Source organism: Plutella xylostella, chromosome 6, assembly GCF_932276165.1.
Source record: "Plutella xylostella chromosome 6, ilPluXylo3.1, whole genome shotgun sequence".
Taxonomy (NCBI): domain Eukaryota; kingdom Metazoa; phylum Arthropoda; class Insecta; order Lepidoptera; family Plutellidae; genus Plutella; species Plutella xylostella.
Window position 1 is genome coordinate 12,125,899 of NC_063986.1, and position 72,089 is coordinate 12,197,987.

The 72,089-nt window shown below is 39.9% G+C and overlaps 2 protein-coding genes and 1 long non-coding RNA gene across 4 annotated transcripts; 1 reads left to right on the top strand and 2 right to left on the bottom strand.

Annotated features, from left to right (window-relative positions):
* Positions 1–11,944: 11,944 nt before the first annotated feature.
* On the bottom strand, positions 11,945–12,948 carry LOC105393237 (protein atonal). Its single transcript, XM_011564972.3, has one exon. It carries the CDS (start codon positions 12,899–12,901, stop codon positions 12,500–12,502), a length of 402 nt encoding a protein of 133 aa, XP_011563274.3. The 5' UTR covers positions 12,902–12,948; the 3' UTR covers positions 11,945–12,499.
* A 13,181-nt stretch (positions 12,949–26,129) lies between these two features.
* Positions 26,130–28,323, top strand: LOC125488705. The gene is made up of 3 exons (XR_007266424.1): positions 26,130–26,326; positions 26,742–26,857; positions 28,044–28,323. It is a non-coding gene; the product is annotated as an uncharacterized LOC125488705 (long non-coding RNA).
* Positions 28,324–29,983: 1,660 nt separating this feature from the next.
* LOC105393243 (putative transporter svop-1) lies at positions 29,984–43,552 on the bottom strand. 2 transcript variants are annotated; one of them, XM_048621730.1, is made up of 12 exons: positions 43,393–43,552; positions 37,718–37,879; positions 37,447–37,609; positions 37,239–37,360; positions 33,776–34,011; positions 33,243–33,382; positions 32,792–32,912; positions 31,982–32,120; positions 31,600–31,753; positions 31,186–31,238; positions 30,965–31,039; positions 29,984–30,707 (listed from the first exon to the last, which is right to left on the bottom strand). In XM_048621730.1, the coding sequence occupies exons 1-12, from the start codon at positions 43,469–43,471 to the stop codon at positions 30,628–30,630; spliced, it is 1,524 nt and encodes a 507-aa protein (XP_048477687.1). In that variant the 5' UTR covers positions 43,472–43,552; the 3' UTR covers positions 29,984–30,627. The 2 variants fall into 2 exon arrangements, with proteins under 2 accessions (XP_048477687.1, XP_037975837.2); XM_038119909.2 differs by lacking the exon at positions 30,965–31,039 and having other exon boundaries at positions 31,111–31,238.
* Positions 43,553–72,089: the final 28,537 nt, after the last annotated feature.

Below are 72,089 nucleotides of genomic sequence, written 5' to 3' on the forward strand. Positions count from 1 at the left end.
GGGCTGATGCTAATTGATTGACGATCATCATCATCATCCACCGACGCACGCTCACACACACACACACACACACACATACTCATACACAAGAACCTCTCACGGGATCAATATTGATGGAATCAGGACGTTTATTGTGCACATCATGTAACTAATTTGTTTCATAATTTATATTAAGTAAGATAAAACTTTCGGGAGGCCTAGTTATAATAATTTATGTAGTGCTGAGTGAAGTATGCAGACAAGTTACTGCGATCTTATGATCTTACGAACTTGTACCAATCATTGTGTAAATAAATAAATATAAGCTGATTATAACAAGCCTCTATTAAGAAGAACGAGATGACACGAGAGAGTAGTGGTACGCAGGAAAAAAATACCTTTAGCGGCTTTAGGACGCTACGCTAGTCGATCTCTACAAATACATTTAAAGTAACTATGTTCCATAAGCATCCGCGCAATAATTCGGGCACATCAAAGCACTTAATCGATAAGGTGCTCCATAAATGATTGCAAAAATAAATGACAACAAGTATGAAGGTGCAATAATAACCCGGCTCCGGTGGCCATGTCCCGCGCATCCGGGATCTGTCCGCGCTTCCGTCCTGGACAAGTGCGCTCTACCATCACTAGCAGCAAACCAACAAGAGCTTTCAGAGAATCCATACGTTTACTACAACGAGATAGGGTCGTGATTAGCACAGCATTGCTCCGAAACTTCGTTGATCCTAAACTGGAGTGACCCCTGCGCCGGGACATGCAGATTATGCGGCGATATTAAATCGATTACTGTTCGACACAGAGTAATTTCAAATTGAACAGATTCCGGTCGAAGCGCAGGCTGTCGTGTACTCCTGTACACGAGTACGTGTGTCTGTAAATTGTACGTGTAACTGTACGTGTGTCGTGTAAATTATTTTTTCATTTAATTATAACTAAATAACACTCAAAAATGTCTTTCTTCAAAAATATAACATTGCGAGGTGTGCGTACGAGGACACAATCTGAGGCAAATATGAGCGAAGATTCCAAAGACTCATCTAAAATTACTGTAGATGACTCAGCCAACAGTCTACCAGACATGTCAACAAGTGACGATAATGATAACACAATACAGGAACTTACGAAAAGAATTGACGATCTTACCCTACAGTTAAGCACTGCTAATTATGAAATTGAGAATTTATCATTAGAGAACATGAATCTCAAAGAAACCATTGTCAAACTGACCCAAAAGAATGACATCTATAAAAAAGTGACTGCTCAGACGCTTCAAAACGCAACACCAAAAAAGGGACAATCGGCAAGTTCCACACCAATAAAAAAAGGCAATGATCAAAAAGGGAAAGAACGCAGTATATGCATGCCTTCAACTGCTGCCAAGTCATCAAGGCAAGTTGTACATAATAAAGAAATGACACAAAAACCTCAAATTACTAATATTAAAACAGAACAAATAAAAGAAAGAAATAAAATGTGTATCATAAGCTCTAACAAACGAAATGAACTTCTTCAAATTGCTTGCGAAACATTTGGGGATAGATTTAACCTATGTCACTATCTTACTACAGGAGGAAGTCTAAAAGACCTAATGGGAAGTCTTGCTAAGAAAACTGAGTCATTCACCCGAGATGATTACTGCATCATAATGATAGGAGAAGCAGATTTCTTAAAAACAAAGGACTATTGCAATTTAGTCCTAATGATACGCGAATTGTCACAAGCTATAGATCACACAAACACAATAATCTGTTTACCGACTTACAAATTTGGTGAATATAACATGATGTTTAACTCAAGGGTGGAAATATTTAACAATTTAATGTACCTGGACGCTCTGACCTATCAACATGTATATGTCTATGACACAAACTCTATGCTATCATATGATCATAATATGTATAGCGGAAAACAAGGTGAATTAAACAACTACGGTATGAGACGTGCTCTTGAGAACTTGAAGATGGAGATAAACCACCTACAGCAGCAGAGTGATGGCGCTCCAGCCCATGAAGAACAAACTAAACTTTTTCGTCAATAAAACACTTTGTGTAAACATCCTTCATCAAAATGTGTGTGGCATAAATAATAAAAAGGATGAATATGAACTTTATCTAGATAATTTAAAAATTAAACCCCACTATGTATGTATTACAGAACACTTCTTAAATAACACCTCTGCTCCGTTATTTAGCATGAACCACTATTGCGTTGCTGCAATTACCGCTAGGGTCAATAAAAAAAAAAGAGGAGGATCACTCATATTGGCCCAAAATAACAGTCATTTCGAAGAACTTGCAATATGTAAAAAATTGTATAAAATTGACTCCTTCGAAGTTTGTGGAATAAGGGATGTAAATACAAATCTAAATATATGCTGTTTGTATCGTACCCCTACGGATAAAAATATAGATTGTTTTATGAGTAGATTGGAGCAGTTGTTGGAGCACTTTTTCAATAAGAAGTTGATATTAGTAGGTGATTTCAATGTTGACATTTTAACAAATAACAAAAAAAATATGACCTCCTAAACCTATTGACATGCTATAACTTTAGACCACTAATCGATTCTGTAACCTTTGTACGAAATAAGTCTATGTCATGCATAGATAACATCTTGACAAACGTTAATGAGCCCGACGTCACCAATATTGATATTGACCACAACAATATAGGCGATGGACATGCAAGCATTTCTGGTACTTTTAACAGTACCTTACAAGGAGATGTACTTAATAAACAAAATATCTGTACTCAGTTTGTATACAAGGAACAGAGAACGTATAATAAAAATAACCTCAATCTTTTTAGAGATAAAATTGCACAGCAAGACTGGAAATCTGTGGGTATAAATTCGTTTTTGAACAAATTTACAGAAATATTTAATCAGAGCTTTTTAAAAAAGAAAAAGAAAACCAATTTTGGTAAACAAAACAAAATAAACTGGATTACAAAAGGACTGAGGGTTTCAAGTAAAATGAAACGTTTCTTGAGCACTGCAACAAAATGTAATGCCGATATCTCAATACTGGAGTACAAATCTAGGTACATTAAACAGTATCGTAAAGTCATTAGAAGCTTGAAAAAACTAACAATTGAGCAGGAAATAGATAAAGCGGACAATAAATCAAAACATATTTGGACAATAGTAAATAAACATAGGAACAAGGACGGTGCTAGGTTAAAGGACAAACTCATCCTCAAAATGGAGGGTAAAATTATTGATGATCCCAAACAAGTAGCCAAAATTTTTTCACACCAATTTAATAACAATGATAATGCTTCTTCCAATAACTCTGAAACTGTACAGTCATTTCTACGAGACAACACTGAAAGAGTTGAAACCGGTATGCGACTGCATAATGTCACTCCAATAGAAGTTGAAAAGGTAGTATCAAATATGGTTAATAAAAAATCGTGTGGATATGATGAAGTCCCCATAGGTATTATCAAGGAGAATATAGATATTTTAGCTGAGCCACTGTCATTGTTCTTTAATGAATGCTTTGAAGAAAATATTTTCCCAGAACAATTAAAAATTGCGAAAATATTACCAATCTTTAAGAAAGGCTCTAAGACGGATCCTAAAAAGTATAGGCCGATTTCACTACTTCCGACTTTATCAAAAATATTCGAGAAGTTACTAAAGAATAGGCTTGTGCAACACCTAATTCAAAATAATGTGCTTAGTAGTAGACAATTTGGGTACCAGAAGGGCATTGGAACAACTGATGCAATTGACTCATTAGTGGATGACGTCGTTAAAAATCTTAACGATCGTAAAAAAGTAGTAGGTCTTTTCCTCGACTTAAGTGCAGCCTTTGACATGGTTGATCATTCTATCCTGCTAGAAAAGTTAGAGTACTATGGGGTCAGAGGTCAATCTCTCGCACTATTTCAAAGCTACCTACAAAATAGGACACAATTCGTCGAAATAAAACATGTTGAAAATGGTGTTGAACGAGTAGCAAAATCCGATGCGGTTAAGATCAGCAGAGGCGTTCCACAAGGATCAATATTAGGACCCATCTTCTTTATAACTTTCACGAATGACCTTATCAATTTCATAACAAACAAAGTCCCTGATATGAAACTGGTAGTCTTTGCTGACGACACAAACGCAATTTTACATTCCGATGAGATGGATGCATTGAGCCAATCAGTTAACCAAGCTCTGTCAGCGTTTAACATGTGGTTTAGTGCAAATAAGCTAGTCCTTAATCCAAATAAGACGAGTGCGATACTGTTTAGAAATACTGTAAGAAATAATGATAAACTTGATATTGAGCTAAACGGAGATAAAATTGAACTTGTTGACGAAGTGAAGTTTCTCGGTATCCATATAGACTCACTTCTAAACTGGAAGCATGAACTTCAAGCAATAGAGGGTTCCATAAGCTCAGCTTGTTATGCCCTCAGAAGTTTGAGGGATGAGCTGAGTCTAAATCATCTTAAGATGGTATATTACGCGCTGGTGGAATCCCGGTTAAGATATAGCATCATGTTTTGGGGCCACAGTTACGATTATAACACCAAGAAAGCTTTTACTTGCCAAAAACGAGCAATTCGTACAATGGTTAGGATTCCACCATGGGAGTCGTGTCGGGAACATTTCGTTCGGTTAGGCATACTGACAGTTCCATGTCTGTATATTTATGTCTTGCTTACCAAGCTAGCAAAGAACCTACCGAGATTTGAATCTCCCGAAAATAAAACTGCGCGTAATAAAACTAGGAGGAAAGACATACGCATAGATACTGTGCACCCAACTCTGCAAGTCGCAAAACACAGTGCAAGATACCAGGCAATCACTTTATATAATAAACTTCCTTCACACCTAAAACAAATTGATAAAATAGCTTCATTCAAAAATACATTACAAAAACATCTATTGGAAAAGTGCTTCTACACAATAGACGAATTTTTAAATGACTAATATTTTTATTTTATTTTTATTTGTAGTTATTGTATTATTATTTGACATGATTATTTTTTTTTAAATCGACATTTTAATTTTTAGATAATGTTTAAAATTAAATTTATGTTATTACAATTTGAATTAATTAATTTACTTATCTTCTATTGTTTTATTATTATTATTATTATTTTTACTATTGTTAATTATTAATATCTCATGTGTAAATTACCCTTGAAAATTGTATTTTTTAGAATTAAGTTAGAATTAAGTCCCCATTGTAATTTCAAATATGACAGCATGTTGTGAATGAATAAATAAATGAATGAAATGAAACTCAAGTAAAAAATATTAAATAAATCTGTCCCCTTCTTCATTCAATACATTGATACCTATTGATAGATAGTCTGTAATATTCAAAATTTATAGATAGATTAAAAATACATTTAAAAAGATTCTATAAAGTTTTTTACTGCAGTTTTTGTCCTGCTGAACTTAAGTCGCTTGAAATGATTTCTCAATATACTCTAATAAAGAATTTATGAGTATTAAAAATCCATTTATTATAACATTTAATCTTTAAGTAGCAATTTCAGATATTCGGGAGCTATTTTGTAAAGAATTGCCGTAAACGATAATTTCTGTCACGTTAATTTGTCAGGCGTGCCGAAGTGAAATAAACGATCGAAATATGATAATAGCAAATGATTATGTTGTTGCCCGCTGGGAATATAAGTATCTCCCTGCCATTGTATTGCTTTACAGGTAAAGTATTTAGTTTCCTTTAGAAACAAAATAGGTAGCTACTATGTTCTTCTTCCCATTATACCTATACGCAATATTCCAACGACACCTACTTATTTGATATTACGACTACGTAGTAGCTACGTAAACCAACAGTTCCTGTAACTTATTTGCATTTAATTTAATTTCATTGTCTATCCCATCTGTAATGAAATGCGAAAACAAATAGATGCGAAACTAGATAGTTGAAGCGGACAGGTGACGTGGGAGAGTATTGGCGAGTGAGCCGCGCCGTGCGATATGCGTCGCAGAGAGTAAGCACCGACCAGAGGCGACACAGTTTTGAATAGCACATAGATCATTATTTTCATACAATACAATTCATTTCACTACACTTCGGCCCTTTGCTCCCCAGCGGAGATTGGGAATAAGTAAGTAATACGATTCATAAAAGCTTATAATAAAATACATACTCCAATAGGTAAAGTAATATTGTACATTATTTTTACTATGTATATCCTACCAAATAGATAATAAGTGTTGTGAGAAGGGCGAAGAGCTATATTATGACGTACAGTCACGAAAATTTCTGCTGCTTGGCCGCCCAGCCACAAAACTGCCGGCCGCCCACCCCCAGCCCAGCCGCCCCGGCACAAAGCCCAGCCGCCCTAGCACCCACCTAGCCAGCTAAAAGCCGCCTCGACACCCAGCTAGCCAACCACCAGCCCCAGTCCAGCAGCCCAGCACCCAGCTACCATGCAGCCTCCCAGCCGGCCCGCCTCGCCGTGTCGCGTCTGCGGCCACTCTGTGGCGCCGCGGGGAGCCTCCCGGGAAACGACCAACTAGCATTATTTTCAAATAAATCAAATACTTTTTGTGATGATTTTTGTCGACGACAAATAAAACTGTCAACCGCCACCGCGGCTTAAGCGATGGCCATATTTAAAAAGCCGTTTGAATCATTTCGAATAAAATATCTTTCGGTTTTCAAATTCGGAATAAATTGTGTGTCACCTGCGCCGGCGCAACCGGAAGAGCGGCGAGCGTCGGCCGTCCCGCTCGGCCGAAGCGCGCCGTCCCGCTCGCGCCCGCAAGCTTTATTGTTTGTTTTACTGTAGTAACCGATAAAGATTTGTATACAGATAATTTTTATGCTTATTTAAATGCGATAAATTAGGCTCCGGCACTTCGTAGATGTGTCCTGCTGTAGTCGTGGAGCCGCGGACAGGTGCCGGGTCACGGGCGGCGCGGGCTGTATGCTGCTCTTGCTTTCACTCTTCAACGTGAGTGATCCCAGCGCTTAGAACGTCTACAATATAACTTGGAGAGATAAATCTCGCTTAACCGAATACTCCTCCCTTTTCCTTAAAATATTAATTAAAAACTAAAACCCAGAGGTATCTAACCATTAAAAAACACTTAGATCCACCCTCGACCAGAGCGTAAATTAATCCGTACACTAAATTAAGTCGTTTTAATCAATGTCTCATTAATATTGCGTATCCGCGGCGGTGGTTGGTATTTTGAAGGGAAATTATAGTTTGTTCTGAAGGTTCTAATGTTAGTTTCTCAATATTGATGTGCCGGGACGCCCACTCCTTCCGTTCCACTATTTCTTGTAGAGAGTTTTTGTTAGCAAGTATTTTTTAAGAATTGATTATTAAGTATTTCTTTATAATGTTACAGGCAACACGCACTTCCCGCATCCCTAAATGCTTGAGACCTTAGACAAGTTGATGTACGAGGAAGGTCCACAGTTGTCACGCTGTATTCAAAACACTGAAAATTAAAAAATAATTATTATTTAACATAATACCTAGCTATAACATTAAATACCTAGGCTGCACTGTCACAGATACGAACACTCGCGACGAGGAAATCGATACCCGCATCCAAAGCTTCCTGCGCTGCAGTGCCGCTTTGCATAAAGTGTTGACGTCTAGGCTTCTGAGCAGAAACACCAAATTCAGAATTTACAAAACGGTAATAAGACCGATACTGATGTACGGGTGTGAGGCCTGGACGTTAACGCAGAAAGAAGAGAGCAAACTGCTGGTGGCGGAACGGAAGGTTCTAAGGAAGATCTTTGGCCCAAGACAGAGACCCGATGGAAGCTGGAGAGTCCTGAAAAACGAACTGGAAGATCTGATGGCGGGGGCTAACATAGTGGGAGAAACAAAAGCCCACAGACTTCGCTGGCTAGGCCATCTCCAGAGAATGGGAGAAGATCGTAGCGCAAAAAGAGCCTACATGGGCCGTCCGACGGGGCGCCGACCGGTGGGCCGGCCTAGATACCGCTGGAGTGACGCGGTGGAGGCGGACCTGCGCGAGCTACAAGTCGTAGACTGGCGGGAGACTGCACTGGACCGTCAGAAGTGGCGATCTCTTGTATCGGAGGCCAAGACTCACTTTGGGTCGCTGAGCCAGCGGAGTAAGTAAGTATTTAACATGATAATAATTTCAGAAACTTCTGTAGGTACAGTATCATAATTAGCGCAATTTAAAATTAGGATAAAATCGGTGAATTAATAAAGATTAATTTCAGACCCCGAGCTCCTCCACACAGAAACACCTGCGGAGATCGCTTGCACCAGAAATACTTTTTAATTTTAAATACGTATTCTTTAACTTTAATTCTTTGAACATTTAAATGTAGGTAATCGTTCAATTAGTCCCGCGGTACAGTTCTCGCGATGTCGGCGGATTCGGATAATCTCTCAGCCATTAAACAATTACATGATGTGTAGCTGATCCCCCGTGAGGGCGCGGGGGCCGCGGGGGCCGGCGGGGGGCGCACGGGGGGCGGCGGGGGGCGCGGGGGCACGCACGGACGGATACGCCGCCATTACTCTGTCAGGTCACTCAGTTCAACGATAATGCTCAAATTAGGTTCGAAAGGTATTTTCGCGAGCATTTCAATATATTTGTGCAGCTTTAACACGACTATGAAATCACCTAAATTGCGCACGAGTACTTACACAAGCACCTTGGGATCACAATTGCTGGGAATATCCCATCGATTGCTCTGATCTATCGAGACTGAGTGTTGTTTTATTTTACAACCCTGAACCAACTCGCTGCAAGTCACTCCTCGTCTCCACGAATACATTTACCGGATGTCGTATTTCTAGGTTGTTTCAGTCTAGAATGTTATGTAGGTGCTAGTATTAGCTTGCTTTTTACTATGTAGATTGTTATCTCAATACAAATCTGGTAAATTGTGATGTTTCCTGGAACAATTATTAAACCACCCCAAATTAGAAGGAACCTCGATGAACCCTTGAAATCAACGAGACGACGTGTTCAAAATAACACTTCTACTGACATTTTAATTCGTTTTTACAGGCATCTATTTTACTGTATTTATGTTTATAATAAGATTTCTACTATGTTGTATAAAATAATAATTTATATGTTTCTGTTGAGCTATGTATGTTGTATGACTTTAATTGTAGCTACGACACGCGTAGCGCGTAGCGGCGTAGCGCTACGGTGAGAGCTACGCAATACGCACATTAGTGTATTTAGATACTCGCGGCCGCCAGCCACTAAACACTCTATTATATTCAAGCTGCCCCTCTCACTCTCTATGTGCATTACAATGCGACAATTGAATCCATAGTGCTCTATGAGTCGCGCAGTGATTGGCCGAGCTCCAGCCAATCAGAGCCCGGCTGCTGCGCGCATGCGCCGTGCGCACTTCAATGTCAAGTACAGGCTACCTACCGCCGGAAAAGCTTAGAAATATCACCTCTATAGCTTACACGATAGAATTTTTTTAACATGCCGCTAGGTTATAGATCAGATGATGAGGATGGATGCGTCAAGATCTTGACAGGACCGTTAGCGAAAATGATCGGATGACATTAATTACACGTTATCAAAGTTTCAATAAGCTGTTGGCGAAATGAATCTGAATGACGATGACTGCACAGTTCGCAGGAGGCTTCGAGGGGCGAGATGAAGACGTCCCGAGCCGTCAGACGTCACTCGGCAGGTATGACAGACGGTGATTATGTTCACACGCGTAATGACAGAGCGGCCCCGCACACTCGCACCTACGCGGATATAATAGCCGATTATAATTATTGTAATAATAGAGACATCTTAAATATCCTTTTAAATTAAGATTTTTAATATGTTCTATTCATCAATGTATTCTAAAACAAAACCCTTTTCAATAGGTAATAATAACTTTTATTGTCGGCAATCGTCGAGCCAAAATAAAACCGTCAGGTATGCATTCGCTAGCAAAAAGCAATTGTCCTATTTCTGTGTAGCTGGTCGCCGGCGAGCACTTCCGACGGCGCGGAGGGCGAGCGCATCTGCTCATTTGAATATCTGACTGTCAGCGGCGTCGTGGAGGGTTGCTCTAGATTTACGATAGAATGAAAGCTATCCATGGTCATTTTTTTGTTTATAAGAAAGAGTGACCCGCTGAAGCTGAATCACCTTCTACCTCTAGATACCTAATACAGACGATTATCTTTTTCAATGTAGCTAAACAATTACGATTACACTAGGGTTTCGTTCCCGCTTTCCCGGGAATTCCCGTTCCCGGGAATTCCCGGGAAATTTGTCCTTCCCGAAACCGGGAAAAAAATAGCATTCCCGGGAATTCCCGGGTTTGATTTTTTATCGATTTTTTGCTATATTTTCGTCTTTATCTATCTGTTTCTCCTACCAGTTATTGTTTTTGGAAAATCATACGTGTTATTGTTTTCGCGCAGCTGCATTGCAAAGATAAATGACTCATCTACATCACTTTGTTTCACCACTTCCTAATTCAATATTTTCATCTTTATTTATCTGTTGGTCCTCCCACCTACCTAAAACCAAACAATTGATCGGCTTTTACATATACAGGGTGTTGCAAAAAGGGTATATTAAGCCGAAACCTACATGTGCAGCATGGTATATCTAAGCCCGAAACGGAAATCAGAATTTCAAAATTCGCGAAAAAAAAGTCATTGTCCATAGTAAAAAGTCACGTGACCAATATAGTTTCGGGTTTTAGATATACCATGCTGCACATGTAGCTTTCGGCTTAGTATACCCTTTTTGCAACACCTTGTATACCACCAAAGAAGCTAACACTAGTGTGACACCTGTCATATTTTTTTTTATGTCCCCGTTTTACGTCCGCGTTTATTTTTTATAAAATTACTAACGCATATAAAAAACCAAAATAAGAAGTAGGTTGAGCGATAAATCGTTGAATGAATTAATTTTTCTAAAACATTACCTCAAGTGTGATTAATTTTCTATTTTTCAAATTGTTAATTGTAATACCTTTGTTATTGTTTAATTTACAATTAAGAAAAACAAATGATTAGGCATGTAAAACAAATCATTATATGTAATTTTGATTGTTAATTTTATTTATCTGACTGTTGCTTTTTCTACCTATACGAGTGATAAAAGTATACATATTTGATTTAATTGTAAGAGTTTTAATATACTATTTTATAGACTTTTAATACCAGAAAATAGCAAAACCAAGCATTTAAAATAAATTTCCGTTTCCCGGGAATTCCCGGGAAATCTTCAAAATAATTCCCGTTTCCCGGGAACAGAAAAAGGTCGGGAAAAACGAAACCCTAGATTACACAAACCAAATAATCTTTCAAAATAGAACAGAGCAAAGTTTCTTTCAGAATTCGCGTCTGCAAGATGCGTAGGCTAAGTGTTCGTAAGATAATAGGTTCGTAACTGCACTGGATGACTTCAAATAGTTTGCTAAATAAAGCCTTGACTTGTAAAACAAATACATACTAATTTTTGCTGAAGATTAAAACTCAACCGTAATCCCAGTATTGAAGGTAATCGTCCAATTATCTATCCAAAAACAGACGTCTTCTGGTAAAGGTTTCTGCGAGACGGATGGTAAGTACCATTCAATAGTGTTATGTTTACTGTTCTTTGTAAGGCGACTTGATTAATAACGGTCTTAGATCTAGATCTATCTACAAATCTCTTCCAATAATATAATATTGTAAAAACTAAAATCAAATTCTACTGGATATCTAGGTACTGTCAGTTACTTTACTTGTTATGATTAAAGTATAAATAAATCGGAAATTAATGTTTTCCCGTATTCTAAATAAAGTCCTAAATCCTCGGTATTGTAAGGATATATAAAGTAGGTAGCTTATGTGTTATTGGAATTAAAAAGCTGTAAAGTATGCATTGCTGTAAAGTCAAGATTACTGAAAAACGAGGTAGATAAAAGTAAGGGATTTAAATAAAATTGGTATGTAATATTTTTTAAACATAATTCATTTATTTTCATAAATTGTCTTTGCTAAAATTACATAATATTCACAAACAAATTACAATCTAATAGCACTTACAATAATATCTACATAACAATAGTGACTCTACGGTCCCCAGTCTTGTGGTTCCCGGAGCAGCCTCCGCTACCCCCGCGGCATGTGGCTGCGGGCTGGTGCTGGAGGCTGCCGGGGGTTTGGGTTCAATAATACTTGTCGGCAAGATGACACTCGGCAGAGGACGGACTCGGCCACTACAACCTCTGCGGCGGACTCATTATAACGAAATAAGCGTAAACACTTTCAAGCAACTTGAAACTGGACTCGAAATTCAACACCGAAACTTAAAATTAAAGAAGAGTAAAGAAACATACTTTACTTTTAGCTAGGTGGTAACGTCTTGAGTATTTCTGGTAAATTGATCTCTTAGATTCTAGAATAAATAATATCCCTGTAACTTCTAACTTCTGCAACATTTAAAGAGTCTAATTTCACTATGTGCTGTCGCGCGTGCTGGCGGCAGTGGGGTCGCTTGCAGCCGGTGTGCGACGCCCACAGGCACCGGGGGCGCCTACTGCAGCAGGTCGTAGAGCGCGGCGATGTAGGTCTGCGCCATCTGCAGCGTCTCGTACTTGGAGAGCTGGCGGTCGGCGCCCAGCGAGGGCAGGTGCAGGCGCAGGCGGTCGAAGGCCTTGTTGAGGTTCTGCATGCGGCGCCGCTCGCGCGCGTTGGCGGCCAGGCGCCGGCGCCGCAGCACGGCCGGGCTGGCCCCGCGCCGCCGCCCGCCCTCGTCCTCCACGCCGCGGTACGCGATGTGCTCGGCGTCGTCGCTGGGCGGGGACGCGCCGCCCTCCAGCGATGCGCGCCCCGAGTCCGGCGACCAGCCGCCGCCGCACAGGTACTCCTCGCCGTACTGCAGCAGCTCCGAGCCAAACACGTCCCGCCCGTACATCGCGCACGCTTCCACCGACATCGCAGATCAGGTTGATGATTACAGGTATAGAGCAAGGTGCGTCACAAGTCGTGTCCCACAAGGGTCTGGCTGGTCCCGCTATCTGTTGGCGCTTATATAGGGGTCCCGGGCGCACGGGGGCGCGACAGGGAGCGCGCGAGCCGCGGCGCCGCGGGTGCGAGCGGGACGCCACATACTTGTGAGTGCGTAATTTGAGGCCAATCATCATTAATTATTGGCTCCCTCGGGCGCTGCGTGTGCTGATATTATTCGCTATTGTTTGATAGAATGCGCCCGACTTTTTGATTCTCCCCATTTTTGACCTTTGGTTTTGTTTGTAATCTATGTGTTACAAATGAGCTTTGAACTTTAATTATATACTTACTTAACTATAGTTATGCACCACACAATTCATAATTCTTCATCATCCAGGAAACGTCATAATCGGAGTTACAAAATAATACAGATAATTCTTACTTTACTTCCTTTCAACTGCTTTTGGTTTCTTATTTCGTCTGTATATTTACAGCAGGGTTAGTAACGTTACGGTGTACGAACGTAGTCATGCGCCAATTCGAATAGGTAGGTGCGATACTTAAACTTTGCTCTGTTACTACCTGTAGTAGTGCAATCGTAATAAGAAATAAGCAAGAAACAAAATACTGAAAAAAACAAGAAAATAATAGGGTGACTATTACAGCCGCCACCCACATTAATTTCACTTGTTTTTCCCGCGAGCTTTTTAATGATTCTTCTCTATTTTATTATTTAAGTCATAATATTGCCATCAACTGTTGAACTTTCAAATATATTTTTTCTAAATAGTTTACAATTTTTTTAAATCTTTTAAATAATTTGATTAAGTATAGATTGCAACCATGTGAAAATATTTGTCGTTACGTCGTTAGGCCTCAGAGATAGGCTCTGAGAGCAACGCAGCCGGTGGTCGTAACATAACCCGCCCGGCAGCGGCGGCGGCGGCGGCGGCAGCGGGTGCGAACTGCAATCCACTCACAACATGGTTGGATCTGATTTGAATCCTTTAAGTATACTAAAATTTCATGTATAGTATAATTCTTTCTTTTTGTTCCTAATTATTCAGAGGCTGGAATATAGAAATGAATGAGTATTTCTCAAATTTTTTTTGCTCTAATCAGAAGATTACCCTTTCCATTATGAACGTATAAATATTCAGGGGCAACTCGACATGAATCCTGTGTTCGCTTGATTTCTTTATTAAGTTAACAAAGTTGTTTTACTGAAATTATGTAAATACGTTCTGTGGAACAATGGCCCCACACTGCGCGGATTGATCGCCCGGGCGCGGCGGCGGAGGCTAGTGCAGGCCGCCGCGGTCTACCTTACATATTGACTCATCGGACATCCTAGTGAGTGATTGGCAGGACCATGTCTGCTCACATATTAATATTAGGTACTAAATGTTATGTTTTGTGTAGATTTGACTGAGTATTAGATTTTAGGATTTGACCCTGACAGGCCAGCCAAATTGAGTTATTATAGCTACAACTATGACAACCTTGATATAAAACGGAAGTTAGTAAGATCACACTTCGCGCTAAGTGCGTGTAAACACAGCCTTCGATAGACACCGCTTACTGAGATTACAGGGCGCCACCGCCGCGCCGACGATTTTGACACCACAACCGTTTAAACTGTTATTTCGCTTGAAAAAATCCACCTGGGAGGTCACATATACGAACATTATGGCACCATCCCGCTTATTATAGGAAGAATAGGAAATGATGAATAAAGGAAATAGGATGTTAGAATTGCTGTTTCATCAATTTGGTTGATGATGATGTGGCACGGAGAGGTCCAACTCACTGCTCAACTGCTGTAAGTGCTATAGTAGTCGTATCACTCGCTTGACAGGGTACAGGTGGGTACCGCTACACATTACTGTGGACTGCTATCAATTTGTAGTAGATTCTTTATAAATTGCGGTGTTGGTAATGTGTGCGACATCAGTAATGCGACATGACGAGGCGAGGTCCGTGCCCCGCGGTCCGTGACCAGCGGTCGGCCGAGGGATGCGCTATAACTATGTAGTCGGTAGGAATATGAGTTAGTAGTATCGATACTTATAATGGATACATCAAGTATATTCGAATACAATCTGTACCTATATTCCTTCCGGTAGATCATCGCCAGGACTATGTAAAAACCATTATTTAACGTTATATTTTTGGCTTTGTTGATGCCACGTTAAGTGAATGAAATAGGTACTTACCTCACAATTTCTTATTTAGTTCACTTTATTAAAGGTTTTGAATGAATCCAAAATTGAAGAATTAGGTTCATAATTTGATTTCATACGGACAAACACATTGTTATTGTCAAGTCTTAGGTTTCAATAAAGTATCGACAGATTCTGTTGATGACATCACTCATAGCCGCAGTGGACAGCGGCGCAGCAATTCTATTGTAGGCCGCGGTCGCGTGCGAACTGATGGGAAATGCCTTCCGTGAACGTATCGTAACCATAAACAGAATCTCTGAACCAGCAAAGCAAGAATCTTATATCGGTCAGACCAATATGTTTCATCAGAGCCGTGAGATACAATACGGGGTAATGGCTCTGTCCCCGCGCCCCGGGCCGCGCCGCCGCGCCCCGGGCACATAAAGGGTGCTCCAGATCGCAGCGGCCTGACCTTGTTCCTCACAAAAGATGAATGCAGCTAATTAGTTTTTAAACTTACGCCTGCGATGAATTGAATTTCGCGAAAATTGAAATTATGGCAAAACGTCTGGACCATGGCGAGCCTTGTTGGCGTTGTGGGTCGCAGCTCGCGCATTGTTCGCACAACGTTGCACAACTACACAACACAACAACACAACACAACACAACAGGTCCACACAGCAGGGAGCACACACGCCGCAGGCCTACTTACTTACTTACTTTTGTTAAATGTAGCAAAGTAGCGAGCGCGAAGAAAAAACTCACATGCAAATACACTCACCATACTCAAGTTAACTGGGGGTTTCAGTAATTGAAACACTTTATTTCACACCATTCCATGTATAAGTACCTATATTCGATTTCTTATCAATAATCATTAATGATTTCACTGTTAAATCTTATCCTGGGCATAAAGCTAAAATCAATACGGTTAAAAATCAGCTAAAGATTATCATCGTCAGGGCGACTTTGTGCTACCTAGTTCTAGGTTCTAGATGAGTACTCGGCTGTGGCTGGCGGTCATACTGCAATTTATTTTATAACAATATTCAGCTGTATGATCCACGTTTCTGTCTATACAGTGTCACATACCTACATGAATATATCTGCGCTGCACCGCCTGCTCTCTACGTCTCATCTTATTTTTGATATATATTGATATAAGCCTTCCCGCGGCCGGAGGCAACATCGAATCCCGATGATTTGATCGCACGTCTAATCAATTATTATAATTTGAAAATAGCTGCTGAAGTGTTGAGCAGTCTGTAGCGAGGTGTGGACGTGCCCCGGGGCGCCGCGGGGGCGGGCGCGGGGGGCGCGGGGGCGCGTGTTCACACCTCCGGCAATTAACCCGCACGAACTACAACACATTTCTAATTCCAAACAAAATCAAACGACTACTGAAAATCATGATCATGCGATCAAAGTCAAACAACATCCGTTCAGTTACTTTGTATCTGTATAAGATATGGGGAATCTACTACTTATATTATGTATTTAAAATGAATGAATATTAAAAGCATAGTGTAATATTAGTACAGCTACTGCAAACTACATCTAGTAAATTCATGAAGAAACGTATTACTAAGTATACAGGTTGTCCTTGCCCGCGCCGCCGCCGCCGCCGCCGCCGCCGCCGCCGCCGCCGCCGCCGCCGCCGCTCCGGTCGCGCACGCAACATCCTCAAAAGAAAAGATCCTTTCAATTCATTACAAAAAACACCATCATTTTTTCATACAAATATTTCTCCCGTACCGTAATTTTTCGTATTGAAGGCCGCTATTAAATAATTGAGCATTTTATTTGAAACGTTTTATTGATTTTGTGAGAGACTGGTTGTGGTTGGGTTTGGAAGCGAGGCGCTTCAATATAAATTATTTAGTTGTTTTTTTTCAAGTGAATAGTTAGAAGGATAAATAAAAAAATGGCCATATACAAAACCAATTAACAAGGATATTTGCCCACCAATGTTGAAATTAGTTGAAAGAATAGCCATATTGGCTACCGCCTCCAACTTTCTAAAACAAACTGTACTATTAGTAAAGTAATTAGAAGAAAAAAGTGTTGAAAAAACAAATGACAGTGTGCATGATCCTATTGTCCGCGGCGCATGCGCGTCCCGCAGTCATCCCGGCCGGGCCCGCGCGCCCCGGAGAGGTGCGGGTTCCGTAGTACATACTCAGTACGCAGCATCGTTACTTTGTACCAAATACGCTGGACGCATCCTGTACTACAACGTGCAAGTAAAGTTCATTCCGTAGCGAGTAGTTATTCTCAAATATAGGATAGTGATTAGTTGCTATATTCAAGCTTTTTGATTTAATAATGCATTGACATAAATCAAGACATACGCGCATATAATCTACATCTAGGTAGGTACACGAAACTCCAAGAATTCCATTGCAGTGATCTATCATCAAGAATACCAGGTCCATTGTCGACTGCGGTGGTGGCATAAGCATGTACCTAAGTACGTAGGTGTTGACTGCGGCCGGCCGGGGCGCTGGGTCCGCGGTAACCCGAGCCGGCCCGCACGCCCGCGCCGCCGCCGCCGGTGGCATCGCCGGACCAGAGCTCCCAGGCTCAGGACACTGAGATAAATACTACGCTGTTAATTCATTCATGAGTTTAAGCTCAAGTTTGAGTAGGCAGGTGGGTATACATACTATACATACCTACATATATTTATTTTTCTAATAAACATAAAAATACACAATTAAATCTCATGTCTACTACTAGAAGATGGAGACACTGTCACAAAAGCTTATAACATACGACAGTAACTTAGAAGCTGGTATTGTCTGCCAAGCAAGTTCACAGCCTGCAACGTATTTAAGCAATGTACACCGTCGGAGGAACGTCCATTAGGATGAAAATACTCGATGAAAGTGAAAAAGGTTGATTGACATTTCGACAAATTTGACTTGAGCTGATGAAATTTTTGCCGTATAAAACATAGCAGACCGATCAGAGACCGATATATCACCGCGTACAAATATCTACTTAACCCACGAAGAAACGGGACACCGATGTAGGCGCGAGTCAGTTGACTGGAATAATGTGCTTTACGCAAAAAATTAAAATAAACCTTCATCGCATAGAACAGTAACAAGAGCCGACGCATGCGCGGGGTTAGGAGGGGGGGAGGTTAACGGTTCCGGTAAAAACTTCCGATTATACTTTTTTAGATGTTTCGAATTACAAAGCAAAACAAAAAAAATGATATGGTAACAGTACTTTTTTCCTCGTTCCCTTTGAACCGTTATCCAAGTTGCCTATTGGAGCAAGAATACGAGTATAACCGATCAGTCTATCATAACTCCGTAGGTCACAAATTAATTTGACTCATCCCTATTATAATAAAGTCAATTAAATATTAGCTTTAATCGTTATGTTCACCTAATATTTTACCAACATGCATGTCTGAATCAAAATTAGCAGACATTATTCAATTTAGACTTCCTGGGATCTTTTATTGTTTTTTCATAGTTATTATTCTGTGCTACAGTAATATACCTTTATCTAACAAAGAAAGATAGATAATACATTTATTTAACACTGCACAAAATAATACCCAACATACACAACAATGACCGGCTCCTCGTATACGTAGTCCAATGAACCCTGAGCAGTCCAATGCACTAATCTGATAAGCCAATCCTTTCACCCGGTATAAACCATTTCCTACGATACGCTAAAAATTATTATTATAACCCAATTTCCATAATTATGAACGCAATGACTATGGATCCTTAGAGAGGACAAAAAATGCAAAACCTTGTCTTTGTCGCAAGTAGTGACATCACGCGCCGCCGCCGCCGCCGCCGCCGCCGCCCCGGAGCCGCCCCGGCAGCCCCGCCGGTGTCCGGGACAAAGATAAGCCGCGTTGTCATATTTGCTAATATTTGCATTGTTCCGCCACCAATTACGATATGAACCATCCAATTACTACCTGAGGATTAAGTTTACTAAAATAAGCCGCCAATATTAGTTATTAACAATTTGTGTTGACTTTTTTTACATTGACAATTTTTGTCTTACCAATAATAATTGATATGAAATAATTATGAAATTGTTTTCACCTACCTAAGCCCTTATTTTTGGGAATATTTTTTTGCTCCGCCAGTAATTTTTGTTTGGTGTTCACAAAATATCCGGTCTAAGCAAGTGATTAAACTGATCACGGGTTTGGTCGTCGATTATAGACATCGGCGGTGTTCGCCGCGTGGTTTGTAAACATTCTGTGAATTATGAGGCGATTTGTTGGTTTAATTTTTTGTCAGATGAGTGAATTTTTTCTCTGAACTAAAATAATGGTAGCGAAATTTTTCAATTATTTTCTATGACTCCGTTTTTATACGTACGTTTTATGTAACGATTAAACACCATGAACATTCAGACTTTCACACTTACTAAATTATATAGGTAGGTACAAAAACCAACCATTTTTTTTTTCAGATTGATTTTATCATACTCATAATGTAGTTTGTGTGTAATTAGGTACTGTTTTTTCATAAATTATTTTTATAAATGGAATATGTCTAATTCGACCATGTTTACAGGACTAGTAGCTTCCCACAGCATAAAATTACCCTTAAAAGTGTAAGTGTTTATGTATAAAATACTTGCGACAGTGGGTCGGGGTCAGTCGGCGTGACGGTGCGGTATGGGAACCCGGGACCTCCGCGCGGGAAGACAGGACAGGTGGCGCGGTTCTCACGCGCCTGTGGACGCGCCCTATCACATGCCAGTACACCACACATACGGTAAAACGTACATTTATTGTATGCCTAATTGTAATTTAAAAGGTCAAAAATAACGACACAAACTACTAAGCCTTGTATTTTTGAGCTTCGAACAAAATTTCCATACAAAAGAATTCAACGCGGTCACAGAATGAAAGTTCTAACTGAATCGTCTACAAAAATGATGAAAACTTTTGTTTTATGACTAGAGTTTTTTTACTATCTTGTTACATAATATAATATTATTTTTATTAATCTTAACATAGTAATTTCCAACCAATTCCAAGGTGTAAGTAAGTCAGAGAATAGGCGCAGCTCATGACAATACATTTATTTATAATTATTACGTTACCATTAGTAGATTGAGTTCTGCAGCTTATGCGGTTAGAACCATTAGACAGTTAACAGATGTAGATACAGCCAGGCTTGTGTATTTTAGTTATTTTCATAGTGTTATGTCTTACGGAATTCTATTGTGGGGACGAGCGGCTGACATTAATCAAATCTTTGTTCTGCAAAAACGAGCAATTCGAGCCATATATGTATTAGGGTCTAGAATTTCATTAAGAGATACGTTTAAGGAAATAGGTATACTAACTGTTCCATGCCAATATATCTATGAAAATATTATGTATGTTCGTAAAAACTTAAATTCATTTAGTAAAGTAGGAGCCACTCACGGTATTGAGACCAGAAACAAAAATAAGTTGCTTTTCCCCACACTCAGACTTTCGAAAACAAACACATCATTCATGGGGAACTGTATACGTTTTTATAATAAATTATCAAATGAAGCAATAAACCTTACTGAGCAAAAATTTAAGAATTATGTTAAAGCTACATTATGTAGTAAAGCTTACTATAGTATAAATGATTATTTAAACGACAAAAACGCGTGGTCTTGTCCACCTCAGCTAAGGCTATTGAAAAAATGAAATGGATATAGGTACTTAAGTAAAATTGTAGGTACTAGATATAAGTAAAAATTGTAATAGATTATAAGGAAAAAGTTGAAAAGATGCTCGAGGAGTTTCTTTCGCCATTTCTTTCCTTCTCAATGACGGGGCCTTTGTGAAATGGTGGTAGATGACTATCGACAAATAATTGTAAAATTTTACGTCGATTAAACCATTTGAATTTGAACCATTTGAATTTGAATTTGAATTTACGTATTTGCAAAAGGATACGTGTCAGTTTAATTATTTTTATGATTATTAGAATCCATTGTATTTTTTAAATTTGTTTACGTTAGATAGCATTTGCCTGGATTAAGGCAATCCAAAATTCAATACCGACGAGCGCGGGGCGCTAAAACATTACTTTTTTTAAAACACCGAATTTTCACGCCCACTGTTGGTTTTACGAAAATTGCTTAATCTTAGCTCGTTTTTTAATTCCAAAAATGAGTAAAAAACATGGCGCCGATCAAATAGCCGGTCAGAGTTTAGGAGCGGTCATTTAAAAATAAACTATTTTATGGTGTTTAATCACATTGTTATTTTTTCTATAAAATTGATCGAAGCTGCCGGTGATGTGATTATAGTGTGCGCTGTTCGCGCGGACTCGCCGCGCCCGCGCCCGACCCCGTGCTGCTCTTGACACTCCTTCTGGCCCTGTAGCACAGGGCGCTATTAAGACGTGATAAGAGTTCTCCGTCTCGCTCGCTCTTGAGGCTGCGTGATGTGAGATGTGAGTGAGCGCGATGCAAAACTCTTGTCACGTCTTAAAAGCGCCCCGTACTAGCCCTTCTGGTATCTTTGACATACTTATTCTTGATTGTCTTAAAGTCCTTATCTTCAAGGACCTTGGCCTATTCTACCCAGAGTTACACGTACCTTCTTACCTAAATATTATTAATCGATGTGTTCCTGTTAATTTAAGCATAATTTATTCAAGTATATTTTCATAAAAAAAAAACATTCCTTTTCAATAAAAGAACTAGTAACATTATGAAAACTTCAGTCTACATAGGTAGGTATATGATTTGTAAAGATGATTGCAGTGTTTGTTTCACACCCCCGCGGCCGCGCTGCCTCGATTAAACAAACATCCGGCGCGAGCCTTCTCACTCATCTCATAAATCATCGACAATCGAACTCAAGTCATCGCCGGGACCGACACACACCGCGCACTGTGCAGACGCGACACTCTGTCATATTTGCTGTACTTCAAAAAACAAACGAAGTTTCCTCTTCTATCTATTGGTAAAATATGAGTTGAAAATTAGATTATCATCAAAAAGCTAGTAATAAAAAATGAGATTTAATGATTAAATAAATAAAACAGGACATAGATGACGTTGATAGATGTCTTTGCAGCCGTTATACTATAGATTCTAATTTTCTTTTATAATGTCATTGTTTCTGTTTAAACAATATTTTCTGCTTTGTGGCAATAAACTATTAAGTATCCTTTCTTTCTTTCATGTACCCGAGATGTGCGCCATATCTGCGTGTAGGTGATCTGTGCCGGCGGCGGCGGCGGCGGCGGCGGCGCTGCATCGCGGCACTCAATTACCGGCCGTGCAATATCCCGCCGCCCCCGCGCGCTTAACAACACCTGATTTCCTTTAATCGAGTGTGAGTCTGTGACGACCCCCATTAGCCGCTGTAAAACCATCACCGGCGCAGGAAGCCGCTTCCACGAAATTGGGCAAACAATCACGACTCAGAACAGTATACATATTATAAAACACTAGGTTTCACACTGATTAAATTTTTACTACGATTTATGGATTACAAACAAACTTTATTGTATTCAATAATGCATAGGTACGTGACGTGATGATACGAGCCACCCGTGACATCAACGGTCGATGAATCAACAGACTCGAAACTTAACATGAGGACCGCGCAAAAACGGTACCTACTCGTACTCTTGACCCGACCTAAACATAATGTGGCTTGGCTAGGATTCTTCTAGTACATATTAATTTTCGTAACGTATATTTCTAGTAGTTTCCCCGCGAGGGTCAGCCGGGGTGACATATGGCGCGGGCGGGGCGGGGGCGGGGGCGGGGGTGCACCTGAGCCTGACCCAGCCACGTGCGGGCTTCCTCTCGACAGCCGGAGCCTCAATCATACACACACTCATCTCATACTATGCAACACAGTTATACTTATTTACTTTTTAATTACGCTAGATACCTACGTACAATTATTTATGATATTGTTTTGCACATTACATTATTTTTAGTGACGTAGGGCTTCGGTATCTTATCTTTTAATTACACAATATGCATACAATAATATTTTCCTTTCCATAACTGCTACCCATAAAAACAATGGAATAAATAATACTTTAAAATACTTTCTGATTTCCTGTAAAACCTGGAAGATATCACAATAAATAAATATATCGCCATGTGACATTACAGCGACGGCGGCGGCGGCGCGGTGACCCAGCTAATCACGGAGTCATGGAGTCAAGGCCGCGCCACCCCTGCAGTCACGAGGGTGCAGGGAAGGGTTACAATCCGTTACTGAAATAACAGAAATTCTATATTAAGTATAAAAACATCATCCTAATGTTTACGATGTTTTTTATAGAAAGCCTGTGGTATTTTTCACATTTTTACACATAGCTGAAATATGTAGATTTCTGTGAAATAACTTCTATAACCTTCCATTTTAATAGGTACTCCCATGTAGCGTCAGTATGAATGGATATGCTAATTGTCCAACGTCGGTGCCATATGGACGGCCGTTGTGCCCCCCGTGCCCCCGCGCGCCCCCCGTGCCCCCGCGGTATGCGATCCGAGCTGGCAGATATCAACGTATCTAATTAACTATTAACGTATATTGTACAGGTCACTTTAGTGGACGTTCATAATTATGCTACTGTTGCTCAACAATATTCTTTATAAACCCTATTAGAGATTTTTTATAGGTTGGTGTTGTCGTTTTTGTAATTTTAACATAGTATGTAGTGTAGTAGCAGGTATTTTATGTAAACTGCTTTTAATATTCCCTTATTATTGTCACGTTATTATATTATATTGATTCATAATTATTGTCCGTTTTTTGTTATCTGCTATCCTAGTGACTCTCTTCTTGAGACTGTATAAGAATGTGGTGAGTGGACGGCTCACAACGCCGCCGCCGTCGCTGCAATCACACGCTCTACTTGATACTGTGATAAATATTTTATGAGAAAATAATGGCAGTCCTACAACAGGGATGGGAAAAAATACCAAATTATATGTTTTAAGTATTAAAAAACGCCTCGAGATCCGCGACGACCGCGGCGCAGGTAGACGCGGCGAGGGAGATGTAGTGCCGCCGCCGCTACCTGCCCCGCACTGCACTATCCACCACACACCACATATCTACGAACAAGCATAATATGCAAAAGTCTCACTACCTAATCATACCTATGTATATGAATACGATAAGGAGATAGGTACTTAAAATAATTCAGTACACCCTGTCGGTATTGAGGTCCAGCAGATCGCCACAACATGTATAATTCCTCACCAACAATACACTCCACATTCCTCGACATCTTGGTAATCTTCTTAAAAAATTATATAGGAACTTAGTCAGTTCTATTTCATTGATATTGTTTTAATTGAAATTCCTCTGTCTGCTACACTTCACCCCGCGCGCCCCGCAGCCCGCAGCCCGTGCCCCGCGGTCCTCACATCTGATCGTGTCAACAACACACAAAAAAGTGTCAACACACAACTAGATCATCAGCTCCTCGTTATACCACTTATATCTGTCGTTATCTTGATCGCTAAATAATGACACCAACATTTGTCACTTTTAACCCTTTCAGAGATAAAAACATGATCTTCGCATAGTTACCTTGACACAAACGTTCAGCAGTGGAAAAAAAGGATTATTTTCCCAACAGTGATCAGGTTCATCCATTCTGCCTAAACAACGTTTTAAATAAGATTTTGAGTGGTGAGCAGTGTGAGGGTAGGAATAATTGGAGGAGCAAACTATCGTCAAAAGAAGTTTGAGACGAAATACAAGGTTTCAGAGTGAGAGGGCTGCTGGGCCAACCACGACCCTGCCTCATGTACCGATGACCAGCAAGAGACGTCCGCAGAGCCCCCGGCTCACGTCCCTCGAGCTATAATCCTCCAAAATTGAAACTCAATAGAAACTATTTTTGATGATGCCAAAAAATAGTCGTGAAATAGTCATAAATAGTCGTGTTTTCCAAAAAAATAGTCGTATCATACTTTCGGAGTTAGAGCTATACTTTATGGAGGATTATAGCTGGAGGTCTCCAGCTATAATCCTCCAGTCTCTTCTGAACGAACGGTAAGGCCTATCGACTTGGTTAAGGTCTCAAAAAATAGTCGTGAAATAGTCGTAATGACATGCCAAATTTCAGAAATAGTCGTCAAAAGATAGCAGAGATATAAAGGTACTTTGCTGCAGCCCTGGTGGAGGATTATAGCTGGAGGTTTTGAAAATATCGAATATCTTTGGAACTACTATGACTATCGGTTTGAATTATGTCTCAAAAAATAGTCGTGAAATAGTCGCTTCTATTTATTATAATTTTAAGCTTGATAAAAGCTGTTAAATAATTATATCAAATTCTTCATACAAATCAAAGTGGACGAGAATGCCAAAGCAAGCCAGTACACAAAAATAATAGCACCGTATCATTGAAGTACTCATGTCGAATTTATCTATAAATCATTTATTTAGATAAAAGATAGATAGAGATAGATAAAAATTATTTATTCGGTGACCACCACACACCAAAAAATACACAAGGAAATACACACAGCAAACAACAAATAAAACAAAAGAACTTACTAAACTTATAGGTAGATACTTAATTTTACACATAACAGGCATACAACATAACGGTGTGTGTTGTCCAGCACCGAAAAGGCCCGCGCCTCAGCTTACACCGCTTCAAGTGAGGTGGCATCCACCCACCTGACGCGGCACTGATTTTCCGTCATGATATTTCGTCATACTTTGCATCAATAGTATCTAAACTAATCTTGGGTATGACATTTTATTGCTTTTGCTCTTAGCCTTTACCTTACTGTGTACAGAGAAAACGTATGCCTATACACGCACACATTTATCTCTGTTATCTTGACAAACGATAGCGATGACGACTACGGCGATGTAGTACCTAGGTCAGTTATTGTCATCCCTTACTATTCCGTGATCAGACAAATATTGCTATCCTTGTCTCCTTTCTAACCGGCGTGCATCGCACGCATAGAACGCGTGAGCGACCGCATAACATCTTGACAAGCTATAGCAAACCGGTATTTATTACGTCCCTTATGTGACCGCCGCCGCGCGCCGCCACCGGTGAAGTTTAGTATTTTGCATGTTTTGTTTGATAATTTGTTTACAGTTTAGTGCAAACTATGGTCACGATCGGTGTTATTGTTGGTTGTTAAAATATTGTGAGTGCTCTATACGCAAATGAATATTCAAGATGTTATATTCTAAAAGATATTAGTGGATGCAGATAAGAGTGTTTAGTGAGTGCTATGTTTGAATATTGCAAGTAGGTAAGTATCCTTTTTAATACTCAATATCAAAGCAAGCCATCCCATTTTGTTATGCTCAGCTTATTTACTAACATGATTTTTTATTGAAGTAACGTAGCCAAATTATTTTTTTAATATCTATGCTTAATATGTATGGGGATTGTTATTAAATTAGCAATTTTACACTATGAGCGAGTAAATTGTGCATACATGCAATCAAGGCATTCATGTACATATCTTAGTAGATACGAAAATATGTGGGTATCATCGATTACCTACATATGGTAGTCCTGGTTAAATGTGGATATTTACCCCTCAATAGCAAAAAAAAGCGTTATTGTTTGTATTTCTGAATGAAACTAGGCAAATAAATATATGTATTAAAAAAAAATATGTGTAACCTACCTTTAAGCCTACCCATTATTATTTCAGGTGAAAACACAGCCTATCGATGTAATGCGCCGATAAATTATCATGACTCCATTGATGTAATGCGCTTAAAAACTGCAATGGCTCCGAATACATGATTACCAGATAACAAATCCTGGGTAAGAATTTATCACTATTTTCATATGGTATTGTGCTTATGCTAGGCCTATACAGTGTTGTGGTGCTGAAGTTGATAAAGTTATAACAGCCAATTTACTTGTCAAAACTCATTTGTACCTATCAGCTACAAGCGACAAAAACGTGTTTCTGAACTAAATACCTATAAGTAATTCACACCCTGTGAAATTTCATACAAGTTTCAAACTCACCGTCCGACCAAACCGGTTTTGGACAAAAGCCAAATTGTTTTCTCAGCTATCTCTTTCGCTCAAAAACAATAGAGGTCGGTTATGGGACATACCTATATATTGAAAAAGGCGAATACACTAATGAACAGTATTTATACTCTACCCTTTTCGCACAAAAGTTCGCAGTTTCAAGTAATTGTTGCAATAAGTTACTGATAAGAAATTTTACTCCACTGTTTGCTGTGGTCTCCAAATGACAATAAATTACCAAACAAATAGTCTAGGTGAAATAACGTTATTACTACTCGTATCTACCTTCTCGTATATCATATATATATTAGAGATGCCACGAATATTCGGCAAGTATTCGGTATTCGGCCTATTCGGCCATTTTTTTCAGTATTCGGTATTCGGCCGAATAGTAAGTAGTATTCGGCCGAATACCGAATACTTAAAGAAGTAGCAAATATCTTACAAAAGAGAATTAAAAAATAATAATAATCGAAACATTTAAGTATGAAACCAATTATTAATTGCGAAAACCTATTTTAAATTAATTAAAGGCAAATTGTGATGAATAAAGACAAGTTTTTCGGCATTCGTTCGTAAGAGACGATTGCGCTTTTCTTCATAAAATACACAATACCTGCTACTGAGACACAAGTATTTTTTAACAAAATATAAGAGGTCTGGCTACTAATTCGAGTTGGTTGACCACCAGTTGTACGGATCTGCCGTAAGCTTAAAAAAAATACTCTTTAAATAAAACTTCAACTTATTGAATTATACTGGATCACCTGCCGAATATTCGGTGGCCGAATATTCGGTATTCGGCTGAGGACGTCGGCCGAATATTCGGTATTCGGTATTCGGCCAAATCACTATTCGTGGCATCACTAATATATATATATATATATATATATATATATGTATATAATATTTAAAAAAACAAATATTTTTATTAATAAGACGTTAATTTGCCTTATTTTTTTTTCAGCGCAGCTTACGTGTGTTCTTCAATAACGTCGCAAGCTACAGTGGCTGTTGATAATTTTTGCAAGTTCTACACCTACAGGATTCAGTTATCTGGGCATTATAGATACCCTATAATCACCTACGAAGTTATTTAGGTATATTTATTAAAACCATTATGCAAGGTGTGGCAAAAAGTGTATACTAAGCTGAAAGCTACATGTGCAGCATGGTATATCTAAGCCCGAAACTGAAAACAGAATTTAAATATTCGCGAAAAAAATATATCATTTTTCATAGAAACTTAGTTGGTCACGTGACTTTTTACTATGGAGAATAAAAATAATTAAATCCTAATCTACCTAAAGATTGTTTAATGAATAACTTAAGTATAAATAAAAGTACTTTCGGCCTGTGATTGTAATTAAATGAGTTATATTTCATTATGACAATAACCGTGATTATACTTACCTAAACCTACTAATGAACAATCTGTGATTACTTCAACTTAAGCTTATTATGATATAGGGCTAGAAAATAATTATTTTTTAATAGTGAAATAATTACATATTTAAGTTCATACCATGTTTTTTTTATTGAACTACGTCAATATTATATTATTACTTAGCAATAAAATAACTGTGAATATTTTAAATTAAACTAAATATGTTTATAGGTAATAGTCAAATAATACTGAGATAATTGTATGAAACCTAATCTACCTAAAGATTGTTTAATGAATAACTTAAGTATAAATAAAAGAACATTCGGCCGGTGATTGTAATTAAATGAGTTATATTTCAAACACCGTATTTTATTCTTATCGCTTGAGTGCTACCCTGTACTGCGTCTTCAATAAAACTAATCCCAATTTCACCGGCGGAGGTGGCGGCCACATCAACGCTAATAAAAAAACAAGACAGCACTATTTGTGTGATCCCGGGATAGTAAGGGACGTAATAAATACCGCTTTGCTATCGCTTGTCAAGATGCAACCGGTGACACGTTCGTTCACGCGTTCTATGCGTGCGATGCATGCCGGTTAGAAAGGAGACAAGGATAGCAATATTTGTCTGATCACGGAATAGAATAGGGAAAGCCAGGTCGCAGCCTCGGCTCCACTGGTCAGGCTTCATAATATTTACTGACTTCCTACGCATAATCTCGTCATAAAATGAGAGATGGTCCTCGATAACAGATTTCGATATCACTATGTCCAACAGTGGACTGATTATGATTATATCGGTTTCTGATGTAATTATGATACAGTCACAGGTTCAGGCTTTCACATAAAAGTAAAACTCAATTTATGGGTTTTTAAAACGGGCAGTGACATCTAGTGGTGGATTCTAAAACTTTGACTACAGAAGTTAGTGAACAGAGTGGCACCTGTGCGTTAACTAAAGAACTAAATAATATTTCGTATTTGTTGAACCAAAAAATACTATAAGAGCACCAGAGGGCGCAGTTTCTTAAACTGCCCCAAAATCTAATACGAATCGAATACGCAAATAAAATATTATATAGCTTGAGATGTACTGTGTACTTTCTTATAAGTTTATTTGTCAATTGTTAATATCATGTCATGTTGTCACACCTGAGGACTTAAATATAGGATTCAGTCGTTTGTATTGATTGAGTAGAGCAATCCATTAATATATTATGAAAAATATAGCTGATTTAATGCAAACGCAAGAAGCGTATTATATGTATAACGTAAGCAGGATGATGCTTTGTAGTGTAAATAATGAATCCATTTGTCTAAATTTCATCAATTCATGGAATTTATTAAATTATTCTAAATAGGTACTTACCAAACTACTGAACTCAACCTATAAAAAGCGTGAAGCACCTACAAACCTTCAGAACATTAAATAATATCATAGTATGTTCTAATGTTCATAATATGTACCTACCTAATTATAAATAATATTATACTAATACAGGTATAATGAAAGAAGTAAGTAGTCTAGTTTTTTTCATAAAATATAATTATTTGAATAAATTTCACATCAAGCTATAAAATTAAACCAACGAAATTGGTTTCTTTATTTATCTAACTACATAGGCACTTATTGTGATTTCTGGTACCATCTACCGAAATATGGATCTAACTTAAAAGATGGTACCAAGTTTGTACTTTGGATTTGCTGATACCTATAATAATTAATACACCTCTACTATACACAACCATTGTTCACAATTCCGTGTGTATATTACAACATCATTTAATAGCACCGCTACAATAGACACACACACACACAATTTACTCATAATTAATTATTTTTAGTGGAAGTAAATGTATAAAATATGCAGGCACATCGATATAATCGTGTACCTTGTATGGGCACTGTACCTATTGTATAGGTTAGTAGGTTGAATGTTGCTAACATGCTATGTTTATATTCTTATAAGAATAATTCGCGAACTACGTCTATAGCAATTCGCCCTTCACTTCACTGGTGATCAGACATCGTAGTAAATGCGCGTAGGAACTGTCCTGGCCTCAAGTAACAATCAGTCTCAATACAATATTATCATATTAAAGTATTACTTTTAACAACAAAATTAAGCTATCTATATCTAGATATAAAGTATAGGTACTGCTCCTAGTAACTAAAGCCTTTCTTTTCCATTTCTTTTCTGACTTCTTCAGGTTTCGGCCACAGGAGTATCAGCAATGCAGAACCTGAAAAAAAACATAGGTAGATAAATTATATCAACCGGTTTTCAGTTAGGTACCTCCCGTTTTTGTTTCCAGACGGGCAATGTTTTGTCAAGCTGATAATGTTTATGGGTCGTATATCAACTACCACACAAACACACGCGCACACACACACACACCCACCCACACACACATACACACACACACACACACACACACACACACACACACACACACACACACACACACACACACACACACACACACACACACACACGCACCTGCCACGAACACGGCGATGGTGGTGAAGGCGGGCTGGCAGTGCGCGTCCAGCGTGAGCGCCAGCGCCTGCGAGCCTCACACACACACACACACACACACACACACACACACACACACACACACACACACACACACACACACGCACCTGCCACGAACACGGCGATGGTGGTGAAGGCGGGCTGGCAGTGCGCGTCCAGCGTGAGCGCCAGCGCCTGCGAGCCCAGCGCCGCGCCCGCGCGCCCCATCGTGTACAGGATGCACACCGCCATGGCCCTGCAAGTTACAACGTCCATCGTCAGCATATTAAATAAGGTCCATACATTATAATTATTAATTATATAAGCGAACGGCATAAAACTGCGAATTTCCTGCAGATTTTACACTGGAGGTATAGTTTAAGAGCGTTGTGGAATTGAGAGGAAACTTAAAAAACTACAGACCAGTCTAGGATTTTAGGGTTACGCTGCTCCATAAAAAAAATCAACTAAGCTCAAAAATCTGCTATCTATTTTCGCGTGTCTGTGACCAACACTAGCTTTCAAATATAGTTTCTCACTATACTGAGAGGGTCAAACCAGCATCAGATTATCCATTTCTTCAAGCTACTTCGGGTGAAGATATTTGTTGTGCTCACCGCATAGAGGTGGGGAAGACGTCGACGGCGATGGCGGCGAGGATGGAGGCGGCGCAGCCCGAGCACAGCGCCAGCACCAGCAGCGCCGCCCCCCCGCGCGCCGCCGCCGCCCCCGCGCCGCCCGTCGCCACTCCGCATACCACCATGATCACGACTGCAACATAAACACCAGCTTATGACAAACACCAGCAGGTTATTGAGCTCAACAAGATAATCATGATTTTATGGGAAATTTAACGTGAATGATTTAGCTTATCTGATAGTTCAAGCCTGATACTAGAGGTATGTAGTGTTTTTCAAAAATGGACATGAAGCCCTTCGGCGAATAAGATTAGATACTACTACATAATTGTCTGTAATAATTATAGTATGGAGGACTCACAGTAGAGCGTGACGCGGCCCACGCGGTCGATGAGGAAGCCGATGGCGAGGTACGTGACGCCGAACACCGCGCCCATCGCCATCGACACCGGGAACACGCCCGTCGCCACCTCCGACACGCACACCGCCTCGCCCGCCAGCTGAAACACACAGGCACCGTCAGCAGAGAGACACACACACGCTTCTGTCATCAGAGACACACACACAAACACTGTCAGCAGCGACATACACACACACTATAGTGTCAGCAGTGGCACACACACACACAACACACTACTGTCATCAGAGACATACACACACACTACTGTCAGCAGAGACACACACACAAACACACACACTACTGTCAGAAGAGATACACACACACACACACACACACACACACACACACACACACACACACTGTCAGCAGCGACACACACACACTATAGTGTCAGCAGTGACACACACACACACACAACACACTACTGTCATCAGAGACATACACACACACACTACTGTCAGCAGAGACACACACACACTTTTGTCAGCAAAGACACACAGATACTACTAAGATATCATAAAAAATGATGCTGTGAAGCATATTTGCACTTGCACACTTCAGGATTAAACAATCGATTATTAAATTTTTCCGGTAGTGGCTAGATGCGATAATCACATTAAAAAGTGTTAGCTGCTCAACATTTCAAAAACTGACTCATTACTGCAGATTTCCTGAAGCCCGCGTATAGGTACTTTCAATCTTTCATGCCTGTACCAGAAGCCGTCAGCTGGCTTATCATTAATCAATCATATAGAAACTTTGAAACATTACCGTCGCGTTGTTGGTGGCCACGAACTTGTTGTGTATGATCTGGCAGATGGAGCCGCCGCCGCCGCCGTCCTGAAGCACCGAGTTCAGGATGTCCGGCACCCACACGTACAGCCCGCTCGACCTGCGACCACAGACCACAAGTTCAATTCAATTCCGGAGGTCCGGAGCATGTCCGGAGATAAATCTCATAACCCAAGATATATATAAACTCTCCAATAACCTCTAATTTAACGTCAAACTCAAAGACATTTTTAAGTTTTACGTTTTATCCAAGATTTCCAGTTCAGCATATTTCTAATTTCACCTGAGATAAACGTCATCTCGGCCAAACCTCGGCATTTCAAATGATCTCCGTATCTCAGGAATCGGTACCCAGTCACTAAGCATCTCTCTATATACGAATGTACATTCGATGAGGATGATGGTAGACTACAAGCAGTGGAGAACTCACAGCAGGAAGACGGCGAACATGCTGACGTGCGAGATGACGACGCAGCGCAGCAGCGGCGGGCGGAACAGCAGCCCGGCTGAGCGCAGCGCGCCCGCCACGCCGCCGCCACCCGCCTCCGCCGGCGCCACGATCTCCGACACCTGCAACCAGGCCAGGCATCACATTGTCATTTCATTGAGTTCACATCTAATGAAATGCATAACTAACAGTAACAAATGGAGGCCATGGGAGTATGGGGAGAAGAGGGGAGAGTCTTCTTAAGGGAAATCTGATTGTACATAATTAAATAATAAATAAATAATATATCTCGTTCCGGGGCACACCTGATGCAGAGGCTATCTCTGGCTGTGGTAATGGTAATGCTGCCAGTGTCATGGGTACCTTTGGGTCGGGTGTGTCTCGGAGTGGCATTTTAAATTAAAATTGTGTATGTTTTGTTGTAAAGCAGTATTCGATAGATTTTTCTAGTTTTTGTATACAATCGGTAATTTATTTAATATTGAATAAATATCATCAAGTAACAAATGGCTTACCGGGTAATCCTCTCGTTTGTTGCCAGTGTTCCACGCGTAGATGGTCTGCAGCGCGGGCAGCGCGGCGCGGGGCCCGCCGCGCGCCAACAGCAGCCGCGGGGACTCGGGCAGCAGCGCCAGCAGCGCGCCCGCCGCCGCGCCCGTCAGCCCCCACACCCACATCAGCACGCGCCACGCCGCCACCTCGCGCCCCCACAGCGACACCGAGCGCAGCGGCAGGATCAGCCACGCCATGCCTGCACACACACACACACAATCAGTGGCACACACACACACATGTAACAACTGCAAGGTCTGTAACGTATTCATAACATAATATCAGTGCATTTTTGAGAGGCAAATCCGCTGTTCCTTATAATATAGGTACTACTGGTATGGTCTAGCTAGACAGGGTAGACCACAGCGACAGAGGCTAATCAATTAGCCTCTGTCGGCACCCACCACCACTCCTTTCCATTAAACCCTTCTAGTCAATAGATATAGTGTATGTCGCCGCTACGCCAAGAAGAATATGACAAGACTCAAATTAATAACGTAAACGTAAGATAAGTACAATAATTATATTAATTATCTTAAAATTGCAATGGAGTAAATTACTAGACACCTACATTTGACTTTGGAAAGTATTCGTATTTAGTTATGATTAAAGCGTTCATAGTATTTATGTCAAGATTACAGGGAATTTCCAGCAGTTCGTTTCTTTGTTGCCGTGCGCAGCACAGGGCCGGACTCACGAGACACAAGTACACACTCAGCACGGCCACGACCCAGTCCCGGCGCAGCTGTACGGCTGCTGAGCCGGCCCGGCATTGAACCCGGGACTGGCGGCCGCTCCACTACGGTATACCAGTCGTCTGTCAGTTAAATACTTATGTCTCAATAAAATACCTAGTTACCAACTACTATCTCCTGTTATAAAATTCTTTATCAGATCTTTATTCACTTGATCTCTAAGGAATTAATTTTGAATATACTTACTTAATTATTCTATCTTGGAACTTGCAATGAATTTCGCATGCAATCAAATTAATCAAACATTTTTAATGCTAGTATTACCACATTATCAGAGCGCTAATAAAAAAACAAACAGAGGGTCATCGCTGTACGTCGCGCGCGTTGCGTAGAAGCGATAACTCGAGCCAAGTTCAATGGCACTCGGCGGCGGCGGCGGCGGCGGCGGGTACTGGAGGTGGAGACTACAGCGCGGAGCGGCGTGTTCCCGACGCGACGGTTTTGCGGAAATGTTAGCCATATTGCATGGATTGATTATGTAATCATACAAGGCAAGGTCATCTTTCGGATAACGTAAACGGTCAAACTAACTAACCGTCACAGGAATAAATAACGAATCCATAAGTACGTCATTTCACAGGAAATCAAAATTTACGTAGGTACTTAATCAGATATTTTTAAAAATCGCGAGAATAACTTAGACTGCATTATCGTAGGTCAAGGTCATATCCGTGATATCAGCAGTTACGCAGGTTACGCTCTTATTATTTTACTATAGCGACGGTAAATTCATAATGATTGTTGTAACAGCATCATTGATATTATTGTAACTACTAACATCGACCAGTTATCGCTCAGCCACTGCTAAAAGGTATTTATCAAGGAGTGCCACAGTGCTATCCACGGCTATATCCTCATCAGTCACTAACGTCTACCTGTCTGAGGACGCGGGGTCGGCGCAGCGAGTGGGCCGGGGGCTGCGTCTCCAGAGTCTCCAAGAGAGAACTTCAATATACTTAAGAAGGTACCTAATAATAGAATCTTCGTAAGATTTGACCGGCCTAATGCCATTTCAGATTGCAAATTATGAGAGTCTGTAATCTAATCATAGTAGATTCTGATGAATCACTATTTTATAATGCTAAGTCAGCTGATGCTATCGGTTGAAGATCTTTATTCTTATCAGCTTTTGGGAATTGAGAAAAATCTAGGAACCCTTATTAGATAGGTAAATTGCACAAAATAATTAGTAGCAGTAGGTACCTACTATTAAAGCTAATAATTATGCAAGCTAGGAACGTGCAGCAAGAATTGATAGGTTATCGTATCCCAGTGCAGGGGAAGTGGGTCAGTGAGGCGCGCGGCCGCCGACCCCGCATTGTGTCCCGGCGCCCCGGGAGAGCGGGGGCGGGGGGCGGGGGGCGCCAACGTTGACAATAACTTGCTATCACATGCAGGAATGTCCATAAATCGGCTCGCAGTGTGTCGCAGCCTTATCGCAAGTTTATCGCGGAATCCTATTTTGAACTCGCCAATCGGGTCATACATTTTAAATTGTTAGATGGAATTGCTATTTTACACTCGCAAGTTCGGTCGGTTGGCAAGAATAATTAGGCGTACCCTGGTGGTCCGAGTAAACAAAGTGCATTTGCAATTTTGCAGCCAACTTCAGAACTACCAAGTTGTCTGAATCGAACTTTACTTTTATTCCCAATGTGTGTATGTATAAATAAATAAATAAAAATACTAACTTACTTACTATATATGAGTAAGGATAACTACATTTTATTTATTATTGAAGTACGACTTCAATAATAAATAAAATGTAGTTATCGATAGAATCGAAGTAATTATTGATTCCTAGGTGATTCACGCAAATGGGTGGTCATCTCGTCATGAACTGGGTTGTAGTTGTAACTTAGTTCTGTAGGATTCTGATCTAAGTTTTTTTAAACTGAATGTTCATTTACGTACCGTACCGTCCGTCCAAACTATCTCCTGGTCTATTTCCTGTATGTACATATACTATACTATATACAACGGCATTGTGCGCGTTTTCATACTAAATTATGAGGCTACTGGTATTCAGGTAGGCAGGTAGGAGGTAGACATCTGACGCGCTCGGTAATCACCCCGGAGACCTCCATTATTGACTTACTGAGAAATGACTGATAATTTTTCAGTCTGGTAAAAATGTGACTTTCTTTCTTATCTAAGCGGAGGAATTAATATTTTGTCGTTTAATTATTAGCGAGATTTTAGCGCGAGCTACAGAGGTGCAGGAGGTTGTTTAATTATTTGTTCAACGATTGTACGCATATTCATTTATTATTTATTAGTATAATGCAAATGTTGTCAAGCAAATCAAGGATGCTCAGATAAAATTTATCAAACGGTAATTGTTTGCTCTTCGTCACAATTGTTATGAAATCTGTTTTCCTGCTTCGTTGCGACACGGCCTAGGGCCACTACCAAAATCGAACGAACGAACAAGAGATGTCATGCCATCGGTAACCTAATACAACTCGATAGGGTCGTGGTTAGTGCAGCGCTCCTTAGCTTCGGAACAACAAAACTGCTGCGCTAATACTTTAGGGCGCCTGCGGTCCGGCCCTGCTGCGGGGCCGGCGAGTGTGATGTCGTGTGGCGGCACGTACCTGGCAGCAGGATGTGACGTCACGTGGCGGTACGTACCTGGCAGCAGGGTGTGACGTCACGTGGCGGTACGTACCCGGCAGCAGGATAAAGGCGATGGAGATGGCGGAGGAGGCGTGCGCCAGGGCGGCGGCGCGGCGCGCGCGGGGGGACATCTCCGACAGGTACGCGTACACCGTCGCGCTCGACCCCGACACGCTGCACACACACACACACACAACTGCATTATTATCATTTATCATAAACGGAATGTCTTGAAAAATACATAAAGGAGTGATACTTACAAGCAGCCGGTGAGGAAGCGCAGCGGCACCAGCACCCACACGCTGGAGGCGGCGGAGGAGGCGAGCGAGCAGGCGGCGGCCAGCAGCAGCGCGGGCACGGTCACCGCGCGCCGCCCCAGCCGGTCCCCCAGCAGCCCCCACACCAGCGACGTCGACATTATACCTGCACACGGAACATTCACGGGAGGATTAGTCTCTACTACCGATGAACTTATTATCTGCGAGCAATCTGATAAGTATCATGAGTGATCGCCACAGCGGTGGTACTGACCGAGGAAGGCGGCGGCGCTGACGTAGCCCTTCTGTTTGGTGTCGAGCTGCAGGTCGCAGGCGGCGGCGGGCAGCACGTAGCCGGCGCCCAGCGACTCGAGCGTCGCGTGCAGCAGCGCCAGCCCGCAGCCCGCCAGCGCCAGCCGGTTGCACCACCCCGACTCTGAGGGAAACACGCCAACTTAAGAATCACTCAATACATAGTTAAAAATCACTCAGGTTACAGTTTGCTGGCCATTGGTTGTAGTAGCTACTGGACCACCTGAAGTCCCGGGCTGCTAGAGCTGTCTCGGAGGGACCCTCGGGTGGTCGCGGAAGCTCGCTCGCTCGCTCATTACGCAATAATTGGTCATTATTGACGGCATCCTACCGCTGGTGGCCGCTTCCAGTGACCAGTAACTACCTACCATATTCATTACTATTATTTAATCAGTTGTGAGTCTACTGTTACAAACATGTTAGGGATTGCCATGAGATTAGCCTAGTCGTCAATAGTCATCATGTTTCATGATAAAGCTAGGAACTATATAGAGGTGATTGGGAAAGAAATTCAATTTGGTTGACATTGTAATTAAATACATTAATCGATAAGCCAATGATGAGTTGCTAACTCAATACGAATAGTTCAGATTAGAATATGTGCAACAAATTCTCATAATTATAAATGACGACCGTCTTGGTCGAGTAGTGGTAATCTTGCTATGTGAAAAATGAAAAAAATGAAATGAAAAAATGTTTATTTAACCAAAAAATTTACACAGGTTATCTTAATAAATATTATGAATATAAAACAGTTATAAATTATTTGGACCAGATTAAAAAAAACTATGGTAGCTGGGGTTCTCACACTAGGCTAAGCCTGTGCCGTGAGTAACCAGTAGGCAGACAGTAACATTTGAGAACAGGTGGCTTGTTGTCAACATTTTGAGTAAGATTAGGGTGAAAGTAGTAGGTATATTTGGTTAGCATTTAAGATACAAATCATACGGTAGAAAATGAATAGTAAATGTAATAACAATATCACTTCCGCATGATGAGATAGCCAGATGTCCCATAAGGCAGAGCAGAATACGATATGTAGTACAAGTGTGGTATGAGACAATACTTCCCCGTGGATGATGTGACAGATACAAGATTGTACTTGTTATTCTACGAGTATGTACAAGATACTGCAGCATTCAGCGACGCCGGAGATACGATCTGCAACTAGGTACTTGTAAATAACAAATCATGAAATGGAAATATGATGTAGGTATGTCTAGGCTCGATAACATCAAGTACGCCATCTACACACATCTAGTATCTACATCAATGTGTCAATCACCACTATTACCAGCAAAAAATATACAATTTTAGAGAAAAATATATTTATAGATTCTATTTTATTTCCTGATCACCGTGACTCCTCAAATATATAAGTGCATTGACTTATATATTACTAGCGTAAGGACAGGCCCAACCGCTCTAGAAAATGACACCCTCGCGTTGGCCCTAAAACCTCATAAATCTGTCATAATTTGTATGAATTTAGGGCCAGCGCGCGGGTGCCATTTTCTTTTGACAAAACGTTCTGACGGGCGTATCCTTCCTTTTGAAATCATTGTATAAGTGCTGATTCTACTGATTTTGTTAGTTTCCGTTTGAATCGGAAACGGATCAATCTTAAAGGAGGCTAGCCCAAAACGACTATTTTATATTTATTGTGCATTCATTCTTAGTTGGCACAAAAGGTAAACAATCTTTGTGTGTTTTGTACCTAGTAAGACAGTCTACAAGTATGTTTTTGAAAGTCTATTCTATAGATTCTATAATAAAATTATGACTTTTATAGTACACTAGCTGTTCCCGCGAGCTTCGCTTCGCCTTAAAAGGTTTTCCCGGTGAAATTCCGGGATAAAAAGTAGCATATGTTCTTTCTCAGGGTCTAGACCAACGGTCAGCAACAGGCGGACCGCGGTCCGTTTGCGGACCGCGAAAGGTTGAACCTCGGACCGCCAAATATTGTAATGTAGGCATGTCAAGTATAAATAAATGCTTTGAATATTATTGTAACATTTTGAACCAATCTAACTTAGTACCTACCTAATCTAATTAATGTGTTTTACCACCAAAAACCATGAAAAACATCGCGCCGCCGCGCCGCCGCCGCCGCGCGCGCTCTGTTCATAGGTACTTATAGCTTCCGACGACCATAATAATTATAATAAGGAGAACTCAGAAGAAGACATTGCAGTGTTAAAAAAAATTTTGGCCGATCTTAGCAACGAATTCGCCACAAGGTTCCAAGACTTAGCAGAGATGGGCAAGCTATCTCTGTTTCTGAAGTCACCCTTTTAAGTTGATGCAGCCGCCGCATGGACAGATGTGGCTGCCAAGCAAAAGTCCTTGCTGCCAAGTTATTTATTCTGCCAAAGACGTGACTTTCTCTCTCTCTCTCTCTCTCTCAGCTTTCTTTAGTCCACTGTTGGACATAGGCCTCTCCTAACGATCGCCACCCCAAACGGTCACCCGCCATCTGCATCCAGCGGCTTCCCGCTACCTTCCACAGATCATCAGACCAACGGGTTGGGGGGCGACCGACACGCCGTTTGCCGACACGGGGTCTCCACTCCAGAACCTTTGTACTCCAGCGGTCGTCGGTTCTGCGGGCTACGTGGCCAGCCCATTGCCACTTCAGCGTATTAATCCTTTTGGCTATGTCGGTCGGTAACTTTAGTTCTCCTGCGGATTTCTTCATTACGAATCCTATCTCGCAGGGACACGCCTATATATTTATAAATGGAAATAATTGATCTGCAAGAAGATGTGTCTTTGCAAATATATAAAAAGGTGTCAACTGAAGAATTTTAAGTCAATCCCAGAAAAATATCAAAATTGAAAAAAAGCTGCCATCAAATTGGCGACTATTTTTCGTTCAACATACATTTGAGAAATTCACTTAGAAATACACTCTTCGAATTAGCTGTTCTTCACGAGAACCAAACTAAAACTTGGCTCAAGACCGCCGATGCATTTTTTTTCACTAATTTTTGTAATAAATAACTGTATTTACTTAATTATAATCAGTTTTTTTTTCTGGACCCTTTAAAATTTTTCGACCAACATCCGGACTCTACCTAAAACTACTTGCCGACCCCTGGTCTAGACCATAATAAAATTATACCAAATTTCATTAAAATCCGTCCAGTAGTTTTGGCGTGAAAGAGTAACAGACAGACAGAAAGACACAGTTACTTTCGCATTTATAATATTAGTTAGGACAGTTATATTTTCCAAATTTTGACATTTGACATTTTTGAAAATATAATAATAATATAAATAACTCAATGTACCTATTTAATTATACAATAATAATTACAGAACGCGGTGGCAGAAACTATAAACACCGGAGAAAAGGCTCTTATATTTAAGAAGAAGAATTTTATTATACATATTATGATAGTTAAGTACTTCTATCTTAGAATTTCTTGACCAAGTTCATCTCCATAGACATAGTCTGCAGCTATGGTACCTAGGTAATTTTTTTTAGATTTTTCATATTCATACCAGCATTGCGATTCTGTAAAATCAGACTTCACTTCGCATCTCACTTCGATCGTTATTCTCCGTTCACCTTTCACTTCACGTTCGAACAGCAATGACATTATATGTCATCTCATACATTATTTGTCAAAATCTCGAAATTGCTTTAGTTTTACTCACTTCCAACCTTGTAAGGATGTCGCTAGTGTGCATTCGATGTGTCTACGGTATTTATAGAATGCCAATTTGAAAACTCACTCCGGATTCAGAATCGAGTTTTGACAATTAGCTTTATAGAATCGCAATGCTGAACAGTTAGAAAAGGGGCGACATAATTATAATTATATTTTTATCACTTTGAAACACTGACCTCTTTATAAATCCTCTCTATGTGCTGCAGAGGTCAGCGCTTTGGAAGTGTCTATCTTCGAAACGGTGATTAATCATAATATTTTTTTTTTATATCGATCTGAGAGTTTGTTCTTCTCTTTAAAGAGTTCTATCTCACTGACAAATCCCAAACTATATAATATATTATTTAGTCCTCAAAGTCTGTTATCTTAGATATTAAATTGACAGGTTCTGAACGGTTCATCAACAGTCGATTGTCCCGCAAAGTTTTACGGTTGCCTAATGATCGCACAACGGTGATTATTACATGAGAATCAGGTCTGTCATCCTTTAATTTGCAGTTTTGAAGGAAAATATCGTGATGAAAAGTGCACATCTAGATTCTTAAATTAAAAAATATTTTTTTCGTTGTATAATTTAACAAACTTGCGATTCTTGCGATTCTTCCAGAGATTACAATTGTGTTGTGAGCGTTTTAATACAAACATTGCAGACAGTATGTAGATTATACTTTTTCAAATAACTTAATAATCTTCCATAAACTTACAATTATTTTTAACTAATGAAATTGATATTTTTTGTGGTCTGCGGTAGTGACATGACGACACAGTATTTTACATACGGAATGTTGCAAAAGGGGTACAGCGAGCCGAAAGATTCACGGTTTGTTTTATATAAAACTTTGTTTAATTATAACGAAATCGAATTCTAGTACCTAACTAGCAATTTTAAATAATAATATATTTTCTAGTATATTCCACGACTTACTATCACCTTTAGGGTTTTAATTTACAGGCATTAAATTTATCAAAAGTATGTTAATGTTGTTTAATTACCCAACATTATGAAGAAAATCTGCTGAAATATGAAATTTGAAAGAAATTAGGTCTTACATTAAATAAATAATTAAGATTTTGCCCTAAAGAGTCTGACAATAGACTTTGATTTCCTCATCACGTTCCTTCACCGAACCACATGCCCGAGGATCCGCTCCTGGATCACGAGTGACTCTTGACTTCTTGTCTCTATGATGGATCATGTATGTGTCCACATGTCATCCTCCGTGGGTAAAGTTTAATGTATAGTCAACAAATCATATTAGCACTCCCAGTACCCAGTACACACTGCTTTTTACTCAGTCAAACTCTTTGTTTGTCAGAGTCACGGGTGAAACTTCTGCGTATCTTTATTATTTACCTATTTATTATTAAATCCAATAATGCAATATCAAGATATAACTTAGAAAATATACAACAAGTAGAATTAAAATTTACACAGAATAAAACTTATATTAAATTGTATAATTAACAAATAGTTACAGGTCGGTGGGTGAATAATAATATACCTAACTCCAGAATATAATTTATCTGATCTGATCTGACGGTACCTTCTACCTTCTGCCTCAACCAAAATATTCATGTACTTATCTTATAATTTTTGTCTATAGCGTAGGTACCTAGTCTACCTAGTGATTTATGTTTTTAATTAATCTAGCATTTCCTGCCGGTTGTAAATAAGTAATGCTTAAGAAAATTGAATAAAATGTAATGTAATAGTCGGGTACACGATCTACTGAAAAAGCTAACTAGCATTCCCCAAAACACAATCAATCCCTCGGAAATTTACTTTCTAAGATGAGAAATAAGTAGATAACACCACCCAATATCGTGTTAAGTGTACCTTCTTCTTGGGATTTTACTACGGGACATAATGAACTTCTGAGAATAACCCAGACCTATAAACGATTTCAAGTTTAACAGTTAAGTGAGTAGAATACAGCCGTACCCTCGGGGCGGGACTCACCTGTCAGGTCGAACGCCTCCTCGAAGCTGACCTGCCGCTTCTCCCGGGTCTTCTCCACATCCTCACTGTCGGTCTTCATGCTGCGCGTGTGTGTGTGTGCGTGCGTGTGTGTGTGTGTGTGTGTGACAGGGACGTACTCGGCGGCGGCGCGCGGCTCACTGCGCGCGCTCCCGGCACGCGGAGTATAAATAGTGCGTCGACGCGACGTCGCGCCGCGCCGGCCGCGGGATACTCGCCCCTCGCGCCGGCAGCTGGAGCCCCCGCCCCGCCCCGCGCCCCGCGCCCCGCGCCCCGCGCCCCGCCGCCACTCGCCGTGCGTCTCCAGAGAGACGCGGCATGTTGGAGCATCCATCTCAACTCAACAAGAAGTGTAGTAGAGCCATTGTCACCTCGCGGGCATGTGTCAAATAGACGACTCACCACCGCACGAATGCATTACAGTTCTCCAAAATTAATAATGCTCTAAATCAATATCTCTTTTAGCACACACATGATTGTACTAAAATTGGATGAAAAAAATGCACTTACCTCTCTAAATACCTCTTACTACATATTATTATTATCTGGAGTAGAAAGGTTCTGGAGTTGAGTCCTCGTGTCGGCAAACGCGCGGCGTGTCCGTCGCCCCCCAACCCGTTGGCCTGATGATCTGCGGAAGGTAGCGGGAAGCCGCTGGATGCAGATGGCGGGTGACCGTTTGGGGTGGCAATCGTTAGGAGAGGCCTATGTCCAACAGTGGACTATACAGGATGTTGCAAAATTGGTATACTAAGCCGAAACCTACATTATTTTCCATAGTAAAAAGTCACGTGACCAACAAAGTTTCAATGAAAAATGAATATTTTTTTTCGCGAATTTTCAAATTCTGATTTCAGTTTCGGGCTTAGATATACCATGCTGCACATGTAGGTTTCGGCTTAGTATACCCTTTTTGCAACACCCTGTAGAAGGAGGCTGAGAGAGAAAGAGTATTATTATCATTGACATATATATTACTAGCGTAAGGACAGGGCCTCCCACTCAAAAAAATGGCACCCGCGCGTTGGCCCTAAAATCGTAATTTTAGGGCCAACGCTCCTCAGTCGACAGTTGTCTGTGGCCGAGAGATGGTCTTGTGAATCTTGTGATAAATATGTAGTTGTGTTGTGAAAGGCTGCAAAAACCATTATACGAAGGTCAAAAAGAAACATCGAATATCGTATCATCGGTAATTACCATTAAATTAAGTAATAAACACATTATAAAGTGATAATTATTTTACTACCAAAGTCTACAATGGCCGCGCGCTGTAACCTTGTGCGGACGTCATTTTTTGTTGACTATCCTCCGAGAACATTTTCTTGTTGCACACACTTACGTTTTGGAGCGTGATTTTTAGTCCATTTGTACAGGACGCTCTACAGGTCTACAGCCCAAAACAGTTTTAATTTTAGTAGTTGGATTTGTCTTAAATTATTGATATGGCGCCCGCAAATAATAAAACAATGTCCGGGATGGTAAATTATTAACGCACGTACAAGGTTACGTCGTTAAGATAGTTGCTAGGCACTGACATAGTTCAATCAAATTATGACAGATAACAGTTATTTTGCTTGTATGAAGAAGGTTTGAGTAAAATGTTCTGAAGGGCCTATCCTTCCTTTTCAAATCATTGATTATTATCGTTTTCTGACGCTCGGGGAATACGACCGTTCCCGAACTACTACGAAGATTTCTATGCGAATAATCAATTTTGGAGAACTGTACTTAACTGAATTTTAATAATGTATTGTAATATCATATATGTATTTGTGTAGATAATATCAGCTGTCCGATACCCATAACACAGGCTCTGCCTAGCTTGGGGACGGATGGCCGTGTGTGAGATGTCCCCATCCCACATAATATTATATAATTTTAATTTTTAATTTTAATTTAATTTAATTTTAATTTATTGCATGGAAAACCAACAGCTTTATACTAATAACTAGAGGTCGCGTTGTGGCGCGGGCTGCAAGCAGCCGCGCGGTGCTTTGATGCTTTTGGTTCTTGTGGGAGACAGTTTTCAGTATGAATTTCAGTTTCAGCAGGGTATTGACTTGAATATACCGTAGCAAATCTTTCTTCCGTTTTGTTATGCCTTAAAAACTGTGTTCACTATGATTTTTTTAATTAAAGGGGTACTGACGATTTTGTTTGACGTGGGAAACAGTTTTCAGTATGAATTTCGGTTTCAGCAGGGTATTGACTTGAATATACCGTAGCAAATCTTTCTTGCGTTTTGTTATGACTTAAAACTGTTTTCACTATGATTTTCACTATAACAGGCGTACTGATGATTTTTGTTTTATGTGGGATACGGTTTTAGTATGAATTTTGGTGAGATACGGTTATTCACTTGACTAAAAAGTATTGAATGTTTTATGGGGTTTAGTTTTCCCTTGAAATGGGTATTGACTTTGCCATAATACAAGGGATATTTCTGGCATGGCTTTACACAAAAAATCACCACAGGAATGTTAATATTTGCCTTGAAAACTATTTTCATTATGAATTACGGATTGTCTCACACAAATACGGACATTTTTCGGTTTCGTAAACTTTACCTAGTATCGAGATGACATCGTTTTGTGTACAAATATTGGGTTCTTTAACACCTCATAAATTAGCTGAGTCACCTCCATTCGCGCGTTTTTCTAGCGTCTCTATTGTTAGTTTACTCTGTCCTGAAAAGAAAATTTTTCATAGCAACGAAATTTACAGGCTTTTTTTATTCATTAGTTTCTTATGTGGGTTTGCTGTTTAAGACAAAGTATAAGTAGGATAAAGTGCATTTTTTAACATTATAGAACCATGTTTTATTTAAATTTAATTCATAATTGGTTGCACACGTATGGAACTATGAACGCGGCCAAACTTACACTTTGTCTTTCAAGTTATTTCTTAGCCACAATCGGCTCTCAGGTTATATAGTTGTGTTGACGAGGGTTTGAGTAGTGTTGCCTCGCTTCGCTCGGCTCTCCAGGGTTTGCACTATGGTGGTTCGCATTGTTTTGCCTAGCTTCGCTCGGCTCCTCTTTTATGGTTAGGTTATAAATTCTTAAGTTGGATTGCCTCGCTGCGCTCGGCTCTTCAGTGGTTGTGGTATGATGTTTTGAAATGTTTTGCCTCGCTGCGCTCGGCTCTTCAATGTTTGTGGTAGGATGGTTTGGATTGTTTTGCCTCGCTGCGCTCGGCCCTCCAGTTAAACAGGCAGTTGGTAATTAAAGAAGTTTAGCCTCGCTTCGCTCGGCTCCTCTCCAGGTCTCGGAATGGTAGTCTCGGTTGTTTTGCCTCGCTTCGCTCGGCTCTGCAGTTACATAGGCACTTGCTGTTTATTGTACTTTAGCCTCGCTTCGCTCGGCTCTTCGGGTTTTCGGATGTTGGTTTTAGTAGGTTTGCCTCGCTCCGCCCGGCTCTCTAGGTTTTGGATTGATGGTTTAGGTTGTTATGCCTCGCTTCGCTCGGCTTTCCACTTCTCAAACGGGACTTTTTCCGTAGTTTTTCTTTATTGATATTAATAATTATGATACGTAATGCCTCGCTTCGCTCGGATTTCTTTCTTTTATGGCAGGGTTACTTGTCGGATGTCTCGCTGCGCTCGGCTGGTTTTATTTTGGTATAGCTTGTAGAACGACTATGGCCTCGCTGCGCTCGGCACTTATACTGTGGTAAAGTTGAGTCTTTAGGGAAAATATTTTTCCCCTAAAAGTAAGGAGTTTTTATTTTAAAAAATAATTCTTTGTATTTATCTACACAAATGCGCCATATACCACAAATCTGTCTGACCACTTCAAAGGGGTGAAATTGCTAATGTTGGTAAATTTTTAGGGATGGGCCGAAATTCGGTAGACATTCGGTTGAACCGAACTTCGGCAGGTTTAACCGAACTTCGGTATTCGGCCGAAATTCGGTTCAAATGCCGAACATTCGGCACATCTTTTCTACAATTTTGTATGAAATACATTGTGGAATTTTGATTGCAACGTTTGTGTTGACGGGTGTTTCTAACCGTAATGCATGGGCACTTTTTGTACCGATTTGAAATCGCGAAAAACACAGCTGTTTCATAGTAAAGTTAAATACTTATACGTGATTAAGTAGGAAGCACTTGCTCGGCCAAAAAAAAGAGAAAACTTTTTTCTACAACCTAAATACTAGATATTATCCAAACTCCATGATTTTTTATAATTTTCACCGACATATCGAATTAAGTACTAGGTTTATAGTTTTTTCTTTTTTCAAAATTTGCTAAAGATTCAAACTTTTTTAGGCACCTCAAATAACGTAATTATTGCCATCAAAACTGTGTCTGGAATTTCGTACAATACCTATGTATGGTTGTATGAAAGTAGTTTGGTCAACTGTGTGTGGAATCAAGTCATTGCTGAACAAAAACAATGTATTTGAAAAAAACATCAAAATCAAAGATATTTTTTTAAGTACGTCATAAACCGTTTTCTTCCGAAATTAAAATTTCACCAAGAAAAGTACATATTGTCAGTCGCGAACTGCATTGATCTTGGGGCATGAATGCACAAGTGATAGCAAATGTTTTCCTAAATACCTATTTCCCTAGGTATACTTCCCTCTTGACAAACGAAAATTTATAAAACAGCTGTATTTGGATGTCAGCGACAATTTATGAAGTTGTTCAGTATTTTGGGTACATTTCCCTGCCAATAACAAAAGTAAAAACAATACCGAATGTTCGGCCGAACTTCGGCCGAACTTTTCATTTTAACCGAATGTTCGGCCGAAGCCGAACTTCGGTTCAAACCACATTCGGCCCATCACTATAAATTTTTCTACGTTTTTAGGGAAATTTTGATTTTTTCCCTGCAAGTGGGGAGTTTTTATTTTAAATAATTATTGTTTGTATTTATCTTTACAAATGCGCCATATACCAAAAATCTGTCTGACCACTTCAAAGGGGTGAAATTGCTAATGTTGGTAATTTTTTCTACGTTTTTAGGGAAATTTTGATTTTTTCCCTTCCAGATGGGGAGTTTTTATTTTAAATAATTATTGTTTGTATTTATCTACACAAATGCGCCATATACCACAAATCTGTCTGACCACTTCAAAGGGGTGAAATTGCTAATGTTGGTAATTTTTTATACGTTTTTAGGGAAATTTTGTTTTTTTTCCCCATAAGTGGGGAGTTTTTATTTTAAATTAAAATTGTATGCATTTAACTACACAAACGCGCCATACATTCAAATCCCCTCAGACCATCACAAAACGATAAAATTGCATATTTATGTAAAATTTCCCATGTTTTTAGGGAAATTTAGTTTTTTTCCCAAAAAATGGGGAGTTTTTATTTCATAAGCAAACTAAATGCATCCACCTACACAAACGCGCCCTACAAGTCAAAAATGTCAGACCACTCAATACAGGTGAAATAGCCTTAAAACATGTAAAATTTCTCTTTTACAAAATGGCTGCCACTTCATCCGCCATTTTGATTTTTGCAGTTTTCGGAATTTTCCCATGAATTTCACCATATATCCAACCATGTACAAAGAAAAACATCACCCCACCTTCCCCCCTTCTGGGAGATCAATTCACCTCAACTTGAATCGACGTCGAACTTTTTCAAAAATATAATCTCCCGTATTTCTCAGGGTTGCCAGCCGAAAGTGATAAAAATAGTCAAATGTCATTAGTATGAGTCTTTCTGACTAAACTGCAACATTTTTTAAAATCCATAACGGTTATTTCTATTTTTTATGTTTTTGGGGAAAATCTCAAAATTTTCCTTAAAAATGGGGAATTTTTATTTAACTGGCATAACCTATCCAACAAACTCCACAAATGCGCCATACAAGACAAATCTCCCCAACCACTCTAAATAGGTAAAAAATCCAATCAAAAATCGTGAAAAAGTTGAAATTCGAGGACCATATTGTAGGGGTGGTAAGTAGCTGTTTCTACCGGCTCAAAGTAATGTACAGAATACGGGACTACCTCAGTGTCGAAATGCGGATCAAATTGTGTGAGTCACTGGTGTTGTCCAGACTGAACTACTGCGACGTGGTCTACGGTGGGTGCCTCCTCGGTAGATCTGAACGGCTGGTGCAGAGAGTTCAGAATGCGTGTGCGCGCTTCTGCTTCCGTATCCCCCCCAGGACGCACGTGACGCCATATCTGAACAACGCTAATCTGCTCAAAATGGCGGCACGAAGACGATTGCACCTTGCAACGTTGTTGTTTGGTGTGGTCAAGCGTGAGACCCCAAAATACTTGTATGAAAAACTGCAATGGTCGTTCAATTCATACAAGTATAAGGTCCGCTTGTCCGTGCCACCGCATCGATCAGCCGCCTTTCGAGGCAGTTTCAGATATGCGGCGTCCAAGTGCTGGAATGACCTCCCCCCTCCTTTAAAAAGGCTACATGGTAGGTACATAAATACCTTTAAGTGCCAACTTAAAGGTTACCTGCTGAATATGCAACAATCTATTTAAAATTTCAGCACTTGAATATGACTTATATTGTATTTATTGTATTGTATTATGTATTATTATACTTGTATTGTATTATGTTATATTGTCTATGTAGGTATGTATAGTATTCGTTACTTAATGACTGTTTCTTATTTATTACATGTATTTTATATTGGGTAAAGTCTCGATTTGTAGTTTCCGTGAGTCACATAATATAAGGGTCCCTGCTGAAAATCAGCGCTGCAGGTACATTATGTACTTGCAGCAATTGCTGAGCTCGGGGCCTTTTTGGCGCTGCGCTGATGCACCATCTACACAGGCTGGCCAATATTTAAGTTATTTTTATTTTTAGGAATTTAGTTTAGTTTTTATTTTTATGTAATTTTTTTTTTATCTTTTTTGGTTTTATTAATTTTATATTCAAATTGTATCTGATGTTTTGTTGTATATGTTTTTGTTTTGTTGTATTTTTCGGTGTATTTGTGCAGCACCAAATAAAATCTTTTTCTTTCTTTTCTTTCTTTCTTTCTTTCAAAAAAAGTCACTTTTACAAAATGGCCACCAAAGCAGTCCGCCATTTTGTTTTTTCAACTTTTCGGAATTTTCCCATAAACTGCACCATACAACTGATCATGTACAAAAAAAATCATCACGCCACCTGCCTCCCTTCTGGGAGATCAATTCACCTCAAGTTGGGTCGCGTAAAAAAATCCGAAAAAATATAATCTCGCCTATCGCTCAGGGTTGCCATTCGAAAGTAATAAAAATAAAAAAAAGTCAAATGTCATTAGTACGGGTCTTTCCGACAAAACTGCATCAAATTTTAAAATAAAAAATGGCGATTTCTACTTTTCATGTTTTTGGGGAAAATCTCGAAATTTACCCTAAAAATGGGGAAAATTCTTTAACATGGCAACTCTACTCGTCAAACTACACAACCGCTCTATATAAGTCAAACCAGTCAAATGCCCCCAACACAATGAAAAAATGCTTTAAAAATCATCAAAAAAACACGTTTTTATAAAAAAATCTCCCCTCCCCCCGCAATTAAAAAAAATTAATTTTTTGGAATTTTCCGTTAAATTTCATCATGTGCCTCATCGTTTACAAAAAACAGCATCCCCCCACCTCCCCCCCTTCCGGGAGATCAATTCACCTCAAGTCGGGTCTGACACGCCCTAAACTTTGCTTCACTGCAACTCGGCCGCCATTTTGTTTTTTTATTTTTTTATATTTTTTTTATAATCTGTCAGGCATTCTTAATACACCCTCGAAATATAAAAAAATGTATGGTCACCAAAAAAGAGGAACAAAAAAAATTTTTTTTTTTACAACTTTTTTTAAAAAGTCGAGGTTTTTCTCTACTCACCCGAGCACCCTGTACATTTCCCTAAAACATTTTCATATCAAAAAATGGCTCCTTCTGGGAGAACTACTATGTCAATGAGTGAGTGAGTGGTAATCCAGCTATATATATTATAACTAGAGGTCGCGTTGTGGCGCGGGCTGCAAGCAGCCGCGCGGTGCTTTGATACTTTCGGTTTAGGTGGGTGTCTGTTTTCAGTATGAATTTCCATTTCAGCAGGGTATTGGCTTGAATATACCGTAGCAAATCTTTCTTGCGTTTTGATTCACCTTAAAACTGTGTTCACTATGATTTTTTTAAATTAAAGGGGTACTAACGATTTTGTTTGACGTAAGAAACAGTTTTCAGTATGAATTTCAGTTTCAGCAGGGTATTGACTTGAACATACCGTAGCAAATCTTTCTTGCGTTTTGTTACGCCTTAAGAACTGTGTTCACTATGATTTTTTTAAATTAAAGGGGTACTAACGATTTTGCTTGACGTGGGAAACAGTTTTCAGTATGAATTTCAGTTTCAGCAGGGTATTGACTTGAACATACCGTAGCAAATCTTTCTTGCGTTTTAAAGGCCTTAAAAACTATTTTCATTATGAATTTCGATATCATGTCGGTATTGATGCTTTTGTTTTTGTTTTCAAAACAGTTTTTTAAGTATAATAATCGGTCAGCTGGCTTAACTTATAATATACCAAATTTCTGGCGTTTTCCTTTGTATTCAAATTTGAGTGAAGAATACTTATGGCTTTATGCTTATGATTTTCTTATTATGAAATGTTGCTATTATAATTACTTTAGTGGTATTCATTTCGCCTTAAAAATACAAGTAGGAAAATTCAGGTAGGTATACTTTACAATGACGTAGCGGATCTTTCTGGTGTTCAAGTCAAAGACGCATCCAAATTTTCGGACCATATCCCAACTCTCCATCCCGTACTCGTACTCAAAAAAATTGGTTCCTGTTACGGATTGTCTCACACAAATACGGTAGAGAAACTAATCTATATGAAAAAAAAATGGTTTCGTAAACTTTACCTAGTATCGAGCCGACATCGTTTTGTGTACAAATATTGGGTTTTTTAATAATACCTCACAAATCTGAGTCATCCCCCATTCGCGCGTTTTTCTAGCATCTCCATTATTAGTTTACTCTGTTCTGAAGAGAAACTTTATCATAGAAAAGAAATACACAGGCTTTTTTTTTATTCATTAATTTCTTACGTGGGTTTGCTGTTTAAGACTATTTTTACAGAACTATGTTTTACTTCAATTTAATCCATAATTGGAACTATAAACGCCCAAACAAACATTTTGTATTTTTTTTATTCATTCAAGTTATTTCTTAGCCACAATCGGCTCCCAGGTTATATAGTTGTGTTGACGAGGGTTTGAGTAGTGTTGCCTCGCTTCGCTCGGCTCTCCAGGGTTTGAAGTATGGTGGTTCGCCTTGTTTTGCCTCGCTTCGCTTGGCTCCTCTTTTACGGTAAGGTTACTTATACTTAAGTTGTATTGCCTCGCTGCGCTCGGCTCTTCAGTGGTTGTGGTATGATGTTTTGAAATGTTTTGCCTCGCTGCGCTCGGCTCACCAAGGTTTGAGGTATGATGGTTTGGATTGTTTTGCCTCGCTGCGCTCGGCTCTCCAGTCAAACAGGCAGTTGGTGATTAAAGTAGTTTAGCCTCGCTTCGCTCGGCTCCTCTCTAGGTCTCGGAATGATAATGTCGGTTGTTTTTCCTCGCTTCGTTCGGCTTTGCAGTTACATAGGCACTTGCTGTTTATTGCGCTTTAGCCTCGCTTCGCTCGGCTCATCGGGTTTCCAGATGTTGATTTCAGTATTTTTGCCTCGCTCCGCTCGGCTCTCTAGGTTTTGAATTGGTGGTTTAGGTTGTTTTGCCTCGCTTCGCTCGGCTTTCCACTTCTTAAACGGGACTTTTCCCGTAGTTTTTCTTTATTGATATTAATAATTATGATACGTAATGCCTCGCTTCGCTCGGATTTCTTTCCTTTATGGCAGGGTTACTTGTCGGATGCCTCACTGCGCTTGGCTGGTTTTATTTTGGTATAGCTTGTAGAAGGACTATGGCCTCGCTGCGCTCGGCACTTAATCTGTGGTACAGTTGATTTACATTTTGTATGTTTTTAGGGAAAATATTTTTTCCCCTAAAAGTGGGGAGTTTTTATTTTAAATAATTATTGTTTGTATTTATCTTCACAAATACGCCATATACCATAAATCTGTCTGACCACTTCAAAGAGATGAAATTGCTAATGTTGGTAATTTTTTATACGTTTTTAGGAAAATTTGATTTTTTCCTACAAGTGGGGAGTTTTTATTTTAAATAATTATTGTTTGTATTTATCTACACAAATGCGCCATATACCACAAATCTGTCTGACCACTTCAAAGGGGTGAAATTGCTAATGTTGGTAATTTTTTCTACGTTTTTAGGGAAATTTAGATTTTTTTCCCTAGAAGTGGGGAGTTTTTATTTAAAATAATCATTGTTTGTATTTATCTACACAAATGCGCCATATACCATAAATCTGTCTGACCACTTCAAAGGGGTGAAATTGCAAATGTTGGTAATTTTTTCTACGTTTTTAGGGAAATTTTAATTTTTTTCCCCATAAGTGGGGAGTTTTTATTTTAAATTAAAATTGTATGCATTTAACTGCACAAACACGCTATACATTCAAAACCCCTCAGACCATCTCAAAGTGATAAAATTGCATATTTATGTAAATTTTCCCATGTTTTTAGGGAAATTTTGTTATTTTTTCCTATAAGTGGGGAGTTTTTATTATTAATTAAAAATCTATGCATTTAACTACACAAACGCGCCATACATTTGAATCTTCTCAGACCATCACAAAACGATAAAATTGCATATTTATGTAAAATTTCCCATGTTTTTAGGGAAATTTGTTTTTTTTCCCTAAAAATGGGGAGTTTTTATTTCATAATCAAACTAAATGCACCCACTTACACAAACGCGCTCTACAAGTCAAAACTGTCAGACCCCTCAATGCAGATGAAATAGCCTTAAAACATGTAAAATTTCTCTTTTACAAAATGGCTGCCACTTCATCCGCCATTTAGATTTTTGCAGTTTTCGGAATTTTCCCATGAATTTCACCATATATCCAACTATGTACAAAGAAAAACATCACCCCACCTTCCCCTCTTCTGGGAGATCAATTCACCTCAACTTGAATCGACGTCGAACTTTTTCAAAAATATAATCTCCCGTTTTTCTCAGGGTTGCCAGCCGAAAGTGATAAAAATTGACTATTTATGTCATTAGTATGAGCCTTTCTGACTAAACTGCATCATTTTTTTAAATCCAAAACGGTTATTTCTATTTTTCAGGTTTTTGGGGAAAATCTCAAAATTTTCCCTAAAAATGGGGAAATTTTATTTAACTTGTATAGTCTACCCTACAAACTACACAAATGCGCCATACAAGACAAATCTCCCCAACCACTCTAAACATGTGAAAAAACCAATCAAAAATCGTGAAAAAAAGTCACTTTTAAAAAATGGCCGCCAAAGCAGTCCGCCATTTTGTTTTTTCAACTTTTTGGAATTTTCCCATAAACTGCACAATACATCAGACCGTGTACAAAAAAAATCATCACCCCACCTGCCTCCCTTCTGGGAGATCAATTCACCTCAAGTTGGGTCGACGTAAAAAAATCCGAAAATATATAATCTCGCCTATCGCGCAGGGTTGCCAGTCGAAAGTAATAAAAATGGTCAAATGTCATTAGTACGGGTCTTTCCGACAAAACTGCATCAAATTTTAAAATCAAAAGTGGCGATTTCTACTTTTCATGTTTTTGGGGAAAATCTCGAAATTTACCCTAAAAATGGGGAAAATTCTTTCCCATGGCAACTCTACTCGTCAAACTACACAACCGCTCTATACAAGTCAAACCTGTCAAATGCCCCCAACACGATAAAAAAACGCTTTAAAAATCGCCGAAAAAACACGTTTTTATAAAAAAATCTGCCCTCCCCCCGAAATAAAAAAAAAAAACATTTTTTGGAATTTTCCCATAAATTTCATCATGTTTCCCACCGTTTACAAAAAACACCATCCCCCCACCTCCCCCCCTTCCGGGAGATCAATTCACCTCAAGTTGGGTCTGACATGCCCTAAACTTTACGTCACTACAACTCGGCCGCCATTTTGTTTTTTTATTTTTTTATATTTTTTTTATAATCTATCAGACATTCCGAAAACACCCTCAAAATATAAAAAAATGTATGGTCACCAAAACAGAGGAGCAAAAAAAATTTTTTTTTTTTACAACTTTTTTTAAAAAGTCGAGGTTTTTCTCTACTCACCCGAGCACCCTGTACATTTCCCTAAAACATTTTCATATCAAAAAATGGCTCCTTCTGGGAGAACTACTATGTCAATGAGTGAGTGAGTGGTAATCCAGCTATATATATTATAAATCCAGCTTTATATATTATAATATACTAATAAAAACAAGTTAATCTTATTTAAACATAAATATACGAAAAGCTAATTATAGGTTCTCGCATATGGAGACGATATAACAATAACAACACATACCTAGTACCTACTCACCTAATAATAAATTCTACTTAGATTATACTTATGCTACTTATTTATTTGGTATCTATTACGTACTAAAGTTAGTTATAATATGTTTTCTAATAGAACATAAGCTGCCGCTAAAGAGGTCCACACTATTACTATTACACATCTGGTTAAAAGTATTACTAGCTCTTACTAAGAATGAATTTTGTCTGTAGTTGCTGTTACATTGAGGAATACTAAGAAGCGGTCTGTTACGCGTTCTTCGCCACGGAACTCTTAAACCAAGTTTACCTAGCAGATCCGGACAGTCAACGTAACCTCGAAATATTTTAATTAAATAAATTATATCGCTGATATCCCTTCTTAATTTAAGAGGAAGCAAGTGAAGTTTGATACATTTACATTCGTAACTTGAATCAATAAGTTTGAATTTAAAGCCGAGATACCTAATAAACCTTTTTTGGATACGTTCGAGTCTGTCGATATAAATATCATACTGGGGATTCCAGATCTGGGAAGCATACTCAAGGTGGCTTCGGACATAGGCGCAGTATAATATTTTAACTGTCTTCATGCATTTGAACGGGCGAGAAGAACGTATTAAGAAACCGAGGGCCTTAGAAGCTTTTGTGATTATGCTATCGATATGTGAATCAAAAAGAAACTTACTATCATGCACTACACCAAGGTCTCTAATTTCTGATACGCTTGTAAGGCTCTGATTCTGAAGCATGTACGTACTCATATGTTTGTTGCGTTTTCGAGTGAATGAGATGTGAAAACATTTATCTACATTGATGTCGAGTTTATTATTGAGGCAGTACACACTAAGTCGATCTAGATCATCCTGCAGGAGTTCCTCATCAATTGAGATATTTACAGCTTTGAAAATTTTCATGTCATCAGCAAACATTAGATATTCGGAATTACGAAAGCAATCATTGATGTCATTTATAAATATAATAAATAGAAGGGGCCCCAGAAGAGATCCTTGCGGAACACCAGATGGAATGTTTATCCACGAGGATGTAAAGCCATTTAAAACAACTGCTTGAGATCTTCCCGTGACATAAGATTGGAACCAGGAGAGCAATGCACCGGTAACACCTATTCTACTCAACTTTTTTAATAATAAACTATGGTCTATACGATCAAATGCTTTACTATAGTCAGTGTAAATAACATCTACCTGACTACCACCATCCATTTTCTCGGTGACAAAGTCATTGAATAACGCAAGATTAGAGACAGTAGATCGCCCTTTTAAGAACCCGTGTTGCATGGGGCTGAAAGAAGATTTAATGCAACTATATAATTGGGTATAGACTAATCGCTCAAGTACCTTAGCCAGAAGACAGAGCTTAGATATTGGCCTGTAATTGTCAATCTTATGTTTACTGCCCTTTTTATGTATAGGAGATATAAAAGCACGTTTCCAATTTACAGGCATAGTACCTTCAGATAATATCTTCTTGAAATTAATTAATTAATTTATATTATTATATGATCCCATTACAACGTTTTTAATTGTAGGATAGATAATGTATAATGAAATGCCTAATAAAAACCGCCTAATATCTCGGCTGTGCCATTTTAAAACATAGTAACAACCATGAGACAAAATGTTCAGGAGAGCCAAAAAACTTTTTTGTCCCTACATTTCACAACACACACACACACACACACGCACTCACGCCTTGTACTAATGTACTCCCTTGCAGGGTAGGCAGAGATGCATTGCTGCACCCACTTTTCGCCAGAGTGTATGTTAGTCCCAATGTAATAGGGAGCGGGCCTATTGCCATTTTACGGGCACATCCAAGACCCGAGAACAAATATCTGTGTTAAAAACAAATATCTGCCCCTGCCGGGAATCGAACCCGGGACCATCGGCTCAGTAGTCAGGGTCACTAACCACTACGCCATTCGGTCGTCATTTCAATGCCCTGGTAAAACTATGATACATAATTATCTGAACGAATCTAAGCTTAAAAGAAGCGGCAGGACTTTAGCTTGACATACAATACTATTTCATTTAAATATGACTAATATTCTTGCGTAATGCACAAAAAAAAAACCCGACTGCACGCTAAAAAGATGAAAACAAGCCCCAATGTTAATGAAAAGTATCGCAGGCGGGGACCAACTTGACTGCCACACAATGTATGTACCTATCGGGTTTTTGTTTGTTTATAATTATATTTTTTATTTATAACTTTTTAGTGAGTTTAGGTTGAAATTTCATGTCGGTAGTTTTAGTTTATGAACATTTTTTATTTCAATAATTTTGGTGTTGTATTTAAATACTTATTACTAGTGTTGCCACGAATAGTGAATTGGCCGAATACCGAATACCGAATATTCGGCGACGCTGCCGGCCGAAGCGCCGAATATTAGGCGCTACAACCTGTTTTTTTGTTCCTGGAACTGCTTTGAAGAAGTCGCTACAGATTATATGAGAAATGCTAATTATTAGGAGGCGGAATGCTGTGGCAAACGAGTTGATTTTTTATTTGATAATAGTTTGCCTAGATCGGATAGCCGATCCTTACAAGTGGTGGTCAGCAAACAAAAAACAATACCCGAACCTTTTGAAATTTGCAAAAACTTATCTTTCTTCACGGCTTCACCTGGAAGTAGCGTTTATAGTGAGAGGTTATTTTCTGAGGATGGTTACAATGAAAAGCGCAATCTTGGGCTACCAAAAATGCTAGGCTAGCACAACTTACTACTGATTAATTTTAAGTACTAAAATGTTGTGATTTGGAAATAAATACACAATTTTGATTAAAATAACAAGTAATTTTTTACATGATTTACTATTCGGTATTCGGCCCGAATAGTACGCACTATTCGGCCGAATACCGAATACTGAAAAAACTGGCCGAATAGGCCGAATACCGAATAGTTGCCGAATATTCATGGCATCTCTACTTATTACTTACCTACAATATGCATATTTTTGTAATGTGCTAATCAAGCCCTTTCATTTGATTTGACCCCACACGGCATAGTTGGAAAAATATTATTTTTTCGATCATCACTTTATGTCCTCTAGAGGGCGCTATGTACATTTTAATGTTACGTCACATAGCCTATAACCATCGCGTAATCAATACGCTTCTAACGATACCTTATACATCAAAATCTATCAAGCTGTTTAGGCTACAGGAGGGAACAAAGAAACAGACATACATACAAACATACAATCGAAAAACATTACCCTCCTCCTTCGGCAGTCGGGTAAAAACTAACTGGGTTTGAAATGGACCCTAAAACCGCCCTAACTGACCATTTCTTATCCTAGTAAGAGCCATTATTGTGTCATTTAAGAAAAGTTAAGTGTATTAAAATTGCAATAATTGCGTATTATATTTTTATAAATCCAATTTGGCAGCACTTTTACACGACCGCACTATAAGTAATAGCTGAAATACCGGCATATTTTAATGTTTTATTTTTGTTTTATCTAAATGAACTACATAGCCATAGTAAGAAAGAAGGCTCTGAAAATAAAAATTATTTACGGCTGCCTTAAATAAGACAATATTTCCTAAATTTTGAGCTAATAATCTGTTTTATATGTTTTTTTTTTGTTTATGCATTATAGAGCTAGTAGAAAGTTTCTGACGAAAAAGGCTTTTATAAAGAAGACAAAATTTCATTATGTTCTACTTTCAATTCAACTCTCTAGGTCTCATCGGCTCAAAGATACAGGTTTTTAAATATCTGATATTTTGTTCGAAAAAAGTGTTAGGAATAATAAATAAATAATAAATACCTCGGTCACGTGCTCACTAAGGATCTTTCGGATGACCTGGACATGGACAGGGAGCGTAGGCCGCTGGCGGTCCGATGTAATATGCTGGCCTGAAGGTTCGCACGATGTTCGACGTCGGTCTTTGTTTACCTGTAGTCCCGCTGTCCCCGTAATTCTTGTCCCCGTTAAGCGGGGACAACGGTACTTTCAGAAAATAAATAAAATCAGGTCCGTTGTCCCCATTGGACGTGAGCTCCTCAGCGGGGACAGCGGCACTTAAAAAAAAAATAAAAAATCAGACCCGTTGTCCCCGTTCTCAAAATAAACTTTAAAAAACTCAAGTATATTTTTAATTTCATGAATTTTATATAGTATCTTCACATCAAATCGCCTTTTTAGCTTAGATCAATTCATAACTAACCTGGGTGATAATTTGGCAAATTTGATGAACGTGTAAATTTTAAAGGATGCGCTAACGACACGACGAAATACTGCCGCGAAACAAAAGCACGATAAGATTGTTGTTTGCTTATTCTAAATCAGTCAACCAATGAGAGATTCCGTAACTACACTACCCTTTTGAACATTCATACCTGTTATATTTTTTTTACTGCTTATTGAGACGATGGAAAAAGGCCTAAAGTCCGTAGAATCCCCGTTTTGTGAAACTTGAAATGTTTTTATTTTTATAAAATTACTAATGCATAGAAAAAAAACTGAGATTTTTTAGGATGATACGGAGGGTTATTCCTATCATCAGAAAAATTATGAGCGTTGTCGATTTTTTTCGGACATTGCCCATTACCTAAAGCCGATCATGTAACATTTTTTTTCATTTTATTTTGTCCTTTTCGTGCTTATAGAATTCGTAAGGGACAACGACACGTAAAATTTTGACGGCCCGTTGTCCCCGTTCACTATTGCCCGCAAAGGGGACAACGGAACGAAAATATAATGACGTCCCGTTGTCCCCGTAACGGGGACACAGTTACGGGGACAACGGGACTACCTGTTAGGGCATATTGTCAGTCCTTTTACTCGTGCGCTCTTTGGATCAGATATACGCAGAAGGCTTTAGTGCGCTACGCGTCCAGTACAATAATGCATTCAGGGTGATGCTGGCTGGGGCTGCCTCGATTCTGTAGTGCATCAGGTATGTTTGCGGAGGCACGCGTGGACGGATTTTACGCTATTGTGCACAAACGCATTGCATCACTGATGTGCAGGTTTCGTGGTAGCCCGAACAGCATTCTGTCTACTCTGGCAGATAAAATTGACAGCCCATTTGCTAGACACTGGGTGGGTGTATAGTGCCACAAACTTATCTGTTCCTGTGAGAGCGAACTAAATTGGTCCATACCTAACGTGACCATTTATTTTTTTTGTCAGAGCGGGACACCTGCGGATTTATGTTGCAAAAAAACTTATATAGGTATTAATTACAATTTTTATGTAGTCTATGTAGGGAATTAAATGTCGTACGAGATTTCCACCGAGCGAGATCTCGCGAGACCTGGCAAATTACGGGATCTCGCGAGATTGGAAGAACCGCTATTAAAACATAATGCAAATGCTTATTTTTAGTAGGTACTAGTAACTGACACAATGTTGCTTAGTTATAAAACAAAAGTGACTTTTATTAAAAAAATTAATGAAAATATTATTTTGTCTCAAACTCCAATAAATAAAATGTTTATGTCTATAATTATTACACTCTCTATTATGTTACGGCTATCAGTTCAAATTTATGCAATATTGGTAAAAAAAAACATTATCTATATTTAGTATTATGTAAATTTATTACTTAACTTTTAACAATTAGGAGTAATAGGAACATTAGTTATTTTTAATAAAAACAAAAACTTAACTTCACAAGTTCTTAAATAAATGTAGTGAGATTGTATTAATCAAATAAAAGAATTTCAGAAGAGAAGTCAGATCAAGTTATCAAGGTACGGAAAGTCAAGTTAATTTTTGTGAAAATTATTTCGATTCTGAAGACTTAACTAAATTCTAATTTTAGAGCTGTCAAAACCTTATTGTATTTGTTTAAAATTCGACTCTATGTGTGTTTCCATAATTGTCATTTTTTCCAGCTTTTTAGCAAAATTTATAGTTTTACAGCGTTAAAATTAGAATTTCTCCCTTCGAATCGACATTATTTTCTCAAAAAACTTATCATGTCGAGAGAATACACATCAATACACACGCACATTACATCCACGATCTGGATGTAATGTGCAATGGACTACCTGTCCCACAAGTTGACCAAGTGAGATACTTGGGCTTCACGGTGGACAGCGCGCTCACTTGGTCGGCACACATTGACCTCGCCTGTGGACGGCTAGCGTCAGCTTGCTTTGCCCTGTCACGTCTAACGCCTAGTTTATCATTTGACAACTTAAAAAAAGCGTACTACGGCTACTTCCACTCCATCCTAACTTATGGAATAGACGTGTGGGGTGATGCAACTGACGCTGATAAAATTTTTAAAAAACAAAAAAGAGCTGTGCGTATAATTGCTGGGACTCCCTGGGACCATCCCGCAAGAGAATTGTTTGTACAGTACAAAATACTAACTGCACCATGTCTTTATATATTAGAAGTAGCAAAGTATGCGAGACGGAACCTTAGCAAACTACAAGTAATCGGTGACACTCACAACATAAACACTAGGCAGCGCCACCGCCTGTGCACGCCCGCGAGGAGACTCGCCAAGTCTGACAAGACGCTGGGCGTGCTGGCCCCCAAGGTGTACAACGCTCTGCCTAGTGACATTAAGTCTGCCCCGAGTGACGCTGTATTCATTGGCAAGCTCAAAAAGTTGTTGGTTGGTATGGCCTGTTACTCCACTAGTGAATTTTTCAATAATGTATCATTAGCCAATGAGGTAACTACGATATAGTTAAGTAACTGTTTTTATAACTATAATGTGTCCTGTTATGTACATAGGTACTTGTAAGCCTTTACTTTTATACTGTACCTACTTACTCATCCTCTTTTTTATTATTACTATATGACGTGTAAATTGTTGAATTTATGAATAAATGATTGAAATTGAAATTGAAATTGAAATTGAATCATCTGATTTTGCATTAAATACACGTCGTCACGCTGCATTTGTCGATCTCGTTATCTCGCGAGATCCCGGCCATATTTAACGAGATTGAAACTCGTTAAATTTCGTACGAGATCTCGCGAGTTCGGGATCTCGGCGGGACGAGATTGCATTCCCTAGTCTATGTGAGAAGTAAGAAGCTGTCTCAAGTGATTAATGCAAAATGTAGGTAATTTAAATTATCGTTTGGCCTGTTTATGAAAGCGGGACATTTTTGCCCTCGCGGGGGACAGCGGGACGGACAGCTTGAAAGCGGGACTGTCCCGCCGAAAGCGGGACGTATGGTCACCTTATCCATACCTCATTACTTACTAATGAATTTCATATTGACATGACATAGATTATATGGACCAATTTAGTTCGCTCTCACCGGAACAGATAAGTTTGTGGCACTATACAATTGTACATCTAAATCTTGTCACATCTCATCATCGTCATCAAAAAAAAAAAAAAACTCAAAATTTTTTATTCATCGTAAAAATATAAAATTTTCTGATGAACGTCAATTTTTACAAACTACTCTCCGTTCGGATAAGGGGGGCTCTTTCTGTCTAAGGAGAAGAACGGAGGCAAGAAACTCCTGAGCCATCTTTTAAAAAAAAAGACTTAATACTAGTTAGTATACAATACTTATAAGCTTAATAATAATAATTATAATAATATGAGCAGAGCTAACTATTTATCACAGCCATGCATTAACATCCTCTAAGAATCATCATCATCATTGTTTGTTTTTATTTTATTTTTTGTTTTTTTTTTGTTTGCCTATCTTTTTTACTTGCATGCCTTTTGTAATTATTAGTTCAGTATGTTTTGGTGTAGGTATTTAGTTAGTTTTTAATGTTTTTATGTTCTTGAAATTACTATTATTATTTTTTGTATAGTGTGTGTTTTTTATATGGATCTTGATATCCGAAATAAAGAATTATTATTATTATTATTATTATTATTATATATATACATTTTCATTTTCATTTTCATTTTCATTTTCATTTTCATTTTCATTTTCATTTTCATTTTCATTTTCATTTTCATTTTCATTTTCATTTTCATTTTCATTTTCATTTTCATTTTCATTTTCATTTTCATTTTCATTTTCATTTTCATTTTCATTTTCATTTTCATTTTCATTTTCATTTTCATTTTCATTTTCATTTTCATTTTCATTTTCATTTTCATTTTCATTTTCATTTTCATTTTCATTTTCATTTTCATTTTCATTTTCATTTTCATTTTCATTTTCATTTTCATTTTCATTTTCATTTTCATTTTCATTTTCATTTTCATTTTCATTTTCATTTTCATTTTCATTTTCATTTTCATTTTCATTTTCATTTTCATTTTCATTTTCATTTTCATTTTCATTTTCATTTTCATTTTCATTTTCATTTTCATTTTCATTTTCATTTTCATTTTCATTTTCATTTTCATTTTCATTTTCATTTTCATTTTCATTTTCATTTTCATTTTCATTTTCATTTTCATTTTCATTTTCATTTTCATTTTCATTTTCATTTTCATTTTCATTTTCATTTTCATTTTCATTTTCATTTTCATTTTCATTTTCATTTTCATTTTCATTTTCATTTTCATTTTCATTTTCATTTTCATTTTCATTTTCATTTTCATTTTCATTTTCATTTTCATTTTCATTTTCATTTTCATTTGTTGTTTAGTTGGCTTTCCGAGCCCATCGAGAAGTGGCCTACATTTCAACTACCCAAAACGGAAATAACGTTACCCGAAACTGAACAAGAGACACATTGTAATATAAGTACAAACAAGTCAAGCGAGTTAATTACAAACTTAATAAAAAAATATTCTAACTTAAATAAACTCAATCGAGTATTTGTTTACATGCGAAGATTCATTCACAACTCTAGACATCCGAACAATAGAATAGTCGGGGTCTTATCAGTAGATGAAATGCGACATGCGTTGCTCGAATTAATTAGATTTGCACAAACAGAATCGTTCCAAATGGAGTACAACTGTACAAGTTACTAAAAAATAGTAAACAACTACCACAAACATCAAACATATTGTGTTTGAAACCATTTATGGAAAATGGGATTATTCGAGTAGGGGGACGCCTGGAACAGTCCTCATACAATTACGATAAAAAACACCCAATACTTCTACATCACTCACACACACTAACAATTCTTATAATGCGTGGAGAACACATAAGATTAATGCATGCAGGGCCACAGTTATTACTTTTATCTGTCCGCGAGAGATATTGGCCGACACACGGTAAGATCGTCGCTAATAAGGTTGTACGAGAATGTATAACGTGCTTCAGGAACAGTCCGAAGATCTACTCACCGATAATGGGTAATTTACCAAGGTCAAGAGTAACTCCAGCACCGCCCTTCCTCACAATTGGCATTGATTATGCAGGACCCTTTGCGGTGAGGGACAAAAGGGGGCGTGGTTACAGGTCATACAAATGTTACATAGCAATTTTTATTTGTTTTTCGACAAAGGCAATTCACTTAGAGTTAGTTTCAGGTCTAGAAACTCAGCTCTTCCTGTCTGCGCTGCGAAGGTTTACGTCCAGGCGAGGTATACCAAAAACAATAGTGAGTGATAATTCCACTACCTTTCATGGGGCCAATAACGAATTATGTGCAATTTATAAATTTATCGACGAATGTTCGAGCGAAATAATAGCTTCTTGTGCAAATGAGGGAATAAATTGGAAATTTATACCTGTCTACACTCCACACATGGGGGGTTTGTACGAGGCGGCCGTTAAAAGCTGTAAATTTCATCTTAAACGAGTTCTAGGCCAAGCCCTATTAACCTACGAAGAATTTAGTACTATACTTACCCAGGTGGAAGGTATCTTGAACTCTCGTCCGCTCTGCCCTTTACCAAATTCGGATACAGACGAGATATCAGTTTTAACGCCAGCTCATTTCCTGATTGGTAGGACACTTATCTCATTGCCCGACTACGAATATGAACATGTACCTACAAACCGCTTATCTCACTACCAACAGCTGCAGCAGATCCAATGCGACTTCTGGAGAAGATGGTCAAGAGACTACATAGGACTGCTTCAAGAACGCACGAAATGGAGAAGCTGCAAGGGTGCCGGACTCGACGTGGGTACCATTGTGCTGATCAAAGATGACCGACTGCCGCCCTGCCAGTGGAGGCTGGGACGCATCGTCGGCTGCTGCCCGGGTCGCGACGGCATCACGCGGGTCGCAGAGATGCGCACGGCGCGTGGAATAATCAAGAGAGCATTCAACAATATCTGTCCATTACCGATTACATGTTAAAATGCCTTTTATTGTAACAATCAAATAACTTATAACTAGTTAAATCTCATTTAATACCCGTATAGTTCAGTTTTAACAATTTTGGTCTATTAGTTACCGATAATATGATAGGTTGTGGAATATTTTAGCTTACACATTAAATAAAGGTTAGGCTTCAATATTGTAAATAGTTCGTAGTCGTTAGGATTTAGATTCGAAATTTAAATATTAAAAATACAAATAAGTAACTACTTAATATAAATCTGTTATATTAGTACCATCTAACTATTGAATTAAACGTGCTAATAACATGAGTTTCATTTCCTTAGATAGGTAGGTAATAACAGATAAATAAATTATTATTTGGGTATACAAATAACTAGTTTCTAATTAGAATCTTGGGGCGCAGCATGTTAACTGTGTTAACAATGTATTAGCGCCATCTATAAATTAGAAGGTTTAACTACTTAGTTTCCTATGTAAACACAGCGTTATCTCGCAGGCTACTTGCATAGATCGATTATTAAGCATTTCTACACTATTAAGTTCCTATACATCCTGCTAGATGGCGCAGTGTCGGGGGTGGTGGTAGCATATAAGCCGCTACAGGCGGAGTCTCGGCCTCTTTCCACGGGACCTCGCTGTACAAGCAACAATAAACTAGTATCCAGTATTACCAACACGCGGTTTCCTTCACATCCACAAGTCATCCCCTACAGTTAGGTTAGGTTTTTTTTTTTTTTTTTTTTAATTGAAATCTTTATTTACTGACGCTATTTATTGTGCGTCAACCTTTAAACTTTTAATTATTATATCACTTTTTATACATATACAAAAATAATTAAGATTTCTTTTATCAATTTCTATTAGCAATAGGTAGGGGGAAAATCCGTCATGGACGCCTGGGAAGCGAAGACCCAGGTAGTGCCGGACTCTTACCGGCTAAAAACCCCCTACCTTTTATCATTAAGTATTAATTTAAAACATTATTATAATTTAAATCATTTTCCATAATAAAATCGATATGAAGAAGTATACAATACACAAAATGATACAGTAACAAATTAAAACAGTATAAAGAAAAGAAACAATAGAAGAAAACAATGTAGAAACAGAAGAATAAAGTTTAAGAGACAGTAAGTTAAAGTTACATTAAAATTTACATAATAACAATAATAATGCATTAAAACATAATATAATGCATCATTCATATAATTAACATTTACAAATTACAATAAATAGATATAAATTAAATTCATTAAATCTATCACTAATTATTTCAGAAATTACAATTAAATAAATTAAAGCTTATTATTACAACTTTTTATTTACAAACAACTTAATTTATTATACTAAAATTATCACAGTTTATTATCACCTGGTCCTATTCGCACCGTTTGCTTGCTTTACGACATTTAAGGCAAAACCCATAAACACTGATCGTGTGGATTCATTGGCCATGAGAGCAGGGAATTCCTCACTTCTTATTCTTCTTTTGACCTTTTGTTCGCAGTCAAACCTAGCAGATCTAAACCTAGGGCATTCCTCCAACAGGTGTTCTATGGTCTCCGGAGTCTCATCGTCACAAGAGCAGGATGGGCTCTCGGAGAGTTTGAACCTGTGGAGGTACGCTCGAAAGCCACCGTGTCCAGTCCAGAGCTGCGCCTTGGTGTTGCACATTGTGAAGGAACCAAGGATTTTGTAGGCTGACGTGACATTTGGGAAGAACAAGAAGGTGACTCGGCCAGTGGAGGAGGTTGCGTACCTCTCCTGCGATTGCTTCGTCGTCTCCCATCTAATTGCATATTTTGCATGAGAGAGGGGAAACGAACTGTACGCTGCCGAGTCTTTTCGAGTTAATGCTGCTCTCTTGGCCAACTCATCAGCCCTTTCATTGCCAGGGATCCCGATGTGAGCTTTGACCCAATAAAACGCAACATCACCCCCAGCCCCTTTTAGATCTTCTATCTTTTTTCTAATTTCGTAGGCCAGGGGATGGGTTGATGATGGGTCCCTCAGCAACTCCAGTGCAGATCTAGAGTCGCTGAGTATATTGCCTCGTTTCTCATGGGGCTCCCTGGCGATAAGATTCAGTGCCCTTGAAATTGCCACCAGTTCGGCCTGGAACACCGAGTTGTAATTTTCCAGTCTGAAGGCGATTGTTTTACACTCGTTGCCATTTCTCCACAGAGTCACCGCACCTCCCACTTTATCCTCGATCTTACTGCCGTCTGTATAAACCATCGGCCAATCGTTCTCGATTTTTGAGAGCTCCTCCTCACTGGCGATTGTTTCGAAGGGTAACATAGCCCTTCGGGCTGGGTGTGGCAGTGAGAAGGTGCTCTCTCTTAGTTCAGGTGGTCGGCTTGGAAGGCCGATGAAGGGTTTTCCTCCTTTGACTTCATAAAGCTTAAAAACTTCTTCTGCTCTCAAGTCCAGAGGAAAAACCCTTGCCAACAGGACGGCAGATGTAAGTGACGTGGTGCGGTGGGCCTTTGAAATTCTAATGGCAAAGGCCCTGGTGACTCTGTCGAGTACAGTCCGTGCGTATCGACACCGCGCAATAGGAGCCCAGACACATGCCGCATACAGAACAGTTGGTTCAATGATGGCAATGTAGAGCAGCCTGAGGATATCGGCATTTAAGCCCCACGTTGCTCTCGCCGCTCTAGATACCATCTGGAACCGAGCCATGGCCTTGCCGCAAACTTTATTAAGATGGCTCAAGAAATTAAGGTTCCTGTCTATTGTGAGACCCAGGACAGTTACTTCCCCCGACAGACTGATTTCGACTCCGTTTAGTCTCATCTGTGGGAGGTCGTATTTCAGTCGCCTAGTGACGACCATAGCCTGGGTCTTATGAGCAGCGAACTTCATCTTGGCCCTCTTTCCCCACTCAGACACGGCTTCCAGCCCCTCGTTTGTAATTCGTTCCAGCTCACCAGTACCATTTGCCGCTGCGATGATCAAAATGTCATCGGCAAATGCCTGTACGTGAGCTGAAAGTGAGTCGGAGCGCTGGAGCAAAGGGTCGAGTTGGATATTCCACAACAGAGGACCGCATGTCGAGCCTTGGATGCAACCCTTATTGGTAGGTCTCTCCACCGCTGCACCAGCATATTTGACCTTAACCACCCTGTCATTTAGGTAGCTGCAGAGCAGTGTGTAGAGCACACTACCTGACAGCCCGTACTGTCAGGTAGTGTCGGACTCTCACCGACTAAAACCCCTCCCTTTCCAGTCACCCCTGACATAATCAGGGACTTTGTGGTTAGGTTAGGTTAGGTTAGGTTAGGTTAGGTTAGGTTAGGTTAGGTTAGGTTAGGTTAGGTTAGGTTAGGTTAGGTTAGGTTAGGTTAGGTTAGGTTAGGTTAGGTTAGGTTAGGTTAGGTTAGGTTAGGTTAGGTTAGGTTAGGTTAGGTTAGGTTAGGTTAGGTTAGGTTAGGTTAGGTTAGGTTAGGTTAGGTTAGGTTAGGTTAGGTTAGGTTAGGTTAGGTTAGGTTAGGTTAGGTTAGGTTAGGTTAGGTTAGGTTAGGTTAGGTTAGGTTAGGTTAGGTTAGGTTAGGTTAGGTTAGGTTAGGTTAGGTTAGGTTAGGTTAGGTTAGGTTAGGTTAGGTTAGGTTAGGTTAGGTTAGGTTAGGTTAGGTTAGGTTAGGTTAGGTTAGGTTAGGTTCCACGGACCTGCTTAGTTGTCTAAGTGGGAGGGGAGGTGAACCCCTACGTGGCGCGTCCCAGGTGGCGGATAGGGAGCCTCGGCTCTCTGCAACTACTACACTCGTACTAGTGACAGTGAGCCGAGGTTGAGTTTAACTCTCGCGGACCAAACACCAAGGTGGAGGAGTTCTAAATCATGGAGGTACAAAAAATAGATGATATTGTACCCCAGGAGGGTCCCGTAACTGGAGAATCCCTCCCCGAGCCAATTGGCTCGGGCTGCCCCTCGTATTCTGGGGGGGGCAATTTGCACCTTTATGATTTAGAAAAAACTACTTGTGACAATGTGTCAGGTATTGAAGTTTCAATTTGTGATAAAGAATTTGCGCGCCCATTTGAGCGCACGTCTCAGCGCAGAGACAGTGTCGGGTCGGACACGTCGTCGGTGGTGTCATTTATCTCTATGACATCATCGGACGTCGTGTCTAAACGGCCCAGGAAAAGGGGGAACCCGGGAGCCAATAACAGCCCGCCGGGTTCAAAACGCCGAGTGCTAAGGCGCTCGGTTAGGGATGGAAGTGGGGAGGACGATGAGATTCTTGGCCAATCTCTCACCCCCTCCAACACCAGGGCGAAGGCCTCACTACCAAAGGTGGATGACCTGTTGGCAGAAATGCAGGGACGACCGACAGCTGATCTGAATGCTTTTATTGCAGCTCAGCTGTCCACTGTCGAAGGGGTTGCCGACAGGTCGAGAAATTTGAAGGGCACCTTCGTTCACAGTCTTCGCCTTGCCGCGAGACAGGTGCAGGCCGCCACCACAGAGCTGGTGCAACGCACGGTGTCGGGCCGGAACGAGGAGAGGCTGGAGCGGGAGAACGCAGAGCTGCGCTCTCAGGTAGCCGCCCTCAGTTCGAGGCTGGAGGACTTGGCCAAGGAGGTGGCAACACTCCGGCAGACCCAGGACCAGGTTGCAGCGCCGGTTTCGCCTGTCAGGCCTTCCCCCGAACCTTCGGGAGAATGGGAGCGGTGCCTGATGGAGCGCATTGGGAGTTTGATGGACAAGAAACTTGCGGCAGTTGCGTCCATCGCTTCCGCTCCTAAGACTCCACCTCGTGTCGGCTCGACACCGTCAGCCGGGCACAATAGGCCAGCAGTGGGGGCAGTCCCAGGGACACAGCCCAGGCCTAAGGCCAAAAAAAAGGAAGAAGAAGAGGAAGAAGGGGGTTGTGGAGACCCCAGCTCCGGTGGCTCGTACACAACCAGTGCCCTCCTCTGCTACTCCGGCAGCGGGAGGAAGCACCTGGGCCACCGTAGTGAGCAGGAAAGCCCAGAAGCCGAAAGCAGCGGTCACTGCATCGCAGCGGCCGGCACAGACGAAGAAGGTGGTTCCGGCGAAGCCTCCCTCATCGGCAGCTATTGCCGTCACAATTCGGGAGGGCGCAGACGTCACATACGCTGCTGTCATGGCAGCAGCGAAGGAGCGTGTGCGCCTGAGTGACTGCGGCATTAGCACCGTCCGCATGAAGCGAGCCGTGACTGGGGGCCTCGTCCTAGAGGTTTCTGGCGCAGACTGCTCGAAGCATGCGGACGATCTTGCCGCGAAAATGAGGGAGGCCCTAGCCGACATGCCGGTCCATATCGCGCGCCCTTTTAAGACGGGTGAGGTGCGCGTCATGGATCTGGATGAGGCAATCTCACCTGTTCAGTTGGCCGCAGCGATTGCGAATGCGGGAGAGTGCCAGGCTGCCGACATCAAGGTGGGCGAGATCCGACAAGCACGGTCGGGTTTGAATTCGGCGTGGGTCCGGTGTCCGCTCTCTGCGGTGCGCAAGCTGGCAGCAGCGAAGCGCATCCGCGTGGGGTGGGCATCGGCGAGAGTTGAGGTCCTGGCGGCCAGACCAATGCAGTGCTACCGCTGCCTCGAGACTGGCCACGTCCGCCGCCAGTGCCCCAACTCTGTTGACAGAAGCGACAGGTGCTACACTTGTGGGGAGACCGGTCATCGCGCAAGCCAGTGCAGGGCGGATAGGCCGAAATGCCCTCTTTGTGCCGACCTCGGTAGGCCATCAGACCACCGGCTGGGCAGCAAGAGGTGCACTCCTCCAAAGGGCCGTAAAAAGAAGCCGCAGGCCTTGCCTGCCAATCCCCGAGCCGATGAACCGGTCCCAGCCAGCTTGCCGGTTCCAACGGGCAACACGGGCCCGAGGGAGGCAATGGAGGTTTCCCATTCGCAGCCATAAACTTGTTGCAAGGCAACCTGAATCACTGCCGAGAGTCACAGGACTTGTTCCTGCATACTCTGGCGGAGCGTTCGGTTGCCATGGCAGTCGCGTCGGATCCTTACCGAGTGCCAAATCACCCCCGATGGTTCGGCGATACCGGAGGATTCGTCGCCGTTTATTGGTGCGGTGGATCGGGTGACCCCCCGTGCACTCTCCTCGAGCGGGGCTTGCGCTTTGTAGCGGTTCAGCTGGGCCCTATGGCGGTA

What these genes read in the sequence shown, in the direction of transcription:
- LOC105393237 (XM_011564972.3), bottom strand. Translation starts at nt 12,901, where the DNA reads ATGTCGGTGGAAGCGTGCGCGATGTACGGGCGGGACGTGTTTGGCTCG.
- LOC105393243 (XM_048621730.1), bottom strand. Translation starts at nt 43,471, where the DNA reads ATGAAGACCGACAGTGAGGATGTGGAGAAGACCCGGGAGAAGCGGCAG. An exon ending in CAGCGCCGCCGCCTTCCTCG is followed by an intron (nt 37,610 to 37,717) that starts GTCAGTACCACC and finishes TTCCGTGTGCAG; the next exon opens with GTATAATGTCGACGTCGCTG. An exon ending in GGGCCGCGTCACGCTCTACT is followed by an intron (nt 31,754 to 31,981) that starts GTGAGTCCTCCA and finishes TTTATGTTGCAG; the next exon opens with TCGTGATCATGGTGGTATGC.